This window comes from Miscanthus floridulus, chromosome 6, assembly GCF_019320115.1.
Source record: "Miscanthus floridulus cultivar M001 chromosome 6, ASM1932011v1, whole genome shotgun sequence".
NCBI lineage: Eukaryota > Viridiplantae > Streptophyta > Magnoliopsida > Poales > Poaceae > Miscanthus > Miscanthus floridulus.
In genome coordinates, this window is record NC_089585.1 from 55,765,890 (window position 1) to 55,837,978 (window position 72,089).

The 72,089-nt window shown below is 47.2% G+C and overlaps 1 protein-coding gene and 2 pseudogenes across 2 annotated transcripts; 1 reads left to right on the forward strand and 2 right to left on the reverse strand.

Annotated features, from left to right (window-relative positions):
- The first annotated feature begins 31,182 nt into the window (after positions 1-31,182).
- LOC136458298 (uncharacterized) lies at positions 31,183-46,433 on the forward strand. 2 transcript variants are annotated; one of them, XM_066458266.1, is made up of 4 exons: positions 31,183-31,436; positions 32,373-32,444; positions 43,037-43,089; positions 43,163-46,433. In XM_066458266.1, the coding sequence occupies exon 4, from the start codon at positions 43,199-43,201 to the stop codon at positions 46,151-46,153; it is 2,955 nt and encodes a 984-aa protein (XP_066314363.1). In that variant the 5' UTR covers positions 31,183-31,436; positions 32,373-32,444; positions 43,037-43,089; positions 43,163-43,198; the 3' UTR covers positions 46,154-46,433. The 2 variants fall into 2 exon arrangements, with proteins under 2 accessions (XP_066314363.1, XP_066314362.1); XM_066458265.1 differs by having other exon boundaries at positions 43,037-46,433.
- Positions 41,197-42,290, reverse strand: LOC136460618 (uncharacterized; annotated as a pseudogene).
- Positions 46,434-52,045: 5,612 nt separating the features above from the next.
- On the reverse strand, positions 52,046-57,866 carry LOC136458299 (probable E3 ubiquitin-protein ligase LOG2; annotated as a pseudogene).
- Positions 57,867-72,089: the final 14,223 nt, after the last annotated feature.

Here is a 72,089-nt window from a genome sequence, read left to right on the forward strand (position 1 = left end):
GTCAAAAACCATATGCCACTTGTACTATTATTTCATGTATTTAATTATTTATTTGCTCTGACAAGTCCAATCTGACACGTCTGGTCAAAGAAATAGACGGGTATAGCACGTCATACTGCCTTTTTGTCTTGTCAAGCAAATAGTTGCGTGGCAAATGTCAGTAGGTGCATCAGCATGGGCCCTCCCACACTGGCAACAAAGAGGCGCATATATTGGCGTAGATCTCGAGGCTGTGAAAACGTCTCCCAAGAAACCCAGGCAGACAAAATGGTATAACTCTTGGGTTAAATACAATATAGGATAGGTAAGTTACTTTTTACTGAACCCCATTGCCATTCGCAATCACATCTTTCTTCTTCCTCTCTCCAACCCTAATACATCTAAAATCGCCACCAATCAATCCACCGCCATTTCCCTCGTTCACCAGCAAGGCCATATTCATGGCGAAAAGTGATGCGCAGAAGAAAGCCGGGGTCATGGCGAAGGAATGGTGGAAATTGAGAAGCAACGAGCAGACCATTGAAGACCTCATCACCATGGGGGTACTCCACAACAAGGAGCTCACAGGATGGCATGCACCGAAGGGCGAGGGGTACCCTGATCCACAACCAGGTGAGATCATGGTGTTCAAAGACTTCTTTAAACGGGGATTTGGGGTTTTGGTACATCCATTTCTTCAAGGGCTCTGTCTTTACTACGAGATTGGGATTTGCAATCTGCATCCCAACTCGATCCTTCTTGTCGCCACGTTTATACATCTCTACGAAGCATATGGTAGCTTCCAGGCCCATTTCGATTTTTTCCACCATCTTTTCTATCTGTGGAAGAAAGGAAGCAGTAGTTCGAAGATAGCCGGGGGTGTGTACCTCAACCTCCATGACGGCATGAAAGCTCAGTACCTACACTGCCAATGGAACACATCGCTCAACGACTGGTACAAGAAATGGTTCTACATCCATGAAGAGCTGAACATGATCACACTGTGTGACATGGGATACATTCTAGAGAAGAGGACAAGCTGGTCGGAGAAACCCAAGCACCTAGAATAGATTCTAGAAATATTTGGAATGGTCCCGTAGAAAAAACTAGATGGTCCAAGCATGATCGGGAGCTTCATCAGCCGACGGATCCAACCCTGCTAGAGGAGAGTACATCCTGGCTATGAGGATCAAGGGAGTGCGGACCCGACGAGGACGAGGTAGGGGGTGCTTGACAAAATTGAAGTCAAAGCCAGAATTAGCGAGCTATTTAACTTAGCTGATCCAAATTATGCCCGATTGAGTGACATCGAGCATGCTTTCAAGCATGCCCGACCTCCCCCAAAGGTAACTCATCTTGCCCTATACCCATAGTCTTATATTGTGGTAGGAAAAGTGGAAACTTACTAGTGTTCACTCATTTTTGTTACCCTAGGTTAATGGTCAGGATAGAGCGACAGTGTTTGTGTTGCCACCCCCTAGAGTGGAGTGGCCATAAGGAGCTGGTCCCACCACCCAGACCAGTGTCAATATTGAGGATGAGGACAGTCGACTGGGCGATGCTTGAAGCTGGAGAGGAGGCAGCGGCCCTAGCCGCTGGTAAATGGCCGGCTACCCCCAAACAGTCGAAGAAGAGATCAGCAACCTCCCTGCTCACCAGGGGGCGCTAAATATCAACAAGCCCGAGGGGGCCTGAAGGAGAAAACAGCCAGCAAGCGTTGACAAGCAATTTTTGCTTGGTCGGATGATGATGCAGAGGAGGGAGAGGATGTAGACACCTTTTGACTTGTCCCTCGAAAGAGGAGGAAACAACTAGAGTCGATGGGGCAAGGTGTCTCCTTCGCACCTATGGGACCCACATCATCGACGGTGGTGAAGGATGCAGCCGGGTCGACCTCGGGAGTACCTGGGCAAGGAACAGCGACCGGCGACGGAAGTGACAACCCGACCTGAGCACACCACCGACCACTACAGCGCGAAGGACAAGTAGCGGAGGGGTCGAGCACCAAGGCCCAGCGACAGTGCTAGATGTAGAGGGAGACCAGGAGTCACCCACATAGCACGTGGAGCAAGTACGGCCGAAGAGACGCGCCTTCTCCACATCATTCCAGTGCTTCCAACATGTAAGTATTTGTAACCTTATTATAAGTTAGCAATTTGCATTTAATATGATTGCTTTCTAAACTTGTCGCGGATGTACTAGCTTGGCGTCCACCGAAAGTCTAGACCAGCTAGCTAGAAGTGATGTGGCGCCGCCAATAAGTGTAGAGCAGACTACCCAGCGGCCGACCATCGAGGAACCCATTGTAGAAGACCCATCGGGGCCTCAACAAACAAACAGTCAGACAATAGTCCCTGAGTAGGTGGTCGAGGGAAGAGCCGAGCCGAGCACGAGTGCTCTGAGCGCTAATCCTCCTAAGGGCAACACCTCAGCATCAAGGGTAATGGAGTAGACCGAGGAGCAATGGCCAAAGGTGAGAGCACAGACCACGTTTGTCGACGCTACAGCCCGTGGGAAGGCCATGGTGATCACAGAAGCTGCTGACGCCGGACCAGCACTGAGACCCAAAGAAGGGTAACGAAGCAGACCAAGGAGCAATGGCTAGAGGTGAGAGCACAGACCACATTTGTTGATGCTGCAGCCCATGGGAAGGCTATGGTGATCACAGAAGCTGCTGACATCGGACCAGCACCGAGACCCAAAGAAGAGCCCAACGAGGACGAAGTGGAGGAGGTCCTGGGCCATCCGCAGGACAAGCGACAATATGTGTATGTGTCGCATTGGCGGAATGACCAATGGGTTGTCCATGAGGAAATCCTAGGAGGTCGAAGAAACCAAGAAAGTTGAACAGGCGGCGAAATGGCTTATGACAGGAGGTGCAGGTAAGCTTCGCTTCACCCCCTGATCTTGTTGTCTAGTCATAGCTATCTTACTTAGCTATCTACACACAAGACTTAATGAAGACAGCAAGCTACCACAAGAAATGCTTCGACCAGATCGAGGGGATCGTTGCAAGCAATAGGGAGCTAACAGCAGGAGGTGGAACGCTTGCGCCAGTGACTCAAAGCCGCCAATAATGAAAAGACGGTGCAAGAGTCATAGAACCAGAACCTGGTCATCCAGCTCAGTAATAAAGAGCGGGAAAACAAGTAAGTAGCCATTTTATCATACCAACTATTGACAAGTGCTAGCTGTGTTGTTGGTAGTAACAGCTGTAGTGCAGGCTTAGAAGTTGAAATGATCCATCTCCGAGAGGAGAACAGTCGTGTAGTCGGGGAGTGTGATCGCCTAAACGAGGACAATAGAAAACTGGCGCAAGACTAGTCGCGGCTTCGAGACCACACGACCAAGATGACAGAGGAGCTAAAAGGTAAGTTTCTCCAACCACCTTTGCTCATTTTTGTTGCCTACCATAGTTTGGCATAATATAGCGTCTTAACAGCATGTGTGGTTTGCAGTTATAAAAATCAATGCAAAGAAGCATCTAGAGGCCATGATAAAAGACCGTGATGGCTAGAAGGCGTAATGCCAAGAGATCACCAAGGACCATGACACCTAGAAAAGCCAGTGCTAGGAGGTGGCAAAGGGCATTTTGCCGGTCCTTAACCTCATCGATCCGGCGCTAGTAGAAGATGTGCCAAGGACTGCCGCAGCCGGGACTGATCGAGAGATGCCAAAAGGCATGGGGATGGTTCTAGGAGTTCATGAAGGAGGCAGGAGAGTACGCAGGCGCACATGTGCTGAGCATGGTATGTGCTCACTACCCCCTGATCGATCTCAAGCGCATGGAGGCTGGATACCCGAAGGAGGTAGATCCAGACAAGGCCGAGGAGCTACGGATGACCCAGCTGGACTTGTTGGTGAAAATAATTGGCGACATTAACCTTTGTGGAGGTGCGACACCACCCATACAAGGAACACCATCAACAAGTCAGCTATGAGTGCCTTTATTTTCAAGCTAGCCGGCGAAGCCTACGGTCTCGACCAGCCAGGTGTTGGTGGGGCCATCTTCTTCAGCTCAATCCATGCTAGAGTCCCCGAGACCCAAGCACGATGTCAGGCCCAGTGAGCAGCAGGTGCCATGTTCCCCGACCAGCCATTAGTGTAGGCTACAGTTGTAGAAGAAGATGTAGTTGTGTTATTGTAAACTTGGACCTTTGCAGGCAAGCTTGTAATAACGTAACTGTATATCAACATGAGCTTGTTTGTTTTGTAGAAAACGTGTTTAAGCTCAGATATCGTGCTGATGTAACTAAGTTAGAACATGTTGGCATTATGTTTAGTTGTACCAATTTAGTCGACATGTCATCCTAAAAGGTTTGTATGGCCCTGGTTTGTCTTGTGGTCAGGAGTGTTAGGTGCATCGCTTGTGCACACAGTAGAAACACACAAGTCAAACCTAGAGAGCACCTGCCTGATCACCCATAGCGTAGAGAGTGGATCCCATGCACGCGTTGGGAGGAATCAGGAGACAGGGCCTACTCCTAAAACCTGAGAAGGAATGGTGGTCGGTTTTAACTGGTAGAGTTAGAATAACAATAGACTTCGAAATGACACATTAGAGTGGTCGAAGAAATCATAATAGCTTTATTGAAATAAATCAATAGTACAAGAGGGGTATATATCTTAGTAGCTAAGCATAAAAATGCCTAAGCTTGTCGATGTGCCAGGAATTGGGTACGTCGGTGCCAGTCTAGGTGAGCTAACCTAGTAAGATGTAGGGCGTGTAACCTCCTTGATCATGAAGGGTCCTTCCCATGGGGTTGCGAGTTTGTGGACACCTAGTCTGATTCGTCTTCCACTTTAGGACCAGGTCCCCGACCACGAAGAACCGCTCCTTAACGTTCTTGTTGTAGTACCTGCGCAAAATAGTAAGGTATTTGGCTGGACGTACGCAAGAATCGAGCCGCTTCTCTTCTGCACTATTCACTTCTAGCTCCCATACTTCATTGGCCTTGTCTTCATCGAAGTTCTCTACCCATGCTGATCTAAGGCTATATCTACTAGGAGCACTGTCTCAAAGCCATAAACCAAAAAGTATGGTGATACAGCCGGTATTGCAACTGGGCTAGGTTCTGAGACCCCAGACCACGGCTGGTAACTCTTTGAGCCATCTTCTAGGAGCTTTGTCATTCTCTCTTTGCATCCTCTTCTTGAGTGCATCCTAGGATCATACCATTTGCTCGCTCAACCTGTCCATTAGCTCTAGGGTGCGCCACCGAGACGTATTTTACTACTATGCTCCTTTCATCGCAGAAGTCCCAAAAAGCAGTTCCCGGTGAACTGAGTACCTAGATCAGTGATGATGCTATTGGGTATGCTGAAGCAGTGGATGACCTGGTCGATGAACGCGATAGCCTTTTCTGAAGATGCCTTGACCAGGGGCATGTACTCTATTCACTTGGAAAATTTGTTGATCAGCACAAAGACGCATGTAAATTTCCCAGGGGCTGGTTTGAAAGGCCCGATCATATCCAGTCCCTAGCATGCGAAGGGCCAAGAGGCTGGTATTGTCTAAATCTTGTGTGCTGGTAAGTGGATTCTCTTGGCGAAGAACTGACAACCTTCACAATGGTGGACTAGCTTCCCTGCATCAGCTATGGCTGATGGCCAATAGAACCCTGCTCGGAAAGCCTTGCCAACCAGCGTTCTTGAGGCTCGCGTGGTTGCCAGTAGGAGCCAGAGTGGATTTGGTCCAGGAGATGTTCACCATCCTCCTAGGTTATACACTTCATCAAGATTTCCTCCTTCACATTCTTGCGCCACAATTTGCCATCGACGAGCAGATACTGCTTACTGCAATGCATCAGGCAGTTTGTTTTATATTCGATCGGTGTAACCACTACCATCTATCAGGTACTTGATGAAAGGTACTCTCCAGTCAAGCTCCTTAGTGGTCGGAGGTGGTTCGGTGGTGTTTGACACCTGAAACCATAGCCACCAATAGCTGGTCTGGAGGCTTGTCGACCGCTGGGATCTTCTTCTTTGATGGAGGGCTGCGAGCAAGTCTTGAACAAATATGCCATGTGGTACTTTGGCTCAGGGATGATCCTAACTTTGACAAGCGCATCTACTGCTTGGTTTTTGTCCTAGGACCACAAGTGTGTACTCGATGCTATAGAACTTGCCTTCCTAGCTTTATGATCGCTTTTGTAGTATGCGTCCATCTTTTCACTGGTCGTATCCCTAGTCCTTGTTGAGTTGGTTGATGACCAGAGCTGAGTCTCCATAGACATAGAGGCATTTGACACCGAGCTTGACCATAATGCGTAGACCATGTAGGCATGCTTCGTACTCGGCGGTGTTATTAGACACCGGGAAATAAATCCTAAGGACATATCGGAGCTGCTCCTTGGATGGTGATACGAAAAGGACTCCTGCTCCTACACTGTCGATGTTGAGAGAGCCATCGAAGTACATCTTCCAATACTCAGCGGGCCCCTGAGAGGTAGGTGTGCTTAAGTCTGTCCACTCGACGATGAAATCGACAAGTGCCTGAGACTTGATTGTAGTACGGCTTGCAAATTCCAAGGAGAAAGGGCATTGCTCCATTGCCCATTTGATGATGCGCCCGTTCGCATCCTTGTTGTGAATGATGTCTCCTAGAGGGTACTTGGTCATGACCACCACACGATATCTATCGAAGTAGTGTTTCAACTTTCAGGATGTAATCAGTATGGCATAGATCAATTTCTGAATCTATGGGTACCTAGTCTTGGATTCATTGAGCACCTCACTAATGAAATAAATTGGTCCGTTGTACCTTGTAGACATGGTCAGGCTCATCGCGCTCGACCACCATGGTAGTGGAGACCACTTGATTAGTTGCCGTAATGTAAAGCAGGAGGGTTTCATATTCTCTAGGAGTAGTGAGGACCAGAGGTGATGTAAGGAATTGTTTTAGCTATGTAAAGGCAGCAGTATGCTTCCTCCGACCACTCAAACTTCTTGGATGCTTTGAGCAGCTTGAAAAACAGTAGTCCTTTTTCGCCTAATCTTAATATGAAATGACTAAGGGCAGCCTATGCATCCTGTAAGCTTCTAAACATCCTTCACCTTTTTGGGCGGCTTCATGTCCAAGATAGCTTTTACCTTCTCTGGGTTAGGGCGTATGTCAGTCTTGACTGACGACGTTGCCTGAGCAATATACCAGATGGAACACCAAAGATACACTTCTTTGGGTTTAATTTCCATTGGAATGTGTTAAGAGCTGCAAAGGTATGTTTGAGGTTGTCAACACGGGTGTATGCTTCCTTGGTTTTAACAACTACATCGTCAACATTGAAAGGTCCTAATGGCTAGAGGGGGGGTGAATAGCCTAATAAAATTTCTACAACAACACTTAACAAAGTGGTTAGACAATTATGAGGCGAAGCGAGTGTTGCGCTAGCCTACTTAAAATGCAAGTCACCTACCACAATTCTAGTTTAGATAGTGTCTATTCACACTAATAGCAAAGACACTATCTTATGTTAGTGTGCTCTCAAAGACTAACTAAAGAGCCACACCAACCAAGCAAGCCAAGCTCTCACAACTAGCTACACTAAAGAGCTTGTCAACTAGTTTGCGGTAAAGTAAAGAGAATGGTTAGGATAGTTATACCAGCCGTGTAGATGAAGAACCAATCAATCACAAAGATGAATAACAATGAAGACCAATCACCTCGGAATCAATGATGAACACAATGATTTTTACCGAGGTTCACTTGCTTGCCGGCAAGCTAGTCCTCGTTGTGGTGATTCACTCACTTGGAGGTTCACGCGCTAATTGACTTCACACGCCAAACCCTCAATAGGGTGCCGCATAACCAACACAAGATGAGGATCACACAAGCCATGAGCAATCCACTAGAGTACCTTTTAGCGCTCCAGCCGGGGAAAGGTCAAGAACCCCTCACAATCATCCGTGATCGGAGCCAGAGACAATCACCACCTCCGCTCGATGATCCTCGCTGCTCCAAGCTATCTAGGTGGCAGCAACCACCAAGAGTAACAAGTGAAATCCGTAGCGAAACACGAACACCAAGTGCCTCTAGATGCAATCACTCAAGCAATGCACTTGGATCACTGCCAATCTCACTATGATGATGAATCAACGATGTAGATGAGTGGGAGGGCTTTGGCTTAGCTCACAAGGTTGCTATGTCAATGAAAATGTGCAAGAGAGCTCCCTTGAGCCAGCCATGGGTCTATAAATAGAGCCCCAATCAAATAGAGCCGTTATACCCCTTCATTGGGTACTCTGCGCTCTGACCGGATGCTCCGGTCCACTTGACCGGACCCTGGGCTCAGTGTCCGGTCCACAGATGGACATCATGTGTCATTGCCTTCAAATGCTGTTCGTCAGATTCCAACGGCTATGATGCTGACCGGATGCTCCGGTTAAAATTGACCGGACGCTGGAACCTCAGCGTCCGGTCGAGTATAGTAAGGGTCAAAACCTGGTTTTCCTCGACCGGACACGTCTGGTTAAAACTGACCGGACACTGGAACCTCAGCGTCTGGTCGAGTACAGTAAGGGTCGAAACCTGGTTTTCCTCGACTAGACGCATCTGGTCCACCTCGACCGGACATAGCCAGCGTCCGATGGGAAACCCTAGCCACTATACCGACAGTCAACGCGACCGGATGCAGGCAGTCAGTGTCTGGTGCTTCTAGATTCAGCGTCCGGTCACTGGACCGACGCTGGCATCAGCTCTGTTCTCACTTCTATCTTCTCCACCCTTGCTCCAATGTGCCAACCACCAAGAATTTTGCATCCGGCGCAATAGAAAATAGGCATTTCATTTTCCCAAAAGCGTCGACACCACCAAACCCATCTCAACCCTGCAAACACCACCTCCTTTGTAGATGTGCCAACACCACCAAGTGTATCACATTGTGCACAAGTGTTAGCATGTTTTCACAAACATTTTCAAGGGTGTTAGCACTCTACTAGATCCTAAATGCATATGCAATGAGTTAGAGCATCTAGTGGCACTTTGATAACCGCATTCCGATACAAGTTTCATCCCCTCTTAATAGTACGGCTATCAAACCTAAATGTGATCACACTCTCTAAGTGTCTTGATCACCAAAACAAAATAGCTCCAACAAGTTATACCTTTGCCTTGAGCTTTTTGTTTTTCTCTTTCTTCTCTTCAAGTTTAAGCCCTTGATCATCTCCATGCTATCACCATTGTCATGTTATGATCTTCATTTGCTTCTCTACTTGAAGTGCGCTACCTATCTCATGATCACTTGATGAACTAGGTTAGCACTTAGGGTTTCATCAATTTACCAAAACCAAACTAGAGCTTTCAAACATAAGCCTCGATGAGGTCATCTTTTATCTCGTTTTTGAGGCAGGCCTATATGGCGTGTTGGTAGGTAGCCCCAGTGTTCTTGAGCTCAAACAACATGGTCATGTAGCAGTAGGCGCCGAAGGGCGTGATGAAGGATGTCTTGATCTGGTCGTCCTTTTTGAGAGCGATCTGGTGATAACCAGAGTAGCAATCAAGAAAGGAAAGCAACTCGTAACCGGTAGTTGAATCTACGACCTCATCTATGTGAGGTAAGCCAAAGGGGTCTTTAGGGCAGTGTTTTTTGAGATCAGTGTAATCAACGCACATTCTCCATTCATTATTCTTTTTGCGTACAAGAACCGAGTTGGCTAACCACTCCGAATGATACACTTCTTTGATAAATCTGGCTACCAAAAGCCATGTAACTTCTACCCTAATAGCCTCCTTTTTATCATGAGCAAACTGTCATAGCTTTTGCATGATAGGTTTGGCCTTGCCATTGACATTTAAGGAGTGCTTGATCAAGTTCTGAGATACACCGGGCATGTCAGCGGGTTTCCATGCGAACACACTCACATTGCTCCTCAAGAACCTAATGAGCGCGTCTTCCTATTTAGGATCCAGGTTGGCCCCGATAAGGGCCATTTTGCTAGATCACCGTCGACCAGCTGGATCGCTTTGTGCTCTTTGGACTTGATGTTCTTGTGTGGGGCCTCGAGCTCTAGGATCTCCAGGTGGTCAGCTGGGGTCTTCTTGGCATCGAGCGTGGTCTCGGCCATGCGAATAGAGAGGTCGTGAGCCTTTGCTATTTTGAAGTTGTCATCCTTGTAGGTGTAAGCTGCGTATACATTGCCCATGAGAGTTAGAACCCCCTTCTCAGTAGGGATCTTGAGCACCAAATACCTGTAGTGAGGTATGGCCATGAACTTGGTCAGTGCTGGTCTGCCAAGGATAGCATGGTAGGTGCCTTCGAAGTCAGCGACCATAAAGTTGACGTAGTCGGTGCAGAAGTGGTCTGGGGTACCAAATTGCACAAGTAGCGTGATCTGCCCGAGAGGTGTGGAGCTCTGTCCGAGGAGAACACCCCAAAACTATGCCTCATATGGCTTGAGATCAGCCTAGGTTATCTTCAGGGCTGGCAAACTATTCTTGAATAGTATATCGATGGAACTACCGCCAACAATTAGCACTCTATCGAACTGAACCTTGTTGATACAAGGATCGAGAACTAGAGGAAAATGTCCTGGCTTAGGTATTGCAGCCCATTGGTCCTTTCTGCTGAAGGAGATCTCATGGTGAGACCAAGGAGGGAGCCATAGATCAGCGATGAGGTTGTCGGCGTTGGCCACGTTCAAGCAAGCGCGGGCGAGCAGCTTGCGTTCTCGTTTGGTCTCGATGGACACTTTGCCCCCAATGATGGTGTGGACGCGATCGGTTGGCTTGACGTACTTATGACAGGGATCTGCGTCTTCATCATTATTGTCCTTGTTACACTGCTCCCCTACGTCGTTAGGCTTGTCGGATGTATCCGGAGCCTATTGGCGCGTGTAGATAGATTTGAGAACACGTCAATTCTCCATGGTATGGTTTGACTTGGGATGTTGCTAGCAGGGTCCTTTCAATGCTTTGGTGTAGTCTTCTTCGTAGTTGCGACGTCCACCACCTTTTTTAATGGTGTTGACTTCACCGTCGTCTTCCCGAGCATGCTTGCCCCTGTAATCATCACAGCGATTACGCCGCTGATTACGCTGGTCGCGGTGGTCGTGGGAATCGTTGCGCTAGTTATGGCGATCAAAATTATCGTTCCGACCACGGTTGCCGCGGTAGTCGTCGTGGTGTGGGGGGTGGTCAGAGCGTGGAACCCTTGCTGCTTCTTTGATGATTATCTTTTTAGCATCATCGGCATCTGCATATTTTTTAGCAGTGGCTAGGAGTGTTGTGACTGATTTAGGTCTCTTGTGGAGGAGCTTATCCCTTAGGGCATTGTAGAAGCGGAGACTAGTGATGAAAGCCTTGATTGCCTTGTTGTCAAAGATTGATGGGACCTTGATGCGCATCTCCGAGAAGCGTTGGACGTACTCATGCAGTGGCTCATCTTTGCGATCTCGAATCCACTGCAGATCATATTTGTTGCCGAGTTGTTCACAAGTAGCAATGAAGTTGTTGATGAATGCTTGCTTGAGCTCTTGCCAAGAATCAAAGTAGTTCGCTAGCAAGCTGACCAGCCATTGGTGGCCTGCATGGCCAACGGCGACTAGGAAGTAATTAGACATGACGTGCTTGTCAACCATGGCTGATCTGCATGCGGTTTCGTAGAGCATGACCCATAATTTGGGGTTCTCCTTGCTGTCGTACTTCTGAAGTTTTTCAAGCTTGAAGTTCTTGGGCCATATGACTTAGCGAAGGTGTGGAGTAAACTACTTTAAACCCAGAGGGCCGTGGGTAGTATCATATTCCATACGGTGATAGCTTTCGTGGGATGCACGATCGTTGGCTCTTTGGTTAATGCGATCGCACAGATCATGTTCTCCGAGGGAATGGCAGAGATCGTTATTACCATCACGGTAATCCCGATTGCCACCCAGGTTAACCCTATGACCGCGGTTATCACGGTGATTGTCATAGTTGTCTCAGCGGTTGTCGTCTTGACCACCATCATGACCACCGTTTCCGCCTTGATGGTTGTCTGATGGGTTGTTGTTGCGTGAGCCATGTTGGTTGGGTGGCTATGGGCGACTTGAGTACTGGCGGTTGTGGCTTGATTCAACTGAGACGGATGGAGCCCCGGCTTGATTTACAATCTCTGTAGTCTAGGTCATAGCAGCCATCAGGTAAGCTTGTATATCATCACGAATTGCCTAGATTTCTGGGGTATTGGGTAGTCGTTGCATTATCGCCATAGCAACAACTATGTTGGCGCTTGGAGTCCTGAAGACCTGCTTGTCCCCCACCCTATCAAAGGCATTGTTAAGGTCGCGTGGCTGGACCCTTATGCATCGTGCCTCCTCTTCTGCCTTGGCTTCGGCTTGTCGGCGATTAAATCAGTCAATATTGCGTGCTTCGCCTGCTAGCCTTTCTTGTTCTGTTTCGCCAACTATCGGTGGTTCATCATTACTGATGACATTGATCAAGTCTCCTCGCCTTGGTAGGAAGGATGGGAATCATGGGAAACCTGGGGCATGGTCTGGGATATCCAAATCGTATTCAACGCCTTCATTGTCATGATGCTAGATCTCGGTGTGGATGGAGCCATTAGATGCGATGCCGGACGGGGAGCTTGAGCCACCCTCTTGGACTGTGTGGACCTATCCTTCTTGATACTCCTCAATCCGAACCATGTTGATGAAGTTGCATAGGCCATAGGGCTGAGCCTGGTAGTTCTCCATCGAGGCTTCGCACTTGGAGAGCCGGAGACCCATCACGGGGGCTGGTCAGCGATGAATGGAGCGCCCTTCAGGAGTAGATGTGACCACGAGATCCATATCGAGTTGTGCAGGACGACTAGCCCGAGCTAGTCAGGTAGATCTATTGTGGGTAGTGGTTACCTGCTCATTAGGTTGACTTTGAATCGAACTTACCAGAGCTAGGGTTTCAGCAAGCTTGGTGCCGACCTGATCAATGGAGTCGAGCAGGTCGGTGTTGTCAATCTACCTCCCTTTGTAGCGAGGAAGCAGACGATGGGTTGTCGGTGTGGCTGAAGACGATGCTGGTGTGGCCAGAGCCAGATCCACCATGGTCAGAGCCGTAGCCGATGCAGGTGAAGCAGTGGTCGACGTAGATTGAATCCGCGCCTCCTCCATGGTCATGGCGATGAAGTCGTTGGAGCCAGTGGTCCAGGTGATCTGGCCGATGGTGAACATGAGGCCGTTCGGCGTAGCCATGGAACCAGGGATGATGACCATCTTGTTCATCTGGAGAGCAGTACGCACACCCCCTACCTGGCGTGCCACTGTCGATGAAATATGGTCTGCAGTTTACCTAGGGGTATGCCCAAGGTAGTAGATTATCGGCAGACAGATGCGCAAGCTACAAACAAGATGGTGACGCAAGACAGACACAAGGTTTTATCCAGGTTCGACCATCGTGAAGGCGTAATACCTACGTCCTACGTCTGATTGTATTGCTGTATGTCAATGAGAGATGTCTTTGAGAGGGGTCCCCTGCCCACCTTATATAGTCTAGGGGGGTAGGGTTTCAGATCTGGAAACTAATCCTAACCAGTTACAATTGCCATAGGTCGTTGGATAAGGATTCCTATTCTAATTGACTAGGATCCTGCTTGATCTCCAAGTCTGCCTTGATTCCTTACGTGGGACTCTGAGCAGATTGGCCGGGCCGTGTGTCATCTTCTAGTGCGCTAGACCCCCTGGTCTAGGCTGGCCCAAGCCAAGCCGTAAGGGTATAGGGGTTAATACCCCCACAATAGCGCTCTTCAACACTCGTATGCTTACCGAGGACAAAAGGGGTGATAGCTACGGCACTACCTAGATAACGAGCATCCACACATACATCATGGTCTTAAGCAGCATTTTTGAAATACTCAATCTAATTAGCTTAAGCGACTATTACTAAGCACAAAGCTCATATATAACAAGCAGTCACCTACAGCAACACCACTACCCATATCATGCAAAATATGGTGGCAAGGTACTGTTATCTTTTATTTCCTTTTTACTGAGTAGGTGGATATCTCTCCAAAACAAATTTTACTTATATTTAGCAAATTAGTTTTCGATCATGCACAACATGACCATATGGTTACAACAAGTTATCCATTAATAGAACAAGGGTGAGAGGAGCATGTTTATGCACACGCAACAATCATGATGCATGCTTGTCCTATTCATCCTCATGAAATTGCCAGCCTAAGGTGGTAATCACGTTCTATGTCGGTGGCATAACACGTACTCTCTCGATATATAGCTAGTCGTTAGCTACATTCAATCTATGCATTCATGGTTAGCGTACCTGTAGAAGGATTTCATTTCAGCCCAACCACATAATTATATATGCAGAAATAAAAGTCTGGCTCTAGGTTGCAAGCTAAATACTTCCATATATATACCCATATATATACTTCTGTATCAAAGCTACCCGATCATTAAATTTGCTACCCACATATAAAATGCGCACCATACACACATGCAAGCATGCGTATACAGTCATATCAAAGCTAGCTCTCCCCAACCACACGCTCACACTTGCGGTCATGCCATTCATCAACTTACCTTCTTACCTAGGCGTAGAGGTATAGTGATCCATACATTACCATTCAAGTTAACGGCATCCATACAATAGCACGTCATATGGACGACGAAAGCAAAAATTTCAATAAAGTCCATCCCCCATAGTTAGTGTTAGTTACTTATTGCCACCTAAAGGTCCTTAATTGGGCTTAACTGGAGGTTGTCACTAGCATATTTTGTAAATAAGTTTTTGACAAATTTCTTTGTAGTTAAAGGTTTAGTTAAAATAGGTTTTCAAAACCAAAACTTTGTTTTTAAAACTATGTACATAACAGTATTATGCTTAATCTTGCTCTGATACCAGCTGTGACAGAACCACTCAATTTATACAAGATCAAGTACGGCTTTCTCCGCTAACACGTTGATACGCACATACTTTCACTTATATAAACTTATATAAATCCGGTAGTCCACCGAGTGTCACGAAGAACCTCGGTAAATCAACATCACAACTAAGATCGCGTGATTAAGCAAATACACATCATATACACAGAGTTGCAGTGGAAATAATATTACAAATGGGTTCACAAATAATAGTACAAGTTTGGGTTTCAAAACCGATTAAGGGAAAACAACATAGCTTTTAGTGATTACATTAATATAAGTTTCAAATACATTGCTAGCATAAGTGACATCCTCTAATAAAATCATATATATAAGAAATAAATATAGTCACTGAGCCCACCGGCGGTTAGCCACCATCTTCAGCAGGCCGAGAACTTCACCTGCAACATGGTGGGATAAACCCTGAGTACTCGAATGTATTCAACTAGACTTACCCATCATAAACCAAAAATAAAGTGACACCAAATAGTATACAAGGCTTTATAGGTGGAGCTAGCTTGACAAAATTTTGCATAAAAGCCACTAGTTGAGCTATACATTTTACAATTCGGTAACCAAGTTAATTATAGCTATTCATCTCTAGATTAGCAACTAACCTATGCCAAACATGTGGAATATCATTTAGTAACAGGCAATAGTAACCATAGCCTAGTGTAGTAATGCGAGTATCATCATCATAACCATCAAGTTTCCATTAAGTTACTCTACGTTGCCGCTACTCAGTCAAGTTCTCACTATCCGGTAGAGACCGTAAATCACTCAACTTCTATCGGTCTAAGCATACATTCGATCCTAGGACCTACATAGGGTTCAAGTTATATTTCTGGACAAGGTAGTTCTATGCATCAAGTGGTTCCCATCAACTCTTATAACCTAATGCATCAAACATAAAGGACTCAAGTGATATTTGTAAAAAACATAGGAGGCTTAGAATGCTTAGGGGCTTGCCTGTGATCCAACACTAGGTCACTTGCTTGGCGACAATCTCCCATCTCGGCACTTGCTTAGTCCTTCTATCTTTGGGATAGGTCCATCATACACCGTCTTTGGGTTCACCTCCAACATCACATCCTACACGTGGTTCATCTAGCGTACCTAGATGAGATGCAAGATTCAAGTGCATGAATATGAAGAATGGTAACATGAGATGCATCACATAATAGCATTCAAGGCAAACATGAGATCATGCAAGACATAGGCACCTAGAGTTTTTTAACTAAACATCACATAACCTATTATAGAGGGATAGCAAGCATATTAGGCATGACACCCAAGTGAACTTAAGTTTAGATATTGCACACATGCATTGATCAAGAACTAACCAACATGTTTAGCCAAAACAAGAGCAAGCTAAAGCAATCACCTAGCACATATATAGAAATCTAGACAACAGCACAGCAGTCAATTGTTTTAACCATAACTAGAGATATAAGCATCCAACAAGGGTGACCCTAGACTTTGTGTATAGCTAATGAAATTATCTAAAACTTTGTTATTCATTCCAAAAGCTAATTCACAGGTTAACATGATCAAATATACCAATATCTCAGGTCTATACCGATAAGGATAGAAAACTGACATGAACTTTAGAAATGTATAACTGGAGTTCTAATCATCCAACAAGCATAATACTGAACTTTATAGAAATATTATTAAGTTATCTACAACTTTATTATTATCATCTTTAGGTGATTCAATAGTTATTTAGCCTTAAACACACAAAGCAACAATTTTGTCCAAAATATGGACTAAATCTGACATGCAACTTCAGATAGCAATAAGTTGAGTTCTAGCTTTCACAATATGGTGGTTCTCGACTTTTTAGAAATTTTAGCAAACCATGCACAACTTTGTTATAAACACCACAAGCTAATTCCAAAGTTAACCAGGTCAAACATCACAGAGAAGACATCTCTAGTCCAGATTCGGACAGATTCTATCATTCCACTTCACAAGCTTATAACTAGAGATTTAGACCACCAAAAGGTGTGATCTTTAACAATTTGGAAAGATCATGAAAAGCACTACACTTCTTCTAGTATCACCAAGACATGATTCAAAGCATAGCTAAGTCAAACAACACAATCATTCAGATCTGCACAGAGAGCATGCAAAACCTGAAAATGAACTTTTAAAATCTATAGCTCCTAAACCATCAGGCTTATGGTCATGAAAATTTAACACAGGCTATATTATGAAGTTACCTACAACTTTTGTATTCACCACATTTATAAAAAACATCAATATCATCTCGAAAATGATTACACCACAAAGAGTACACATGCAGCCAAATTTCAGAAGGTAGCATGTTGGTTTTTCACTTGTTTCCCCCAATAGAGATTTCATACATATATCATTCAAAGGCTCAAACAAACATCCATATAGGTCAACTAAATTTCAAAAATTTAGTGTAATTAAAGTAGCATCTCATGGCTTAGGCATATGCCTATTTGTTATTAACTTTCATTAACTTCCATAGAATGGCATATATATATATATATATATATATATATATATATATATTATTTTTAGTGCCATATGAGAACAACTAGTTTGGAGCTGAGATTTTTATGAGAGGAATATGATGACCAAACATGATTACTGTACAAATTTCACAAGCTTTGGTTTTGTAATTTAATTACTATAGAAAGGCAAAATTGCAATTCCAAGAAATCATGTGAGAGCAAGATAAATATGAAATTCACTATTTTCTACAAATGCATGGTCATATTATGTATCAACATGACACAAAAACATCATAACAAGGTAATGGAACAATATTTTGCATTTTTACCTCATCATAAAAATTATAACTTATTTAAAACTATTTAAAGCTATTTATCAAACCCTAAACAAGATAAATCAATAACTCCTTCATGCTGCATCCAATGAGCATGAAATTTTTACCACAACACACACATAGCATCATTAGCCTACCATAAAAATTTTATAGAAATTGGAGGACCACAACTTTAGATATGAATTTCTTCCTAGAAAACCCTAATTATCATATATAAATAAAAATAGTGAAAACTTTCTACTAAAACATATCATATTATGACTCTACTATGTAGATCTATTTACAAGGATTCCAAAAAGTCCTCATTTTCTATTTTTGGATTTTTCTACAATTTATGAGGATTTTTCAAAGCTTCATCGAATTAAAAGGAATAAAGGAAAAACACATTTGCACAGAGGACCCTGCAGGAAACTTTAATTAAACAAAGCAAACAAGTCCTAATAACACTATTTGTAATGAGTCTTGGATTCTACACTTAACCCCCTGGAAGACTTCCTATTTACGCGAGAAGCTCCCTCCTCTTCTTCACTCGGCCAGAAGCAGGGCAGCTCATCGGAGCTTACGATTCCGGTCGCCATGGTGCTCGTTGGTGGCGAAGGAGGGGTCCTAGAGCATCAACTTGCCCATCCACACCTGTAGGAGGTACAATCGTGGATGGAGATAGCTAGTGGAGGGCCGACCACATGAGCCAGCTGATGGTCGCTGGTAGCCTCGCCGGTGGTAGCCTCGCACGATGGTGGAGGTGTTCAGAGGAGCGACGCGGCGCGCATCAGGTGGCTCGAGGGAAACAAAGGCAAGGCTAGTTGGGACGGAGGAGGCTTGTAGCAGTGGTGGCGAGCTAAGCTTGGGAGCCGGCCATGGTGGCGATGGTAATAGGCTCCGACGGCGCTAGCTAAGGTGAGCGCACATGCGAGGTGGAACACGTCGTCGTGAAGGCAGTGGCGGTGGTCGTGAGAGTGGAGGAGGCGCAGAGGGGACGAAAGGTGCGGACGCCATCAAGCTTTGCTCTGACGTCCATGGCAGGCGTGGCCGTGAGCGATAGCAGCAGCAGCGCTAGCGAGAGAGTGGTGTGCAGCGGCATAGCAGGCGACCACAGAGCTGCGTAGAGGAGGGGGTGAGGGAGTAGCGCCCGTGGCAGTAGCTCGAGCTCTACCCAGTGACTCGCCATGGCGTCAGCGGCCATGGCGGAGTGGCAGCGACGGCGAGAGCGAGAGAAAGGGAAGAGAAGGCGAGCGTGGAGTGGAGCTCGGTGCGAGACTGTGTCTAGTAGTGGCGTGGCTTTGGTAGGGTGTCCACAGCGCGTGGAGCAGGGTCAACGAGCATGGCAACCGCGTGTCCCCTATGGGGCCCACCATCAAACACTAGGAGCGCGTCGGTGTGGGCAAGGTGGGGACCCAATTTGGGCTAGCTACGGGCTGATTTGGACCTTAGGCCTAGAAGCGAAGTTGCATCCCACCTAATGATCTACAAAACTCATTAAGGGTGCTTGGCCATTAGAGCTCTCCATTAGCTCCTAATTAAGCCCGAAGTTGACAGTGTCAGCGACTAATCGAGGATTAAGCCTTTCTCTTGCTTGAGCTCGTATTACTTGGTCAAAGCATGGTCAAATTGATTCCAATTTTTTTTGTATGTCCTTCTCCAAAACATATATTCCAACTTTTATATTTGGCTCAACTTGAGTTGCTTAAATCCGAGAACGCGAAACGCCAATGTCAATGACGATGAATTCTGAACTTAGAATTATTTAGAGCCCATAAATAGCAGCAGATTCCATCTTGAGTCCTCTGTTTGAGCCACCTAGAAGTTGAATTAGGTCTTGGTCCAAAAATAAAGTTTGTTGTACTCCACTCAAACTTCAACTTTTATTAATGGTCAAACTTCATATCTAGTACAGAAACCATTTCTTCATCTTGGTCAAAGCAGCACCTCGTTAAACCCTAAAATTAGGGTTTTCGACCAATTGAGGCATTTTATTGACATTTGCTCAACACAAACCCTTCATGACTTTTGTTGTACAGTTCAATTAGAGTCATTTGGGCAAGGTAGCAAGGTTTGGTTGATGACCTATAATTCCATTCACTTAATAGTGCAATTCAAGCAAGAATGTAACTCATCATTTCATGTGACTTTTTAGCTCCAAACATCATGAAACTTTTCCACTGGTCAAGATTGATGCATGTTGATGTAATGTACATGAAATAAGCATGTTTAACATTACTCTTGCATAATCTTAACAAGGGTACACATGTAAGTAAGGGTGTATTGTCCAAGTTTAAGTTGGAGCTCAATCTTGTAGATTTGATCTTGACACCTTCATCACCACTTAACATGTTATGTTTGAGCTCAAACTCATTGCTTAACTAGTGACAAACACCTAGGGTGTTACAATAACCTTCCCTCTCACACCCTTGTGTCTTCTATAGTTTGGGGGCCATGGAACCACCCCACGCCCCATGACCATCGACACATTTGTGTGGGTGGGTAGTTCGACATTCGACCCATCACATCAATGCAACTAGCCACGAGGTGACGTTTTGCGTGGGTGGGCCATGGAACTACCTGCTGACAGTCACCCACACTGTGCACGCCTAGGTGGGAATCCAAGATCCTATAAGATGAAAATGGACGCCGCACATCATGCATCAATACTATCCGGGTAGTCACAATTTCGAACCGCCGAACCTTCTGTGATAAACCTTATCGCTCCACTAGTGTCCGGCTAGTAAAAATTTTAATGGATCATTCTGTCCATAAGGTGCAGAAACATTTCAGCAACTATGCATCCAGTCCTTTGATGGTTGCAATCAGCTCAAATCTAAATTCAACTACTCCCTCCATCCCAAATCGATGAGTCAGAATTGTCAAATTTGACAAAATAAAAAAAAACTCAATGTAATAAGAATGAACCAAAGTATATGAAGTATGAAAGAAATAAAGGAAGATAAATATAGTTGGACCAACATAAAAACTTCATTCCATTATATACAAAAGTACATTATGTAGTATTTCTAATCTCTAATGTCTAAAATAACTCATCTCCCCAAGGGGACTCATATCAAACGGTTAACAAATTGCATTCAATCGATCAACATGAGTGAACATGACAGAGTCTCCTCCCATAAACACAGTAACACTACCAAGTCTTTTCATTTCCTTGAAATTCCTAACATGAACAAAAATCTTGCCACTATCATAGTCTTCGACAACTATAACAAAGCAATCTTTACCAAGCATATAATGGACTATAGCTTCAACAATGATCTGTTGGGGCTATTAACATCCCCAAGAAACAAGCACCCTTTGTATGATACCTAGCGACACTCCTAGCTGCCAAAGCGCAAGCTTGCTGGTGGAGTAAACATGGGTGTTGTGGATGATGACATCTCTTTGTATACATACAGAACAAAAAAACACAAGAAAAAAATCATTAGAAAAAACTACATATGAAACACTACACCTTGAACAAGAAAGAACCAGTACAAAGCAACAGAATATTGCCTAGGCCATATCTTAGCCTCGATTGAGATCCTGACTAGAATAAAATGACAAACAAACTAAAACTCACCTCAACAAGGATGATCACTGTTGTTCTATTGACAATAGCTGCTAACGAAGTTGTAACACTACCTCCTTTCCTTGGCTAGCAACTTGCAAGTGAAGAGTAAAAGTGACCAGGAAGGATATTTATACTCAAAGAAGACGCTAACAAATGTTAGAAGACGTGAGTCCCCATAGCATTAGTAATTAATAATAAAATAGATTCAGAATACGAGTAGTCAAAGTAGTAGTCGAGGGGTTGGTGCGTTTTCCTACTCTGATTATGAGAAAGTTTGGCACATTAAATACAAAGAGTTGTGGACTTTCTCGTTATCAGAGCAGGAAACATGCGTCAACTCCTTGACTACTACACTAGGTGATTGAGTAGTAATGGCGACGAGCAATGGGAACGTACTCGAGCGATGACAGTGTACAGCATCGACTGTGACTCTAGAGAGGAGGAGGACAATCTGAAAGTACTGTGAATCAGTCCAGCGATGAGTCTGAAGAGTCAGGCGAATCGCCAGAGCACTAGCGAGGAGGAGGATGCCTTTTTTCTCTTTCTTTGGAAACTCAAATCCCCTTAGAATCCATGACTTTTTCCAAGTTGAGAAATCAATGGGTATATCAACAACCCATTTAGTTATTTATGGAGGGTTTTCCATCCCTAGGCCTGCCTTCCCCTTACTTCCAAATTATAGGCCTTAGTTCACACAGCCGCTAGATGAGGTCACAAAAAAATGGCAGATGCAAAGCAACAAGCTACAAGCGAGCATGTTTATTTTTTATTTTTTGATAACTTTTTGGTGTCAAATTCATGGATCTTTTAATTATTTATTATCATCCTCTTTTAGTTTTAAGTTTATTTATAGGTGTAGAGATTATGAAAAAACCAAAAAGGCAAGAACTAACTCATGGGATATATAAACAGGTGCACAGGAGAAAAAAATGAAAAGACTGATATTAGGTAAGTAATATTTTGTCATAATTATTTCCTATTAAAACATAGAATAAATTCTGGTCTGCGTTGAGCGGACTGGGGCGATCTGCCTGCCAGAAAATTTGATTTCACACCATGCCAGTCTAATCTAGTAAGTTAGTTTGAAATGCAGTCTAATCTAGTAAGCTAGGAGGAAAAAAAACAAATCCCTAATCAGTGTCTTAACTTCAGTGGATCATTGGCTTGAGCATTTTGGAAAGACCTTAATGTAGTTGCTAGAAGGGGAAAAATCCTCAATCTAGTAAGTTTGGTGTAATTACATGGTAATCTAATACCAATGTGTGCTACTTTTGTAATCTAGTAGCTTGGAGCTTTTGGAAAGAATGAAATGAAGACATATCTGAGAACAGTGTGTTGAATTCATGGATTTGTTCATGTTAATGGCTTGAATTTTCTAGAATGAATGAAATCAAGTCATCTTTGACAGTAAAGTTCTCTTTTATGAACTCATGGCTAGAGCAAAGATTGTAATTGAACTGATCTTTTTTGTTTGCTTCTTTGTCTCTTAACCTCCTTGATTTTCCCAATTTTGTAATTATTAGGCATGTTTGGTTCCTATCCTAGTCTACCACAACTAACCTTAGCCAAGTTTGGCAAGCCACAAAAAGTGTGGCTAGCAAATTGGTTGCCACACTTTGCCATGCTTAAGGGAATCTTGCCACACTTATTTACTGTATGACATGTGGAGCCCAAAAGAATCATGCCTAATCTTAGATCAAAACCAATAATTGCCAACTTGGTCAAACTTGGCTAAGGTGAAGTGTGGCAAAGTGTGGCCAGTAACCAAACAGGAAAGTTCAGTAGGGGCGCAAGCCCCTCCTGTTTACTAAAAAACAAACAAACAAACTTCTCTTGGAAGCTATCAGTCCATAGGATCCATATATCCTTCAACACACTATTTGGCCATGAGATCTCTTACATCAATCCTTCAATGCAACACATTGAACATCAACAAATAGCATGCCCTGAGATTACATCAATCCTTAAGCACAACACAATGAACATCAACAAACAACATGCCTTGAGATTACATCAATCCTTGAGCACAACAAATTGAACATCAACAAACAAGGTTGAGTTAATTAGCCTAGACCCAGAAACAATACATTAATCATGAATAAACATGGTTCAGCTAATAAGTTCTACTCCTCTGTAACCAGAGATGAAGATCATAGCAAGTACAAATACAACACTATTTGAAAAGATACATTACTACAATTGCAATAGCAGCACCAACCACTAGTGTGAAAAGCCTAACAATTATAAGCAAGGATTGCACTACGTTTGCCTCAGCAGGCACCAATCTCTGTGTTGTTGAATCTGCTTCTTCATTTTCCCTAACTCGTGCATGAGAATCTGGAGAATTTGCTTGTCTAGGTTCTAGGTGAATCACAACCCTACCCATTTTCACCAGTTTTTTAGATAGTCTTGTTGCCATTCAAAAAAACTTGCATCTCGATCAAACTTGTACAAAATCAAGGGAAACAAAACAACAGATGCACTCAAAAGACCAGATCTAATCCGTGACTGCATCCAACCAAAACAAGAGATGAGCAGATGCTTATCTAGGGATTGTTCCTTGGGCATTTGAAGAACATACAACTAGGATTAGTGTCAGCCTTCGGCTGAAGCTCAATCACCCTCTCCATGCCACACTCATCACAAATAATTAGAGAGAGGCCCATCTCTTCCCCAACATCGTCTTCTTCTGCATATGGCAGCCTTTGAGGATGTCTGCTCTGTGACGACTAGCAATCCATCCGATGAGACATGGTGTTGCCAGAAGTAGGAGAACAAAGAGGAGAGGAGCAGGGGGATGAGTGTAGTGGTTGGCGTCAGGGGCAACAAACCCTAGCACAAAGGGGGAAGAAAGCCATGACTGTTATAGAATCATGGCCAACTACTGATTTTACCGTTGTATTGTACCATTGCAAACTAGAAGGACATTTTTGTCTTTGCTCATGCCCCAAAGTCAAAATAGACCTAGCACCGCATCTATGCCACGGTGTACGCTCTTCCATGTCTACCATATTTGTCATATCATATGGTTCTTGATGCAATTATATGTCCGCGTTCGACAACCATGGAAATGAAGCAACACTACCGAGCAGCCATGAAACGGTGGTGATGATAAAGTATCTATGCTGGCTCCTCTAACACACCGACGGTGATATTCAGCAGCTATAAAATAACGCTGGGCAAGAGGGGGAAATGCCTCCCCCAAAATTTCCTTTCCCCGCCCTCCCCTCAGGCAAAATGCTCTCCTCAGGTCTAAGATGCTCCCATCCCTGCTCACCATTGAACTGCCCCTGAGGCCATGGGGCGTCAACCTCGATTCTCGTTGTGGGTCCTCCCATCCACCGATGCAAGGGCCTCCAGCAAATGGTGTTGTGAGCATGAGGGATGGCAGAGAACGGGCGGGGTGGACGGGCAGCTCAATGGTGAGCGGTGGACAGGAGCATTTGGAACCTGATGGCGTGGGGCATCGACCTCTTCTCTATCTAGGGGTCCTCCCATCCGTCGAGGGAAGGGCCTCTAGCGAATGGTGCTGCGAGCACAAGGGATGGTGTAGAGTGGGCGGGGTGGAGGGGCACCTTGATGGCAAGGGGTGGACAGGAGCATCTAGAACCTAAGGCCATGGGGCGTCGATGTCGCCTCTCGCTAGGGGTCCCTCCATACATCGGCGTGACCTCATTGCCCGCCGTTCCACATAGTACCTCTAAGGTAATCAAAATTAATTAGCTTCGGAATTGTAGATTTTATTTTAATTTCCCTTTTGAATGTTGCAGATGTTCTTGAATTGTTGTTAATTTTGGGTTAAAAACTTTAGTACATGTAGGTGGTGTATTCTAAAACTGTATATTTGTCATGCTAAAGATTTGGCAAGCCAAAATTAGGTAAAAAAAGTTGCCATGGATTTGGCAAGCCAAATGTGAGAGGTTGGTAAGTTTTGGTAGCCAACCAAATAATAGCTAAAATCATGGCTTACCAAATCTTTGGTTTGGCAAATTTTGGAAGCCAACCAATCAGGCTCTTAGCTTGTTCATCGACAGAGAGAGTTCATACATGGAATATGTTGACCCCATGCACGTTGTTTTTTGTTGGGACTTTTCCTGCCAAATTAGGGGATGATGTACACTGTGAATGAAGTAGCAGCAGCTGATGGTTTTGCTAGAATCATCACACTCAACCTAGAGTCAAACGACAAGGATGGTAATTCATGTGCATATCCGTAGCAGCTATTTCTAGGAACAATCTTATAGCCTGAGTATTATGCAGGCGCCCAAGGTTAGTGAACACAATGTTGGACAACCCGTGGAGGCAATTGGTGTCATGGATCAAGTAGAAGTTGTGTGAATTTTACAAAAAAGTTTGCCCTTGGCCGGCATATCAGGTGGTGGATCGACCATTTCAGTTTCGTTAGTATATATAAATGCATTTATGTGAACACCGAGATGAATGTGTCTAACTACACATTTAATTGTTTTGTAGGTTCAATGTACTGAAATATAGGTTGAGATGGGGTTCTTAAACCCAGCTAGTGATTGTTGTTTTTGATGAATTGACAAAGGGCTTGTTGTTTAACAAGTCAGATATCCTCCATACTTGTAGCCATGCCATGTAAGTTTGTTGCAAATGCCTCATTTTGTAGTACACATTACATGTTGAGTGGTTCAGCCCAGCTACTTTCACTAGGGACATTATGAATGCAGGAACCATTATACATGTCCATTTTGATATCATCTTACAGGAATGCACTCTCACTGTTTTCGGCTGGCCAATTTGGAGATATCTCGGTTGCAATCTCTTGGTGGTTTCATTATGGAGGGACAATTTGGAGATATCTAGGTTGCAATCTCTTGGCTCCTAAAGCCCTTTAGTCAATTGACAACCTAGTGACCTACTTAGACTATGCAGCAAAGCTTGTGTTAACTGTGTTTCACCTTTTTTCTTGTGTTGCAGACAGTAGTGTCATCTTTAGTGGAGCAGTCCATTTTGGAGATATCTGGGCTACAAGAAGATCTTGGCGGTTTCATTATGGAGTGATTTCATGAGTGAGATGAATCTGATGTGCATGCAGCCTCATCAATGATCTCTCCTCTGGCTCAGAGGTTGGCCCCTGAGGCCCTTCAGTCAATTGACAACCTAGCGACCTATTTAGACTGTGCAACAAAGCTTGTCTTAACTATGTTTCACCTTTTTTCTTGTGTTGCAGATAGTAGTGTCATCTTTAGTGGAGCTGACCATTTTGGAGATATATATCTAGGCTGCAAGAAGATCTTGGCAGTTTCATTATGGAGACCATCACCTTATCTAATCAAGGTGCTACAGTCTGACCTTGTTATGCCAGTTTCATTTTGGACATCTATTTGTGCTCTAAAAACTATATATTTGCTGTAGTTGGATTTGGACGTTATGTCGCTGTGGTTGAAAACTATGTATGTTGCTGTCATTTTGTATGGATATTTGTGTCGGTGGTGTTGTGAAAAATATATATGTTGCTACTGATGAGCCATGAAATTTCTGTATTGTTGGTGCTATAATGTATTGTGAACAATAATGATGCATAGTGGTAATGCCGATGGTAATGGACAAAACATTACTGCTGGAACAAACACAACGGCGGCAGTGATGCTGCCCCTCATTACCACCAGAGGGAACACCAACCGCATGTGATGGCACCTACATCACTACTGAACGGTACGCTAGACTAGCGTTGATGTTCTAGTCATCACAGCCGGATGGTACGCCGGTCTAGCATCGATAGGTCCATCATCACCGTCGGTTGGTAAGCTGACTCGGCGATGATAGGCAAATCATCACCATCAGATTATGCACTGACCTAGCTCGATGCTTGCATCATCACCACCGGATGGTACACCAGGCCGGCATTGATGGTTGCATCATCACCGCTGGATCGTATGTTGGCCCTGGCATCGATGCTTACATCATTGTCGCTGGATGGTACGCTGGACCTATGTCGATGGGCTGCATCATCACCATCGGTTTGTACAGTCAGACTAGCATTGATGGTTACATCATCACTACCGAATCATATGTCGGACCGGCGTCAATGGACGCTTCATCACCACCGGATGGTACTGCCGGACCGGACATAGATGGTTACATCATCACTACCATATCATACGCGGGGCCAATAGTAGTAAGACACCATCACCGCCGCATGGTACGCCGGACCGATGGTGGTAAAATACCATCATCGCCGGTGTGCAACCGGTGGAGATAAAGGTCGCCGATCACTTCCGACATACACCAACGGGGGCCAAAACCAGTCGGTAATGGGGGTTCTTGAGCCGGCAGGTGATTAGCTTTCTATAGTAGTGTGGTACTGGTGGCCTCGATCTTGAGCCACGCGGTTAAGGTCCCTGGTGGATTAGGCTAGTCTTGGAAGTCAAGGGCGAGGTCATGCGCCCTATCCCATAGTGGGTAGGGCCGTATGCCAGTGTCATCAGGCCACATTTGGATGGTGGATTACTGTACCTATCGTCACCACCTGGTAGTGTTGTCTTATCCATGCAGCGTGGTGTAGGGATGCGGCCTGTCCTGACTAAGGGGATAGCGGTCACCTCAGTCCTAGCAGAGTGAGTGGGGCATGCCTGCCCTATCAGGGCTAGCATATCTGATGGAGCTCGACCCCTCCCCGTCCCTTCCTAGGGGTTAGGATGAAGGAGAGGTCATGCGGTGCAACGTAGCATGTAGTGGAAGGAGGAGGAAGAGGTCGTGACAGTCCTTGCGACTTGGTGCTTGGCCTAGGGCCTTTATAGTTTAGGCGAGCTACGATTGCTGGGCTTCTGCTAGTTGGGCAAGCGTGGGCTGCCCAAGCAGCTAACTAATCGGTGACTTGAGATACCCGGGGTATCATAACCCCGACAGAGATATAGGGAAAACTACGAGACAAAATCTGTTCCTTAATTCTTCCCAATCTCCGTTTATCTTCCCTACGTTGTGGGCGTACCATTGTTTCACCCTCTCATCAAGAGAGAAGGGAAACAATTTCCACTGAAGTGTTTCTTGTGTCATGCCTGACATCATTAGACATGCACAAAGCTACTTAAACTCCCATAAGTGGTGGATGGGTTCATAATCTAATCTTGAGAAGGTTTGTTCCCGAACCATGGCTATAAAGACAGGATGGAGTTCATAGCCAGAAGCTGTGATTGGCTTTGAAGATTGTGGTGGCTCTAAGAACTCGCCCTTAGGAGCAGAGAGTTGTTGAATGGTAGGTTGCTCTATTAGAGAAGAATAAAAGAAAAAGAAAGGTAAAATAAAAGGATACACGGGTGAACTAGGTTAGGAGATAGTATGACAACCGTTCCCCGGCAACGGCGCCAGAAATGCTTGTTGGTATTTCTTAGCGTATGTAGAAAGAATCCGCACGCGTATGGATATACCGTTGTAGCATTTAACCTGGAAGTATTCAGGCTATCATAATTTCCATGAGGAACGAAGGTGTAAAAGTCTCTTAGCTAGTTCACCTAAGATAACAAGAGAAAGAGTAGCTCGGGTAGTGAGGTTTTCTAAGGATAGGGATCCTAAGATAAGATAGTTTCGTCACCATAAACTTGCTTCGGGAACTGGAGCGCACCTAGTCTGCCAGGCGATGCCGGCCTACAGCTCTACGCCAAACCTGAATGTGGAGGAAACTAAGGGTAAACAGGTTTGTCACCACCTGCTACCTACTTCTCACCCATGGTGAATGAGGCAAACGAAGGTAACTTCTAGCTTAGACACCACGTCTACGCTATCAGTTACTACTCTAGCGTTGGCCAAGAACTTCCGTCTCTATCAGGAGTCCTTCTACTAGAGTATTCATTACTAGAACGAACGACGAACCTGCAAGAGTATAGTAAACAAGACTAACTTAATTAAGAACTCACCACCAAAGAAGAACACAAAACTTTGCACTTCAAGTAGTACTAGGTTCGTCGTGGTACAAGTGTAGAGGAAGCCGACAACTCCGAGATTCCTCTGACTCTTACTCACTCACTCCCTATACTAATTCTAGCTAAGTAGCTAAAGTAGGAGTGTAGCTCTTCTCTCTTTTTCTTATCTTGTGTAGTGAGGGGCACCCTCCTCCTTTTTTATAGCACTAGTAGGACGGTTGTTGGGAATATTCTAAGAAGATCCTGCCCAAACCACCATCTTGAGCCTTGATGGAACCACCACGAGATACAGTGGTAGGGGTGCGGCCAACCCCTAGTGGTGCTGCCCCGCAACCGTTCTTCTAGGGTTGGTTTGTGGTTGGGCCTAGGCTGTGTCCCCATTTGAGTGAGGCCCAATGCTTGTCAGGTGATGGTCTTTTCCCTTGTTGTTTGGGACCAAGTGAGAGAGTGATTGATTTCTTTTAATCCTTCATTTTTTGGGCCCAATTTGCTATATTTCCATACTTGTCCTCTGCAAACGAACAATTCACCAAAACCTATGGAAATTGTTAGTTGTAAACCCTATTTCTAGGTGGAGTGTTCATTTGAGGTGATTTTTCATGAATATTGGCAGTAAAAAATATGAGTTAAGGACCGCTAACATGCATGCAAGGACTTAGTTGTTTTCCTAAGTGCTTCCATGGATGGTCAGACGATTTGGCTGAGGGTCCGTGAGTGCAAGAATTTAGAGGGGTGCTCTCGGGTTTTGTAAAAAAGAAATATTGAATTTTTACTGGTCGGTCTGATGTTCGCATGGACAATCCACGGGGACATTGACCACGAAGACTAAGTGTTGGCTATCTATGCCTTTGTAGGTGTTCTCACGGATGGTCCGGTGTTCTGCTAGTCGGTCCACGGGAACGGCATCAGAAACTATGTTCTTCGTTTGTTCTTGGGTGAAGTAACCTATCTTGTGGATGATGTTTACCATGCATGTGCAGGGGTACCTAGGGGTGTTTAGGTGGTGTGTTGGGCTTGTGAAAGTTATGGTGTGAGCTCTGTGCGCCAAGTGATGCTAGTGATTTGAGATCAACTTAATCATGAGAAAATGAGATGAATTTCATGAACTTGGGCATGCCAACTTAACTTTGATATTGGGTGACCCTTGGGCCACCAAGATCTTGCTTGGACCTTGATCTTTCTTGCTTCCAAGTGATAGGGATGGATTTGGGCCTTTTCATGGTTTTCTTGCAAAATCATAGAAATTCCATTATAGAGAAATTGGGGAGATGCATGAGAGAATTGAGCAAGAGATGGTATTGAGCTTACACTTGAGATGATGGAGTAGCTAGAAATCTTCATCTTGCATACATGCATGGACGAAATCAAGAGTTAGGGTTTGAGGGATGATCTTAAGATAATGAGAAGAGAGTTGCTTGAGGTCACAAAAATGGACATGGGGATGGGGGTCGACCCACCTCCCCTCGCCAACGACAAGGTCACCAGAGGAAGATAGGGATGGGGTTGGAGACAGAGGGAGAGCCCGTGGGCGCTCACAAAGCCGACAAGTTGGTACCCTTATCAAATACTCGCTCTAGCCATCAGTACAAGGTTTATTTTGACCAAGAAAATATTTCAATTTATAAATTGTGACCAACAATTAGTCAAATCATCCGCATTTAAGTGTATGAAAATTGCACTAATAAATTTATATTCAAAGTGCCTTTCAGATGATAATGATATTCATACATATCAGTAGGTGGCACAATACAATTCTAATTTAAATATTTTTCTAATTTAAATAGTAATATATTCTTTAAAAAACAACAAAACAATAGTGTTTACCCTATCTTTGGTGGACTAAATATGTCATTTTATCTCTCCTATAAGCACACAAAACCCTGGATCTAATGGCACTCATGTAAATAGATGGTTCAAGCAAGGGCAAACTTGATGGCAATCCAGCAAATATTAGCAAAACCAGGGGCAAAAGTTATGGCAAAGTTGAAAATTTCAAATGGGGCGGTGGCAATGTTTTGCCGCGATCTTCTTCATGTAAAGGCAGGAAAACCACTCCTCTCACCTCCCTTCTTCGTTGGCTCCTCGCACTCTTTCTGTTCCAGACCTCCGCCACCGGAGGGCGGAGGCCCCTGCGGGTGCGCTCCCCCTGACCGAACAACTACCCCGGACTGGGCTACCGCCGTCCGCAGCATCTGTTCACCTTCACCCCGTGTGCGCGCTCTCTCTCTCTCCCTCTCTGCGACGACTGGGTGGGCTGGCTACCGCCGCCGCTGCCGCCGACGCCCAACGCCAGGTGCCGAGGCCTTCTTCGGTCTCTTCGTTGGTGACGAGCACTCACCAGGTATTCCCGACCTTTCTCTTCCCTTGCGGCTGTGCGAAACCGAGCACCCAAACCCTAACTTAAGGCTATTTGGCTATTTGATGCCTACTAATTTCGAACAATCGAACTTCTTGCAAAGATTATCGGGTCGTACATGTGTTTTTTCTTCATTTTCCTTTACTACTAGCTACTGAAAATCCTGATTTGTTCTATGAACTCCAGCGAGGGAATTGGTTCTCTGACACCTAAAGAACCCAGGTTTTTTAGAAATATATACAACTGACTGGTCTCGATTCACTTTAGTGCTACCCAAAGAACCCTCTGTTCAGAAATTTAGCACACTGTCATATTTTCCAGGAATTCCACATACTTTTCTCCATTGCAGCCTCTCTTCTTGGACTTCGAGTCCTCGGAACATGGCTTAATTCTCAGGGTAACCTCACCATTGGAGAGAGGAGGTAATTAAACTCAGTGCAAGTCAGGCAACCAAACGTGTGCTTCGCAGAACCGGCCAGCCTAAGCCATGCAACCAAACACCTTGCCCTTGCCTACAGCTACCCTGTCTATCTCAGGCTAGGCCAAAATCTTAAGTCAGGCTGGACTTAAGCTGGGCATCCAAACACGCCCATAGAATTCCCCTTTCTTCCTTTTTCTATTTTTCTTTTTTGGTTGGCGTGGCACTCTTGTATTATATTGATTATTGGAGAGTACGGAGTACTTCTATTAGGGTTTAATTTAAATTGGTTTTGACGTTAGTATTCTAGTCAGTCATATGTCAGCAGTTCTGGGTATAGTCTGTTTCTGGCACTGCTGATTGTTACCATTTTCATATAATCATATTCCCTTCGGTGGGTAAAGAAGTTAAGAAAAAAACCATCAAGTCTGTTTATATCATTGAATTGCAATATGTTAAAGTCCGACCATTGTACCCTGATTCTTGATTGACTTGTCTCTCAGGCTGCTTCATCAAGACAAATCGCTGCACGCGCATGGTTTGCACTAACCACCTACACAGTGATCTCTGCTTCTGTAAGTTCTCTCACACTGGCATTCAGTCCTTTTTCTTTGTGATGCTATACATGTTCCTGTGCAGTAGTAACGTTTATGTCCATGTCTGCATTATGCGCATCCCTTGCTGTGGGGGCATTTTTATCAATGCTTGGTATTTTTCAAATTGCATGGAGAACAGCATGTCACTATAACTTTGTATGCTACACACTGTATAATGTAGTTGACTAATATAGGAATCTTGTGTTGGGCTTCATTTCTTGCCAACTTGTACATAGTTGGGTACAATCAAATGAATTTGACTGCTAAAGATCATGTGGATATGGCAGCAGACTTCCTGATCATATTGCCATTGTGTTAGACTCCATCCAGTCACAGATACTTGATGTCTTGGACAATGATGCAGTCCCTAATGTGTAGCTTTGACCACTCTTTTTTATTAGGATATTTAGAAAATCCAATATTCTGGTGATATTGTAAAAGTATTTTTTTTTCCATTGAGAATTGAGAATCCACATGTATGGTGTCGGAATGTCTTAATTAAAAGTCATTGATATTCAAAGATTCAAAAATATACTACGGCCCTGTACAAATGGTGAAGTATTTTTAACTGGAAAGAGTAGTTCTGTAGGTTGTTTTTGTTTCCTTGGGCAGTACTACTTGGGCAATTCATGGCAAAATGATCCATATCATGCTAAGCCCCTTGGTGTTGCTTAGCAAGTCAAGCTTGCCTAAGGGTATGTTTGGTTGAGGTGTGGCTTTTGAAAAAGTTGTTGTGAGTTGTGGGCTGTGGAAAATCTGTTGTGGGTTGTGAGCTATGAGAGAGCTAAAAGTCGTTTGGTTGAACTTGCTTTTGGAAAAGCTGCTGTCAGTGGGCCTGAACATGTCATTAGTGACCCCACATGTCAACCACCAAATACATATTTCTCCGTTTTTTCCTATGCGTTTCTTCCTCGGTCATCGTGGATCCGCACGTGAGGAAGAAGAGGAGGCCGACAAGGGTGCTCGGGGTCGCCGGCAAATGGGCGCCAAGCGGAGTATTGGGGTGGCGGAGCTTGGGGCCGCCGTGCTGCCCATCTCCGTCGCAACCTCCGTCGGTATGCCGTTAACCTGGGCCTGTGCTCGAGGGAAGCTGGTGTATGCGATTGCCGCAGGGAAGCCGGAGAAGGGTCGTCGTCCCAAAGCCGAAGAAGGGGGCAACCGCGGGGTACCTGAATAGGGTGGCTGGCTAGGATCCAAGCAAGCAACCTGATGGAGAGGGGCCGGTGTGGGGTTGCCAGATAGGGGCCGTCATGGGGAAGACGGAGAGGGGTGTCCGTGTGTTCACTGGAGAGGTGCGGGAGGAGCGCCGCCACCGCTGCTGGGACGAGCGTTGCGCTGCCGCTGCTGCCCTAGAACCCGAGAGGAGCGCGGACTCGGTTCTTCGCACGGATGGGTAGAGGTGCGGGAGGAGTGCCTCCACTGCCGGGAGGAGCGTCTCTGCTGCCGCCCTGGAACCCGGGAGGAGCTTGGGTGCGGCTCTTCGCGCGGATAGGGATAGGAATCGCGAGAAAGAACCAACCGGTACATAACATAATGAGTGGCAGGTGGGTAATTTTTGCGAAAACTTTGATCTCAAAGCCGGTAGAAGCAAGTCCCTAGCTGTTGTGAAAATTGTACTAGGAAGAAGATGCTTTTTGTGTAGAACTTGAGAGGAAGCTAGGCCCTTTGGTTTGCTTTTGGCTTTTCCAGTAGCCAAAGCATGTTTGGAAGCCAAACCAAAGAGACCATAAGTCTTGTGGCGAAGTGATGAACCAAACACCTCTCATGCCATCATTTTGAATGTCATTGCCATGTTCCAATATTTTCTATAGTATTCATGTTTGTGCATATCTAGGTGTGATCTCCTCAGCATGATAGAATGCATACACTTTGTTGGAAGTGCTAGGCTTATAATAGCATGGTACCAGTTTGACATTTTGTTAGTTGCCAAAAGCAATTCAAGAAATTTGGGTTGACTGGGTTGCAGGTTGGGGTCAAGGGTATCTAAAAACTTGGGTCGAACAGGGTAGTTTGGAATGAGGGATGGGAACCCCAGTCAATCTAGGTCAAATCAGGTCGATCGATGAGCCATGATATACCACACATAAGTAGTTGTAGAAGATCAATACAAAGTAATACCAAAAAAAAAAACGAAGAAGACAATAAATTGGGCAATGTATGCTGGCCCATGGAGCTGCTGGTCCACCTAATGTAACCCTACGGGACTCGGGAGTCATGTTCATGCACACAGCTGCCTTTTTCCTCGTGCCTTGCTCCTTGTTTCTCTTCTCAAGCAACCCAGTGCTGCTAGCCACAAATCAACTGCTGGTAGCCAACATCTCTAACCAGGCTGTAATGAAATTGATTGCCCATGGTGTTCCCTTTTTTGTGTTTCCAATTTCATTGTCATATGCTTAATTTTGCGTCAGCTATTGCTGCTCCCAAAGTTGCTTGTGATGGATAAGTCTCATGTGTGGCTGGTTTTTGTGGGGCTGTGCTGCTCACATGGTCCTTGTGGCTGTTTTTCTGTTTTTAGGATAGCATCTTAGACTAGAGGACAGCATCTTAGAGGACAGCATCTTAGACTAGAGGACAGCATCTTAGCTAGGACAGCATATTAGCATCTTAGACTAGCATCTTAGACTAGCATCTTGGTATATGCTTGGCTGGCTAGCAGCCTATAAATATGTAACCTCAACCCCTCAGGTTGGTATGGCATTTGTGTGAGCTTGTGTGAGAAATAGACAAGAAAATTGTCTCAACTTCTAGTGTCATCCTCTCTCGATGAGAGTAAGAATTCTCCTACTATCAAGAGTGAGAATTCAGCGACTAACAACTGGTATCAGAGCCGTATTATCCTGTAGCCTGAGCATCTCTTGCTCATCTTCTCTCCCAGCCACACAACAGCCCTAGCTGCGAGCAGTAGCTCCGGCCGCTCCTGCTCACTCCTCCCCCGCGCAGACGAGCTCGTCTGAAGCAGTCCTCTCCCCACGCAGCAGCCCCCCGGTAGCACGTCATGTCCGCAGAGCAGTCTCAGCGCTCGGTTGCCTCAAGCACTCGGCGTCGGCAGGAGGCTGAACTTGCCGCGGCAGAGGAACGCGAGCGAGCGGCGGCAGAGACCGCTGCGGCGGCGGCAAGGGCGTCGAGGCTGGCAGCAGCGGAGCTGGCAGCAGCCAGAGCGGAGGCGGAGGCAGCGGCGGCAGCGAATGCAGCGCGTGCGGCGGCGGCGGAGGTCGAGGCTCTACGCGGCAGCATCGGCAGCTCCATCTCCGCTGACGACACCACCGACGCGGACCTCGAGCTGCTAGAGAGGGAGGCAGCGCGAGGGCGGGCGGCGCAATGGGCAGCCGCGCACGTCCACGAGCGTGGCGGCAGCCCAGACAGGCGCGGACGCGCTGGCGGCGCTCCTGGAGGAGGCGCGCACGGCGGTGGCGCTCCTGGGGCAGCCGCGCACGCCCATGAGCGCGGCGGCAGCCCAGACAGGCGCAGACGCGCCGGTGGCGCTCTTGGAGGAGGCGCGCACGGCGGCGGCGCTCCTGGAGGAGGCGCGCACGGCAACGGTGGCGGACGGGTCGATGGAGAGCGCGGCCTTCACAGGCAGCGTGGCTCTTTCTCCCCGGATCGGTACCGACGGGTCGATGGAGAGCGCGGCCTTCACAGGCAGCGTGGCTCTCTCCCCGGATCGGTACCGTGGTTACCACGGGCTCCAGGCTGTTGTCAGGGACGTCGGTCCTGGCGGTGGGTGGCCTACCCTCACCAAGACCAACTACGTCGAGTGGGCTGCGGTGATGAGGGTAAAGCTCCAGGTGCGGCACATGTGGGAGGCAGTCCGATACGGCGACGTCGACTACGACCTAGATTGACGGGCGTTGGATGCCCTCATCGCTGCAGTCCCGCCCGAGATGCAGTTCTCGCTTACCAACAAGCGGACTGCCAAGGAGGCTTGGGACGTCATCGTTGCGGCATGCATCGGCAGCGACCGCGCCTGCAAGTCCACACTGCAGGCACTTCGTAAGGAGTGGGAGAACCTGGCCTTCAAGCCAGGTGAGGACGTTGATGACTTTGCTCTCCGTCTCAACACTCTATTGCAGAAGATGGTGCAGTTTGGCGATGACGCCTACGGCGAGGAGAGAGCTGTTGAAAAGCTCTTTCGCTGCGTCCCTGAGAAGTACAAGCAGATGGCTCGCTCGATCGAGTCCCTGCTGGATCTCTCCACGATGTCGATCGAGGAGGCGATAGGTCGCCTCAAGGTCGTCGACAGCGATGAGCCACAGTCTCTCTCGAGGCCCATCACCACTGGCGGGAAGCTCCTTCTCACTCGGGAGCAGTGGCTTGCCAGCCAATGTGACCAGAAGAAGGGGGAGCCTTCTTCCGTGACAGGCGGCCGCAAGCGTGGCAAGCCACGCAAGGCGTGCAGAGACGTCCAGGCCGGGGCGCGAGGACGTGTCGAGGGTGATGTCCGCGGAGGCGCCCAGGGCGGCGCCGTCGGCAGGCACAAGCCGGCACTGAGACGACACCTGCCGCAACTGTGGCCAGCTTGGCCATTGGGCCAAGGACTGTCGACAGCCACGACGCGGCTAGGCCCACATCGCACAGGCGGAGGAGGAGCCGGCTCTGTTCATGGCACATGCCAGCATCGAGCTACCTCCAGCGGCACCGGCCACAGCGGCTCTCCTCCACCTTGACGAGCCAAAAGCACACGCCCTCCTCGGCGACAGCTCCGGCAACGACAAGACTGACGGGTGGTGCCTCGACACCAGGCGCCACCCATCACATGACCGGTCGACGGGAGTTCTTCACCGAGCTTGACTCTAGCGTCCGAGGCTCCGTCAAGTTTGGGGATGCCTCCGGCGTGGAGATCAAGGGCGTCGGCTCCGTCATCTTCACCACCAGTGTCTGGTGAGCACAGGCTGCTCACCGGAGTCTACTACATCCCCAGCGTTGAGGAACTCCATCATCAGCTTGGGACAGCTGGATGAGAACGGTTCGCGCGTGGTGGTTGAGGACGGAGTCATGAGGATTTGGGATCGTCGTCGTCGCCTTCTTGCCAAGGTATCCAGAAGCGCAAATCGACTCTACGTCCTTAACGTGCAGGTGGCACAACCCCTCTGTCTCGCTGCTCGTCGGGACGACGAGGCGTGGCAGTGGCACGAGCGTTTCGGGCACCTTCACTTTGAGGCCCTGAAGCGGCTCAGTGCCACGGAGATGGTGCGAGGCCTGCCGTGCCTCGACCATGTGGAGCAGCTCTGCGACGTCTGCGTGTTGACGAAGCAGAGGCGACTCCCCTTTCCACAGCGGGCTAGCTTTCGAGCAAGGAGAAGCTCGAGCTTGTGCACGGGGACTTGTGTGGCCCGGTGACACCGGCCACACCGGGAGGACGACGCTACTTCCTGCTGCTCGTCGACGACCTCTCCCGCTATATGTGGGTGATGGTCCTCGGCAGCAAGGGAGAGGCTGCGGACGCCATCAGGCGCGTGCAGGCTGCTGCGGAGGCGGAGTGCGGCCGCAAGCTGCGCGTGCTGCGCACCGACAACGGCGGCGAATTCACGGCGGCTGAATTCGCGTCGTACTGCGCTGACGAGGGCATTCAGCGCCACTACTCCGCGCCGTACAGCCCGCAGCAGAACGGTGTCGTCGAGCGGCGCAACCAGACGGTTGTGGGGATGGCTCGGGCCCTCCTCAAGTAGAGGGGGATGCCGGCTGTCTTCTGGGGAGAGGCGGTGGTGACGGCCGTCTACATCCTCAACCGCTCGCCTACCAAGGCGCTCGACGGCAGGACGCCGTACGAGGCTTGGCATGGGCGCAAGCCGGCGGTCTCCCACTTGCGGGTCTTCGGCTGCCTCGCGTTCGCCAAGGAGCTTGGCCACATCAGCAAGCTCGACGACAGGAGCACTCCGGGAGTGTTCATCGGCTACGCGGAGGGCTCGAAGGCCTACCGCATCCTCGACCCGAAGACACAGCGTGTGCGCACGGCGCGCGACATTGTGTTCGACGAAGGGCGAGGATGGGCGTGGGACAAGGCGGTAGACGACGGCTCGGCTCCGACGTACGACGACTTCTCTGTCGAGTACGTCCACTTCGAGGGAGCTGGGGGAGTAGGCGGCTCTTCTTCGGCGAGCGCGTCTACCCCAGTCCCTGAGCCTCCACCGACCCCGGCGCCTGCTACTCCGACAGCACCACGCTCTCCAGCCAGGACCTCGGCTGCGATGAGTTCTTCGCCGGCTCCACCACAGCCGGCAACGCCACGCACTCCAGCACCGACATGCACCACTCCGGTCACGTCCACTCCACCACCAGCTCGTGTCGAGCACGGCCCGGTTGAGCTCGCTACTCCGCTCTCTCACGACGAGGAGCGCGTCGACGTGTACCACGACGGCGAGCCGTTGCGGTGCCGTACGATGGAGAACCTTCTCGGCGACCAGCCGGTGCCGAGACCGGTGCCTCACGACCTGGAGGCGCAGTTGCACCTTGCGTGTGACGACGGCGAGCCTCGGTCGTTTGCAGAGGCCGAGAGACATGCGGCATGGCGCGCCGCGATGCAGTTGGAGATGGATGCGGTTGAGAAGAACCGCACCTGGGAGCTTGCTGACCTTCCTCGTGGTCATCGTGCGATCACCCTTAAGTGGGTGTACAAGCTGAAGAGGGATGAAGCCGGTGCCATCGTCAAGCACAAGGCTCGCTTGGTGGCACGAGGTTTCGTGCAGCAGGAGGGGGTCGACTTCGACGACGCCTTTGCTTCCGTGGCACGGATGGAGTCCGTGCGACTCCTTGCGCTAGCTGCCCAGGAGGGCTGACGTGTTCATCACATGGACGTCAAGTCGGCGTTCCTTAACGGCGACTTGAAGGAGGAGGTCTACGTGCACCAGCCGCCGGGATTTGCGATCCCCGGCAAGGAGGGCAAGGTGCTCCGCCTGCGCAAGGCCCTCTATGGCTTGCGGCAGGCACCGAGGGCGTGGAATGCCAAGCTGGATTCCACGCTAAAGGGGATGGGCTTCGAGCAAAGCCCGCACGAGGCGGCCATCTACCGACGGGGCAATGGAGGTAATGCCCTGCTGGTGGGTGTCTACGTCGACGACTTGGTGATCACCGGCACCAAGGATGCGGAGGTGGCGGCATTCAAGGAAGAGATGAAGGCCACCTTCCAGATGAGTGACCTGGGGCCTCTCTCCTTCTACCTGGGAATCGAGGTGCACCAGGATGACTCTGGGATCACGCTTCGACAGACCGCCTACGCCAAGCGCGTCGTTGAGCTAGCTGGGCTCACCGACTGCAACCCAGCTCTCACTCTGATGGAGGAGAGGCTGAAGCTGAGCCGCGACAGCACGACGGAGGAGGTGGACGCTACGCAGTACCGGCGTCTTGTGGGGAGCCTTCGCTACCTCGCCCACACACGGCCGGACTTGGCATTCTCTGTCGGCTACGCTAGTCGGTTCATGCAGCGACCGATGACGGAGCACCAGCAGGCTGTGAAGAGGATCATCCGCTACGTTGCGAGGACTCTCGACCACGGCCTCTACTACCCGAGGTGCCCTGGGGCGGCACACTTCGTCGGGTACAGCGACAGCGACCACGCCGGCGACATCGACACCAGCAAGAGCACGAGCAGGATCCTCTTCTTCCTCGGCAAGTGCCTCGTTAGCTGGCAGTCGGTCAAGCAGCAGGTGGTGGCCCTGTCCAGTTGCGAGGCCGAGTACATAGCGGCCTCCACCGCTTCGACTCAGGCGCTCTGGCTCGCTTGACTGCTTGGTGATCTCCTCGGCAGAGACACTAGAGCGGTGGAGCTCAGGGTGGACAGCAAGTCCGCTCTGGCCCTGGCAAAGAACCCCGTGTTCCACGAACGCAGCAAGCACATCCGGGTGAGGTACCACTTCATCCGAGGCTGTTTGGAGGAAGAGAGCATCAAGGCGAGCTACATCAACACCAAGGACCAGCTTGCGGACCTGCTCATCAAGCCCCTTGGGAGGATCAAGTTCCTTGAGCTCTGCTCCAGGACCGGGATGGTTCAACTCTCCTACAAGACAACGCACAAGACTTAGGGGGAGAATGATGGATAAGTCTCATGTGTGGCTGGTCTTTGTGGGGCTGTGCTGCTCACATGGTCCTTGTGGCTGTTTTTCTGTTTTTAGGACAGCATCTTATACTAGAGGACAACATCTTAGACTAGAGGACAGCATCTTAGCTAGGACAGCATATTAGCATCTTAGACTAGCATCTTAGACTAGCATCTTGGTATATGCTTGGCTGGCTAGCAGCCTATAAATATGTAACCCCAACCCCTCAGGTTGGTATGGCATTTGTGTGAGCTTGTGTGAGAAATAGACAAGAAAATTGCCCCAACTCCTAGTGTCATTCTCTCTCGATGAGAGTAAGAATTCTCCTACTACCAAGAGTGAGAATTCAGCGACTAACAGCTTGGTCCTGTCCGCCGTTGCTGGTAGTCCTCTTCAAAGCTGGCTCTCTCCCATTTCCCCCTTCACACCTCTCCCCTGTTCCTCAACTCAGGACTTTTGATCCATGGTGTGCTGCTACAGCGAACTGTGACCCAGGCAGAATCAGGATGTCCACCCTGCTTGACTCCAACCCTTGATTTGGGACAATGTCCCTGGGTTGCGGAACGTTCCATTGACCCCAATCTATGTGACTGTGACCCAGACCCCACATTTTGTGGGAGTTTTCAGCACTCAGTCAGTGTGTCTGCCCTTTTGTTGCCAAAATCAACTCATATTATGTCAATATATCCATGTTAAATGAACTAACTACAAATATGAGTAGAACTGGTGCCATCACCACGTGCTGCACGACGTGCATGATAATCAGCCAACTTATTTGGATAGTGAACAAAGCAATTTTCTGAACGATGAGAAGCCTTCTTGCAATGCTCACAAGGCTGAGGTGGTGCCCTTCACTGTGGTCTTTTGAGAGGCCACGAGAACACTGAGGTACTGATACAGAAGGTGACAAAGAACTAAGATGTGTCTCTTCAGCAATGAAGGCAGACAATACATCAGCACTGGATGGAGTGGTGGGAGCATTTAGCAACTGCTTACGAATAGGCTCAAAATCAGACCACAAGCCATGGCAAAACTGATATATGAGAAATTTCTCAATGAACTTGTTCTTTTTAGCACAGCAGCCGGAACACCCTTGTTCACACTTAGGAACCATGGAGAGAAAAGGTCTACCACACGATCAAAAGCAGTGTAATACTCCTCTATGGACATCTCATTCTGCTGAAGTTCATGAAGTCCCTGCATTAGTGTAAGCAGAAGAGCACCACTATTCTGAAAATCTGAATATATTGTCCCTGCAAATAGTCCCACATATCCTTAGCAGACTCATGGTGCTCAAGGCTTATAATTAATGAGGGCTCCATGCTGGTGACAATGTCACTCATGACACGTTCGTCATCATTAGTCCAAGCCATGACTGCAAGACCATCCTTTGACTTGTCAACTGGAGAGTCTGTCAAATGAGAGGCAAGACCGTGGCCCGTCAATATAGTTTTGACAGAAAATGGCCACTCACGATAGTTAGACGTACCATCAAGTTTCATAGGGAAAACAATAAGATTGGCCTGATTGTGATATCTGCAAGTACCAACAGCAGAAGGCTACAGACAATCACCACTTAACAGCGCCAGAGCAGTCCCAGCAGAACAGAGCACCAGAAGCAAGCAAGCAGCATTGTCAACACAACCAAGACTGTTGGCTTGAAGCAGAGGAAGTGAGCCCTGCACACACATAGGTCACAAACAACAGATGAAGAGACTTGGAGAGTGGCACACGCAGGCACATGTACGAGTGCATGGAGGAGGGCTCGCACGGATGAAGTGTCGTGCATGGACATGCCCGCAGACAGGCGGACTGGCAAACCTCTCTGCGAATGAAGACAGCGGGCAAACAGAGGGCAGTGTCGGCGACGAGTCACATGGGCGGAAGGCGCGGCGATGGCCGCACGAACAGAGGATGGATCCAAGGAAGAAAAGATTGTGGATGAATTAGATATCCTAACCCTAATCCAAGGTTTTGATACCATGTTACTAACCTTGGGGACTTGAGAAGGTAATAACTTCATTAGTGGGGATGACTATATATAGAGCCTCATGGGCCTATATGAGATGGGCCTTCATATACTTAACATTTCTCTGCAGCATGCTGTTTCTCCCTGGTTTTGATTTTTTAGGAACCAATTTTGGCAACTGTTGGAGATAGGCAAAAAATTGCTCCCTACTTATTTTGGCCAACCATTTGGCAAGTATTTTGTTAAGAAGCTCTTGGACATGCTCTAAAGCATAGTTTGGGACCTCTGTCTATCAGACAGCATTATCAGTTATAGATAGTGCATGTTGTGATAAATGGGACAAAATGTTTGAGTTTGCAATATACTCCCTTTACTTACAACATTTCCATTTTGTTGGGAAATGATATTTCACAATGATTGCCATTGATTGAATGTCATCCTTGCACAGTTGTCTATCTAATCTCTATGAAACTATTGTTACTTTGTGAAATGGCATTCGAATCATTCGAGTTCATGATGTGCAATTTATTTGCTAATAACATTTGCTTTTCTTATTCTTCCATAACTTGCAGGACCCCACATGCCTTAGGCTCTATCTGCACCGAAAGAAGTGAATTGATTCAAGGTGTTCATATACTTTTTGGATGGTTTAAGAAAGGACCAGGAAGCATTGTGTGGCTAACATTTTTGTCTGACAGCGATTGATTTTGGGAAATAATTCGGTGATCAGTACAATGGAGTGCGACAGAGAAGAGGCCTTGAAGGCCAGGGAAATTGCTGTTAAGAAGTTGGAAAACAAAGATTTTGTTGGTGCTAAAAGGATTGCCCTTAAAGCACAGAGGATTTTTCCAGAGATAGAGAACATACCCCAGCTGTTAACTGTCTGTGAAGTACATTGTGCAGCAGAAGCAAAAGTAAATGGAATGTTGGACTTTTATGGAATTCTCCAAGTAGAAGGGACAGCGGATGAGGTGACCATAAAGAAGCAATATCGTAAGCTTGTCCTCTCACTTCACCCTGATAAAAACAGTTATGCTGGTGCAGAATCTGCTTTCAAGTTTGTCGCAGAAGCATACTCAACATTGGCTGATCGAACAAAACGATATGCATATGACATCAAATGGAGGGCTGCTCCCAAAATTGCACCAAAGCAGGCTAGACAACCGAAACAGGCTGCAGAACCAACTCGGGCTACACAACCGAATCAGGCTACACAACCGAAACAGGCTGCAAAACCAAAGCATGCTGCTAAACCAAAGCAGGCTGCACAGCCAAAGCAGGCTACACAACCAATGAGGACTACAGAGCCAATTAACAAAAATGACGCAAATAGAAGTAATACAGCAGGATATGGGCCATCAGGTTCAACACCCACCGATGGGTGGACATTTTGGACCATATGCATCCACTGTAAAACAAAATATAAGTACCATGGCGACATACTCAATTGTCAGATCCGCTGTCAGAACTGCAGGCAAAATTTCTTTGCACACCAGATAAGTACAGAGGATGTGCCTTCTGCATTCTCATCAAAAACAGCAAATAGTGCTGGGCAACAAGGCTGTGTTCCCACTCAACAAGGCTGTTCTACAAATATCTTTTCTAGAGAGAACAAAGAGGGGCCTGTGACAAAAGGAGTTGAATTTTCTGCAAACAATTCTTCTAAAGCATCTGCACCAAATGGAAATGATGGGGCAGATGGTAAGATGCAAACTGACTCTACTGTACCAGATTTTGGTGACAGGAAAAACCTAGGTGGTGGGGTGGATACATCAGCAGAGCTAGGTGCTGCAGGAATCCCTAGTCCACGGAGATCTTCTACGAGAAAGGCTTGTGTTGACGCCAACAACATCCTGAATTCTCCAAAGAAAAAGAGTCGGACACTCAAAGATTGGTTCTCAAATGCTGCCTCCAGTTCTAATAAAGTGGTTGATGATAATGTTGCCCATGCTGATGGACAAGTTAGTGAACCTCATGTGTCTAGCAAAACAGATAATCAAGATAGAAGTGGTACTGTCAAAGAAGACAATAAAAGAAATAATAAAAAAACTTGTGATCCACCTGCTGAGAAGCCTTGCAATACTGGGAGCATCACGTACCCTGACCCAGAATTTTTTGACTTCGATAAGTGCAGAGATGTCAAACTGTTTGCAGTTGATCAGATATGGGCACTTTATGATGACTTCGATGCCATGCCAAGATTTTATGCTAGAATAAGACATCTTAATACCACCAACTTCAGAGTTAAGTACACTTGGCTGGAGCATTCTGCAGTGAATGATGATGAGGAAACATGGACTGATAATAATCTTCCTGTGGCTTGTGGGAACTTTACATTAGGAAACACAGAGGAGTCACAAGATCTCCTCATGTTTTCTCACATTGTTTCATGGGCTAAAGGAAGAAAAAGGGGTTCTTATGTAATATATCCAAATAAAGGTGAGGTTTGGGCTCTTTATAAGGGCTGGAGTATGCAGTGGGTCTCAGATGCAGACAATCATAGATCCTATGAGTATGAAGTGGTGGAGGTCCTTTCAAACTTCACAATGGAAGCTGGTGTCACTGTTATCCCCTTGGTCAAGGTTAAAGGTTTTGTGAGTCTGTTTGCACCAGCAAAGGACAAATCATCATTTGTTATATCATCAAGTGAACTACTTCGGTTTTCCCACAGTGTCCCATTTTTCAGAACAGTGGGAAATGAGAAGGTTGGTGTCCCTTGTGGGTTTCTTGAACTAGATACCGTATCCCTTCCTAGTAACCTGGACGTAGCATTTCCACCAGTTACTCTTGATTCATGTGTGCCTATCAACAAAACAATGAGCAGTGGGTTTGTTGGTTTGACTGGCAACACTACACCTGGCCGTGGAAATGAACGAAGCGCTCAAAAGGGAATTCATAGAAATGTAGGGAAGTGGAGAAAACATTCCCTTCAAACTCCTCAGCAGCATAATGCCTGCCTTGCTAGCATGTCTGGTTATTCTGCTCTGCAAGGCTGTCCCTCCCCCACTGTTTTCACATATCCAGAAACAGTGTTCTACAACTTTGAAGAAGGTCGGTCATATAATAAGTTTGAACGAGGACAGATATGGGCTCTTTACAATGATTTTGATGGCCTCCCCAAGTACTATGGTTGGGTTACAAAAGTTGATTTAGATCCATTTGGAGTGCACCTGACTTGGCTGGAAGCTTGCCCTCGATCAGAGCAGGAGAATACGTGGTTAGAGCATGAGTTACCTGTGAGCTGTGGGACATTTAAAATCAAGAACTGGAGGATCAAGTATGACACAAATGACTCGTTCTCTCATGTAGTAGAAACGCAAGTTGGTTCGAAGCGGCACTTTGAAATCCACCCAGAAGTAGGGGAGATTTGGGCGATCTACCACAATTGGTCACCTGGCTGGGTTCCTTCCAGCAAGGATGCTTGCGAATATGCCATTGGCGAGATAACTGAGCGCACTGAAGCTAGCACGAAAGTTTTATTTCTGACTCAGGTAGATAGCTACAGAACTGTATTCAAGCCAGACAATGACAGGAGTATTCTGGAGGTGCCAGCAAAAGATGACTTGCGGTTTTCTCACCGGATACTCTCTTTCCATCTGACAAGAGAGAAGGGTGGCGAGCTCTGTGGCTTCTACGAGCTGGATCCTGCTGCTATTCCGGGTCCCATCCTCTCTGGGGGTACCCACTGACTCGCATTGGTTGCTCTGAAGAAACTACGGCTAAATTACTTCCCGTCATTGAACTGGTGATGTTGCATGCTCTTCCGACACACGTTAGCGTGTCGGGGCAACTGTGGTTCGGGCCAAGCCTACCTATACATTCCACTTCGTAGGCCTCGGTGCCTTTTGTCTTGTACTGAGCATACAATTTATTTCTAATGCTGATGCCTGTGAAACTATAATCACCATTTGGTAGTGCTCTCTGCAGCCGAGAGCAGATGCAAAACAGCTACAAATTTATTATGTGTTCCAGGAACATGTTGAGTCTCAAATCCACCACTGCAAATTCAGCACTACCTATTTTTATTTGCCGTTGGTTTGTTGGCGTAATGATGCTGTAGGGGCCTAGTTGCAATGAATATGGTAATCTTGTGCAAGGAGCTAATCGGGAGGCATTCTCTGCTAAGACCATTCCCAGTGGCTAGATCCTTTTCACGGTTTCGGAGAGTGCCATTGTTACTCAGCATGACGGGGAGAGTGCCATTATTTAGTCAAAAGAGGTGTAGGATGGTGGAATCAAAGGAATTTTCACTACAATGAAAGCTAGGAGGATCTTTAGCCTGTTCGTTTCGTCGTAAATGATCGTGGATTATTTACTGCTGACTGGTTTGGTGTGAGAGAAAAATATTATTCCAGTTTATAATCCATGATTGTATACGAGCAAGCGAACAAGCTGCTTAGCTTTGGCACATACGTTTTACACGCACTCTCAACTTCCCTCACGGACGATTGCCCAATTATGCTATCCAACCAAAACGGACGGCCTAGACCAAGACACTTCGAAACTTTTTTTTATTACAATGTTGGATTTTATCGAGATGGCACAAGGAGCGTGTAGGGAATCAAATCCCCATAGCCACCGTACATACGATTAAATTTCAGACTTGCTACCACTGCCAAACAGCTCCGTGAGTTTGGGATAAAAACGGTCGGAAAACTCCTCAACCGTTTTCTACTTTTACATTTGAATACGAAAACCAAAGTGAAAACGGTAAATCCAAACACTAAAACGAACATGAACTTACGGAATATCGAGATTTCGAAAACAAACTAATTCGAGCATAATTATGTTGAACACGGTCGATATACAAAAAATCAATACAAAATATGGAATACCGACCCGTAAGACCAAGTCCATAACAATTAACAAATGCATGCCCAGGGACAACAATTACCAAGTGCATTATCAAGTTCAAGTGCATATAATAATTAATGACCCTTAATCTTAAATATTAACGCAATAGCCGACACCAAATACAAGTCTAGAACAAGCAATTAACACTATTACACTAACAACTAGCAGAACATCTGATATGCACCCGCTAGGGTTGAATCCCGATCTTTCGATGAGAGAAGGTGGATAACTCGATTTGGGGATGAAGATGACGTTCACGGCTCGACTACAACCATCCAAGGATGCTGCGCCTTAGCAACCGATACACCACCTCCAACGGCCGTCGCGATCTTGTGGAGCACGATCAACCAAACCACTAGGGTAATTCCTGCAAGCAATCAAGGAACAAGCAAGAACAAGTAGAACAAGCAACTCAATTGCAAGTATGGAGGTGAAAAAAAACCAATCTGAAATCACAAAGTTGGGGTTCTGAATCGAGTAGAACAGATGGTCTAGTCGACACACGCGTCTACAAGGAAGTAGCAATGGCTAAACTTGATCTAAACAAAACCCAATCTGTTTGTGGCGGCTCTAATCCTTATTAATACCTAGGGGAACGACTAGGGGGATGTTGGGGTCGTTCTCCAACCCTAGGACGCGTCCCTAATGGACCCAACTTGATACATGGACCATCGGCCCAAAATAGGGTGATGCAGCACCAAAGGCAGAAAAGGTCCCAGCATTGAAACGATGACTGCAGAAGCATCGGATAAGATATAGCCATGAGTCCAGATCCGTTGGAAAATAGACTTGATAAGCTTTCCAAAAAGTGCTAGAACGTCCCAATCGGAGTCCATATGAAGTTGTGGTGACCGTCGCAATTTGGGACTATTTTGCAGTCCGAATTCAACTTTCAAAACGTGTTGGACTTGGACTCTTTCTGTCCTTGGAACCAAAGTGACGTGGTGGCCTAGCGGAGGACGTTAGGAATACTTGGATTTGGTCCCCAATCAACTTCATTAACCTTCCATGCTTTCCATATGCAATCAAACCTTCCCTTGATCCATGTAAGTAATTCTAAAAATGAGAATGAACACACATCATGGTGCAGCATCAATTCATCAAATGCATCAATGATAAGCCTCATATAGAATGGTTGCACCTTTGGTATAGAAGTGGTTGGCATGGTCATATTTGAGCCAATGATGTCCTCATCAACATCTACAGTTCATCAACATCATCTATGATGTTAGGATCACTTTTCATGTCTTTTGCTTCGTCATTGTCCTCCTCGAAGTCCTCTTGGTCTTGGTTTTGCCCTTGCCCTTCGTTCTAGGAGCAGAACCACCTTCTCCAGTGGGCGCCATCTAAGGGCAGGGTGGCGATGCAGCGGTGTGGCCGGTGGACGCGGCACTGGCTTGTGGCTGGAACAATGGGTGACGGCCGCGTGGCTCTGGCGGAGTGGGGAGTGGGGACGCGGGCGGCCGGCGGGGTCGGACTGGAGACGCGGCCGTCGCAGGGTCAGAGGCGTGGTTGCGTGGATACGAGAGGGATTAGGGAGCAGAGCGCCGCTAGAGACAGAACCAAGGAGGCAAGGAGGAGACGGGAGTGGAAAGTAGGGTTTTTCATTGGGCTGGGCTACAGATTGGGTTGTGTAAGTCGAGAAGAAGGGAAGCGGAGAAGATTGCTGCTGGCTTGCTGCCATTTAGACGTTGAGTACCACCTCGCGAGGTGAAGCATGATGAGGCTGGGCGCCGCCTATATGAAGGGTATCGGGCCACCGGTAGAAAAGCACGCAGCCTGTGTGTAGTGGGCCAATTTGGTTTGAACTGAATTTAAAAACAGGATATTCCAAATTAAATGTAGAAAAGTAGAAAGCGGTCGAAAAATGTCTAAACTGTTTTTGTTTCGATTTTGAATTTGGTGTTCCAAATTTTGAACAGAATTCGAATTTGTTTGAAAATACGAATTTGATCGGGTCAAATATAGAAAACGATGCGGTTTGATTCGGGATATTTTCGTTCCGTTTTCATCCCTATCCGTGAGTGCAGTGCGAGCCTATTCCCCCACGTGTCATCCTACTTCTAGACATTGCAACGGAAAACAGCTGCTGAAGAATTGGATTTGTGGTCCAAGATGAAGAAGAGTTTCTGGACTCTGATTTTAGGCTAGTCTTATTGGAGGAGGTTTCGGACACGTTTGGTTATTAGGCAAGTTTTGCCTGCCAAGGCCAGCGAGCCAAATCCGTCCTTTCAGCATGGCAAGGAAATCTGATAGGAGATATTGTTGCTTGCACGAAAACCGAAATACTAGCTAGCAAGCCAATCAAACTCATTCACTAACCTACCATCCTCACTCGACAAGGCTGGATGAGCCTGGGCAAAAGAACCAAACGCGTCCAAATTTGTGTCCCAACTTACAAGACTTATATGTATTGAAAACAGTGTAATAAACTGTTTCGTTCCCATGGAACACATTTTACTTTTATGAAACTTTCTCTTCATTAATTTATGTCATGTTAATATATTTGCTAAGTTCATAGCTTGCTTAATGTTCATGAAACTCTCATAAAACCCTAATAAGATTGGTCTTAGAGTGGGCTAGGAACCGTAACCTCAAAGTTGGGAGATGCAAACCCAAAGTCCTTCCACTTGAAGGTCAATTTCAGACATGAAAAAAATTCATCAAAAAGCTACATAAAATGCAAGGCTGACAGTCTCTCAGGAGGAAAAAATGGTGGTGGTGCAGACCCAGTTTTCTCAAATGCTTGTCACTCCAGAACAAAGAGACCTCAATTTTGATTGGGCTACCCTACACGTCTCATCTATCGACGTCTCCGTTTTAGATGTCGAGATTAAAAGTGGAGAATGTCTTGCATGCTTTGAAGCAAATGCCAAAAGATAAAGCCTCTCACTCGGATAGTTTCACTATAAACTTTTACCAAAGTGGTGGCCTATTATTAAAACAGGGGTTACGAGAGTCTTACATACTTTTCACCCTTAGGGACACGACAACATAGAGTTTCTTAACACATCTAGCATCGTCTTGGTACAAAAAAAGGATGGTTGTGAGGGCATCTCTGACTTTAGTCCTATCAGCCTCACCTATGGAGTGGCAAAACTTATAACAGGTTTTGGCCCTTCATTTGCAACCTTTCATGAATGTTCTAATTTCAAACAGCCAAAACGTCTTCATCAAAACTAAACCCTCTATGACACTATGCTAGAAACCTCGCGAGGCGTTCCTACATGTCTAGAACACCTGCTTTGTTCCTCAAGCTAGATAAAGCCAAAACTTTCGATTTAGGTGCAGTACAATTACATAATTGATATGTTACAACAACAGCATTTTCTTTTGAGCAGTGCTTCCTTTCTAGATGGTGTGGTTGGATCACGGTCCTACTATACATTGTTTCATCCAAGACTCTTCTTAAATTTGTGTCCGGAAAGGACATACAACACGATCGAGGTCTTTGACGGGGCGACCCCCCTTCCCCACACCTTTTCATCTTTATTGTTGACCCAACGCAAAATTTAATTGATCATCAAGCGACTCACAAGGGCCTTATCTCCAAGTTGCGTGGTAAAATGGTGTGCTTGCACTTGTCCCTTTAGCGGATGACGCGGGTATTTGTCTGACGTCTAGTGCACGAGATGTTAAAGCCATATCAGATATCTAAAATTTTCAAACGTATCACAGTATTATATACGGACACTGCAAAGAGCTTGGTGACAGCCATCCAATGCCAACGGATATACCTCTAGACTATCCTACATAGCTTCGACGCTACACATGTCGCCTTTAGGACACCCAATCACTACAGCCAGTAGAAAAACATTGATCAGATCCTCACTTATACATGGAGAACTGCAGAACAGTCTAAGAAAGGTGGACACACGTCGGATCCACGCTAAAATATGCCACTTAAAAGTCTGAGACGGTCCTTAATCATCCTCATTTCTTGGGAATTGTGGGAAGAACAGAAACAAGAATTTTCATAAAGAGAAGTGGTTCGGCAATTGAGCTAGTTGCGAAGATCAAGGATGAAGTGAGATGTTGGATTCAAGCAAAAACAAGAGTGTTGGAGCACTACCTTATTTGGCCTAGAAACCCACTGAATAGGCACTATTGTATAGCTCTTCTGTTTTTCTTTCAGCTCTGTTTTGTTGGCCTAGGCCTTTATCTCTTCTATATTAATTAATACATATCTAGCATGTCTCATGCTAGTTTTACGTTAGGAAAACTCATCTCCCTCTCATTTCTATGCCTTGTCACCATTTCTATTGACGTGTCACAAACGTATGCATTTTTAATGGATGGCTACATTGCCTGACTGATAAGGGAGGCCTCTTTTTTTTTGATAAATATTGATAGCTTGTATAAACATATGTTTCCAGTCCATCTCCGATCTTGTTTGATTCATCTCATTTTGTATGGTTCAGTTTGTTTGATTCATCTCACTTTGTATGGTTCAGTTGTTGATCATTCCAAGGTTGATCGATGTGTGCAACGCACATTTTGTGAACCTAGCAAAATTCACCAACTTCCTACAAAAATTCACATGAATTACGTGAAACTCAATGAATTTTGCTGGCTAGCTCGCTTACAATGACCTAAGTCAGCTGTTAACAAAAATTATGCTTGACAGAGTTGCTTCTGAGTTCGAGTTACATTTTCCCCACCGAGACCACAAAACATCCATCATCAGAACCGAGGACATGTTGAAACAGGCTCATTATACACAGCACTTGGAACAATCTGAGTAACGAATTAAAGCATACATCTTTGCTATGTCAATCCTGGAAGACACCTGTAGTGGCGATCCAGACCAAATGTCTTTCAATCAAAAGTGACGCTGAAAGCACAACATTATAGAGATAACTCTTAAATCCTTCATGCTCATCGTATTCCACAAGGTAGTTTAATTCCCGAGTAGTATATATATACAGGTGAATTGCTAGCTATTAAACAGAGACTCTCTTCATGGTATCTTCACTACTGAGCTCATTTTGATTAACAGATTGTGTATCAACCTCGATCTCAAGAAGGCCCCAACAGGTTGCCTGCATATGGGACATTTGTTGCTCTGCAGTCTTAGAAGTTGAGCACACTCCCGGCAGAGACACTGGAAAAAGCACAAAACATCATTATTCACTTATTCTCTTGAATATTAGAGTTGAGGCCCAGCAGTTAGGCTAGTTTCACGTTTGAAAGCCTTTTATCAATTTCACTGACTACAAAATGAGTTACTTTTGCACAACATCCTACAGCAGAAAAGTAAAACTAGTATTGTATCTAGAGAAGAATGAAATACAACAACAACAAAGCCTTTAAGTCCCAAACAAGTTAGGGTAGGCTAGAGTTGAAACCCAGCAGAAGCAATCAAAGTTCAGGCACGTGAATAGCTGTTTTCCAAGCACTCCAATCTAAGGCTAAGTCTTTGGGTATATTCCATCCTTTTAAGTATTCTTTTATTACCTCTACCCAAGTCAACTTCGGTCTTCCTCTGCCTCTCTTCACGTTACTATCCTGGCTTAGGATTCCACTACGCACCGGTGTCTCTGGAGGTCTCCGTTGGACATGTCCAAACCATCTTAACCGATGTTGGACAAGTTTTTTTTTTCAATTGGTGCTACCCCTAATCTATCACGTATATCATCGTTCCGAACTCGATCCCTTCTTGTATGACCACAAATCCAACGCAGCATACGTATTTCCGCGACACTTATCTGTTGAATATGTCGTCTTTTCATAGGCCAACATTCTACACCATACAACATACCATGTTTAATCGCCGTCCTATAAAACTTGCCTTTCAGCTTCTGTGGCACCCTTTTATCACGTAGGACACCAGATGCTTGGCGCCACTTTATCCACCCTACTTTGATTCTATGGCTAACATCTTCATCAGTATCTCCGTCTCTTTGTAGCATTGATCCTAAATATTGAAATGTATCATTTCTAGGCATTACTTGACTTTCCAAACTAATATCTTCCTCCTCCCGAGTAGTGCTGAAGTCACATCTTATATACTCAGTTTTAGTTCTACTGAGTCTAAAACCTTTGGACTCCAAAGTCTCCCGCCATAACTCCAGTTTCTGATTCACTCCTGTACGGCTTTCATCAACTAGCACTACATCGTTCGCAAAAAGCATACACTAAGGGATGTCCCATTGTATGTCCCTTGTGACCTCATCCATCACTAAGGCAAACAGATAAGGCTCAAAGCTGACCCTTGATGTAGTCCTATCCTAATCGGAAAGTCATCCGTGTCTCCATCACTTGTTCGAACACTAGTCACAACATTGTTGTACATGTCCTTAATGAGCCCGACGTACTTCGTTGGGACTTTAAGTTTGTCCAAAACCCACCACATAACATTTCTTGGTATTTTATCATAAGTCTTCTCCAAGTCAATAAAAACTATGTGTAGGTCCTTCTTCTTCTTCCTATACCGCTCCGTAACTTGTCTTATTAAGAAAATGGCTTCCATGGTTAGTCTTTTGGGCATGAAACCAAATTGGTTCATAGAGACCCGTATTATTGCTCTCAAGTGATGCTCGATAACTCTCTTCCATAGCTTCATAGTATGGCTCATCAACTTAATTCCCCGATAATTAGTACAACTTTGAATATCATCTTTATTCTTATAGATCGGTACCAATATACTTCTCCTCCATTCGTCAGACATCTTGTTCTATCGAAAAATATGGTTGAACAGCTTGGTTTGCCATACTATAGCTACATCCTCGAGGCATCTCCACACCTCGATTGAGATACCATCCGGTTCCATCGCCATAACCTTCTTTCATCCTTTTCAATGTATCTCTGACCTCAGATTCTTGGATTCTCTGCACAAAGCGCCTATTGGTGTCATCAAAAGAGTCATCCAACTGAAAGGTTGTATCCGTATTCTCACTATTGAACAATTTATCAAAATACTCTTACCATCGATGACGGATCTCATCCTCCTTCACCAGAAATACTTCCTTTCATCCTTAATGCACTTAACTTGGTTGAAGTCCCTTGTCTTTCTCTCATGAATCCTAGTCATCCTATAAATGTCCTGCTCTCATTCCTTCGTACTCAAATATTGGTAAAGATCATACGCTCTACCCTTTGCCACACTTACAGCTCACTTTGCAGTCTTCTTTGCCACCTTGTACTTCTCTATGTTGTCCACACTCCTGTCATGGTACAAGCGTCTATAGCATTTTTTCTTCTCTTTAATAGCCCTTTGGACTTCCTCGTTTCACCACCAAGTATCTTTAGCCTCGCCTCCACTTCCTTTGGTTACTCCACACACCTCTGAGGCCACCTTCCGAATGTTGGTTGCCATCTTCTCCCACATGTTGTTTATGTTCTCTTCTTCCTTCCAAGAGCCCTCTTTGATAACCCTTTCCCTGAATACCTCTGACGTCTCCCCTTTCAATTTTCACCACTTTGTTCTTTCAATCTTAGCCTATTTAAAGGCTTTGTTGTTGTTGTTCTTTCAATCTTAGCCTATTTATCCTACGGGCACGCACCTGAAAACAAAAGTCTACCACCAAAAGCTTATGTTGAGAAACAACACACTCCCCTAATATCACCTTGCAACCCAAGCATGCTCGTTTGTCCTTTCTTCTTGCGAGGACAAAGTCAATCTGGCAAGAGTGGTGTCCACTACTGAAGGTCACTAGATGAGATTCCCTCTTTCTAAAGAAAGTGTTGGCTATCATCAGGTCAAAAGCTACCGCGAAGTCCAGAACTTCCTCCCCTCATGATTCCTACTAGAGAAGAATGAAATAATTGTAAAAAATGTAGCCCATATCATATTACAAGTCACATTTGACCTCACTTTTTGCTTCAATGAGAGAACATAAATAATCTTTCCTCATAACCAAAAAAAGTCATGAAATTTGGAAGATGGCATAACAGGTTTACAGGGTTTAGCTGTGATTTTACAACACACATGGGAACAGTAAAATGAGGTGCGCTAGTCCTTCCTCCCAATAATTACATTCTTTTACTCGTATAGTCCAGGTTTCAGTGGGGCAAGAGGGAGTGGTAACCTTTTCATTTAAAATCAGTTTTGTAGGCCTAACTCCCAAGTATTATGAATTGATCTTGATTCATATAGAGGATACTCAGTATGATAGAATAGCTTACCATATGCCTGCAAGGAAGAACAGTTGTATCTTCTTGGTTCTGAGAGGCAAATCACACATTCTTTCCCAGATTCATCCTCATGATTGTTCCCATCAGCTGTGTTGCCAATACCATATATCTCCTGCAAAACATATCTAGTACCATTGACCCACAAGATCTGCTGCATAATACGAACACCATATTCAGCATTGTCTTTCCTCACAAGCACAGCAAATTTAACCAGGCAATTTGATGCCTCATGCTCAAGTGCCCCTTCCGCTTCTAATTCTTGGTTGTTTGGCACAGCCACGTCCACTTTGAATGCAACAGGGAACACACCACCTTCACCAATCTTTGTCAGCTCAGATTCCTCAAACTGAGAGACATCGATTCCGGTTCCATATGGTTGCTTGAACTCCTGATTATGACCTTTGTTGAAATCTGCTGTCACAGGTTTGAGTAAGTTTTCCTTTGCAGCCTTCAAGATAAGCTCTTCATCTTCTTGTGCAAAGTAGTAAACAGTTATGCTGTTTGCAAGATGAATATCATGTCAGTCTTGTAGTTACAACAGCATGCCAATATGACAGAAAATTATAAAGCCACGAGTGAAAGTTGAGAACATAATAATACAGAAACTAGGGGTAAACACGACTAAGCACTCTGAAAGGATATGAAGAAATGTAGTAGTAACAAAGTGTAACCTAAAAAAGAAAACAAGAAAACCAGGCAGGAATCCAACACAGGAAGAATAGAACTGTATGATTTGGGAAGGTAACAAAAACTACAGACGCAAGTTCCACCTACAAGTGCATGGCCAACATACTATGCTCAGTTGAGCCTAAGACTGTCCACAACGTGAGTTATTTACGATGCTTGAAACCCAATTTTGCCTTTTAGCCTCAATGCAACTCACTGTGGTATGCGATGCTGAAAAAATGATTCCAGACATCGATGCATCTACTTTACTCGATGCTTGAAGATTGAAATGGCTCATAGGCCCACATGACAGCAGATGTGGAAGGACTTGCCAGACACAAGGCTCGTACATTTTCTGCTTGTTTGTTTGTAACAAATGGGGTCCACATTGATGCTTACACGTTGTAGGTAGAGCTGAAATGGAGCATCGGTGATTCAATGTTGTTTCGAGCATCGAACATGCCGTGGACAGTCTAACACATCGTGAGTTCCGCCTCAATACCCAGTGCAGATAACTAAGTTCGAAATATATAATAATAAAACTCTCGTGACCACGTTGTTAAAGAGACAGTCTTTCTTTGGTTTGGCCCACCGATTTACAATTGTTCTCTTGTTACTTTGTTCAACTTCCATTTTTTTTCTCACTCAACACCAAGCTGCTATGGACCCAACATGCTGCAAATTAATTAAATTTATGCAAGAAAGAACAAGTGAAAATTGAATCATTTAGAGAAGTAAGAGCATCTCCAAGAGTATCCTATTCCAAGAGTTTCTAATAATCCACTCCTAAAAATAGAAGACAATTTTACATCAAGATTCCTATACTATTTCTAAATTATCGTAACCACTTTTATATATTTTTTTTCTCTTTCGTACATTTGCATCAGAACCCTTTTCTACTCTTTATTCTTTCCCACACCCTTACAACCGAAAGTAGTATCCGCGCGACCTCTACTACGCGCAAAGTTACGCGCAACGGGGGAGGATTTCCCAAGTGCGTAAATTTTAGGAGTAATGGATTAGAAGTTGTTGGAGAGGGGTTTTTTTCTCGTCTTGCTAAAAAATATGGATTGAGAAGGGAAATATGGTACTCTTGGAGATGCTCTAACCGCATTCTTTTAATCAATCGAGATGGACGATTCGTTCAATCAAACAGGAGCACATGACCGAATGAGCCATGTCTCTAATAACATTTTATTGCGGCCATCTACTCTGCAGAAATTCAGCACGGTAATAGTATAGTAATATCTACTCTGCAGAAATTCAGCACGGTAATAGTATAGTAATCTCGAGATAAGGATCCCAATACACGGCCATGTCAAATACATTTCCACAATTTGAAGTAAGAAATCAAGATTCCAAGAAGTAGTCTAGTAGAGACGGAGGGAGGAAGGGGAAAAAGCAGCGAACCATCCAGGGGCGTCCGCGTCGAGGAGAAGGCGAGGAGGAGGCCACGGTCGTCATCATCGTGTTCTAGCGCAGGGAGTCCCCCTTGATGTTGACGCCGGCGTGCACCGCTACGGCCCTGTGCCGCTCCACCTGCGCTGGCACCCCTAGAGGCGGCGGCATAGCGGCGCCCGGGGCCATCCGTGTAGCGGTGGTAGTACGTGGGGCGCACCCCTTGTAGATGGGCCTGGAGACCAGGCGGCATTGGCGTTGGCGGTGGCGGTGGACGAGAAGCGCCGCTTCTGCTCCCGAGGTTGCCCATCGTCAGTGCGTCCTCCTGCTGTGGTTTTCTTGTTTAGGTTTCCCTGCTAGTGCCTCGGGTCTCTCCTGTTGGAGTTCGACTTGGACTCAATTTCAAACCTTTTTTAATACTCTTTCGTTTCAAATTATAGATCGTTTTGACTTTTTGATCGATTCGTTTTGCTTTGTACCTAGATATATTAGTATGTTTAGATATATAGAAAAAATAAATGTATCAAAAAATATCAAAACGATTTATAATTTAGAACAGACGGAGTAACACAGATCTTAATTTGATTCTATTAGAAAAAATCTAAATAACCTAACTATGAGCATCTTAAGAGTCTTTTTTTATATCTATATCTATATCTATATGTATATCTGTATCTATATCTTCTATATCTATATATACTTAAATATAAAGGAGCAAAATTTTTGATCATTTTTTATCCATCCATTTTTTTCATCTACCTCCCCCTAACTAGCGCAGTCGATAGTTTTCTTCCGTCTATACTTATATGACCGTGCGCATACAAGTTACAATAGCTTTTATGTAGCGCGACGGTGAGTCTAATTCCAAAACGTATTCTTAAGGTAGCCTAGATACCTATGAATCCTAATAATCCAAATATATCTTAATATATCAATAGGAATTTTAAACCAAATAGAAATGATAAGAGTAGGAACCTATTTCTAATATTAAACCACAACGAGTAGATTTTTTTTTCTTGAAATCTGGAGACCCTGTGCGTCAGGAAGAAGGGCTCCTGGTCGGTCATACATTTTTTTAATTTCTGAGCCTGAGTCCTTATCGGTCACCTATGTTTTCCGATTTCCTTTTCCTGTTCGGTCGGATTTTTTTCGATTGCTTTCTCTCTTTTCTCCGGTTCTAGTTACGTTTAATTATATTTTATTTTTCCATTCCGTTTTCTTTATTTTTCACATCACTTCAACTAAGGGTCACGTGTTTCCATTCTATTATTTTTACTTTTCATGTTCAACTAAATGTTAGTGTGAAAATATAAATAAATATATAAATAATAAAATAAAAATAAAGAATAAAAAGTGTTGGGGAGGCCTCCCAGCACCGCTCCTCCCCCGGCGCTCGCCCTATTTCTGGCTAGGCTAAGCTACCTCGCTACGGATTCTAACCCTCACGGCGAGGGTCTCCTGTATGCCATATTTATCCGTGTGTTCAGGTGTCGCGCACGAAGGCCCGCCTCACCGGAGGAGTGCGGAGAAAGGATAGCAGGTCGATGACTCGGCTGACCCTCGGCTGGAACGCACGAAGGTTTGGTGCCTACCGCGGGGGAAACCGTCTTGGCGGCGGCGGCGGTTCCGTCAAGGTGGTTGCAGGATGTGGGGGTATTAACCCCTATACCCTTACGGCAAGCTTGGGCTGGCCCGATGAGTTCGGTCACCGAAAGGCGACGTGCGGCCCAGTTAACCTGATCGGAGTCCCGCACAAGGAATTAAGACGGATTTGGACCAAGCAGGATCCTGGTCGGTTAGAATAGGAACCTTATCCTGGCATCCCAGAAATGGCCCCCCCCCCCCCCCCCACATATGGCAATTGTAACTGACTAGGATTAGTTTCCAGATCTGTAACCCTGCCCCCGGACTATATAAGGCGGGCAGGGGACCCCTCTAAAAAACATCTCTCATTGACATACAGCAATACAAATCAGACGCAGGACGTAGGTATTACGCCTTCTTGGCGGCCGAACCTGGATAAAACCTCGTGTCTGTCTTGCGTCACCGTCTTGTTTGGGGCTTGCGCATCTGTCTGCCGATAATCTACTACCTTGGGCATACCCCTAGGTAGACTGCCGACCATATTTCGTCGACAGTGGCGCGCCAGGGGGGGTGTGCGTACTCTGCTCTCCAAGCAAACAAGATGGTCATCATCTCCGGCTCCATGGCTACGCCCAACGGCCTCACGTTCACCGTCGGCCAGATCACCTGGACCACCGCTCCGACGACTCCATCGCCATGACCACGGAGGAGGCGTGGATTCAACCTGCGCCGACGACTACTTCACCTGCATCGGCTACGGCTCCGACCACGGTGAACACGGCTCCGACCACGGTGAACGACCACGTGCTCTCGACCACGACTCGACCACGTCGACCACGATGGATCTGGCTCCGACCACGGTACATCTGGCTCCGACCACGCCTACAGCCACGCCGACAACCCGTCATCCGCTTCCCCGCTACAGAGGAAGCAGATCGACAACACCGACCTGCTCGACTCCATCGATCGGGTCGGCATCAAACTCGCTGAAACCCTAGCTCTGGTAAGTACGATTCAAAGCCAACCTAATGAGCAGGTAACAGCTCCCCACAACAGATCTATCCGACCAGCTCGGACCAGTCGTCCTGCGACTTGGAACAGATCTCGTGGTCGTATCTACTCCTGAGGGGCGCTTCGCTCGTCGCCAGCCAGCCTTCGCGACGGTCTCCGACTCTGCGAGTACGAAGTCCCGACGGAGAACCACCAGGTCCAGCCCTACGGCCTGCAAAACGCTGCCTCCAGCTACGCGTACAATACGACGCCGCTCGGATCTGTGTCCTATACACCGATCTCGCCGAAGCCATGCAACATCGTCAACATGGTCCGGATTGAAGATTATCAAGAAGGATCCGTCCACAGTCCGAGAGGGCGACTCCAGCTCCTCATCCGGCATCGCATCCAACGCATCTGTCCACACCGAGCTTCAGCGTCACGAAGATGAAGGCGTCAAATACGATCTGGATCTACCAGACCACGCCCCGGGTTTCCCCCAATTTCCGTCTTTCCCGCCAAGACGAGGGGATTTGATCCATGTTGTCAGCAATGACGAGCCGCCAGCAGTTGGCGAAACAGAACAAGAAAAGACTGCACGCGAAGCACGCAATATTGACCGGTTTAATCGCCGGCAAATCGAAGCTGAAGCAGACCAGGAGGCACGACGCATAAGGGTCCAACCACGTGACCTCAACAATGCTTTCGACAGGGTGGGGGACAAACAAGTCTTCAAGACCCCAAGCGCCAACGTAGCCGTCGCCATGGCGACAATGCAGCGGCTGCCCAACACTCCCGAGACCCAAGCGTCCGTGATGACATACAAGCTTATCTGACGGCTGCTATGGCTCAGACCGCAGAGATGAATCAAGCCCGGGCTCCATCCGTTTCAGTTGAATCAAGCCACAGCCGCCAATACTCAAGTCGCTCACAGCCGCTCAACCACGTGGCTCGCACAACAACGACCCGTCGGACAACCGTCAAGGCGGAAACGGTGGTCATGATGGTGGTCGGGACAACCGCCGCCGGGAGGATAACCGCCACGACGTTCGAGGCGACAACCGCCGAGATAACCGCGACAATCGCCGTGATAACCACGGTCGCAGGGCTAATCCAGATGGCAATCGAGATCGCCGCGATGGCAATAACGATCTCCGCCATTACCTCGGTGGACGTGATCTGCGTGCTCGCATCAACCAGAGAGCCAACGATCGTGCATCCCATGAAAGCTATCGCCGTATGGAGTATGACACCGCCCACCCGCCGGGTCTGAAGCAGTTCACTCCACACCTTCGCCAAGTCATATGGCCCAAGAATTTCAAGCTCGAGAAACTTCAGAAGTACGACGGCAAGGAAAACCCCGAATTATGGGTCATGCTCTACGAAACTGCGTGCCGATCAGCCATGGCTGACGAGCACGTCATGTCTAACTACTTCCCAGTCGCTGTTGGTCATGCAGGTCACCAATGGCTGGTTAGCTTGCCGCGAACTATTTTGACTCTTGGCAGGAGCTCAAGCAGGCCTTCATCGACAATTTCATCGCTACTTGTGAACAACCCGGCAACAAGTACGATCTGCAACGGATCCGAGATCGGAAAGACGAACCACTGCGCGAGTACGTTCGGCGTTTCTCGGAGATGCGCATCAAGGTCCCATCAATCTCCGACAACGAAGCAATCGAGGCTTTCGTCACCGGCCTCCGCTTCCACGACGCCCTAAGAGACAAGCTCCTCCGGAAGAGACCTGAATCAGTCACAGCGCTTTGGCCACCGCTAAGAAATACGCGGACGCTGACGACGCTAAAAAGATAATCGTTGAAGAAGCAGCAAGGGTTCCACGCTCCGACCACCCTCCACACCGCGACGATTACCCGGCAATCGTGGTCGGAACGACAATTTTGACCGCCGCAACCAGCGCAACGACTCCCGCGACCACCGTGACCAACGTAATCAGCGGCGCAACCGCCATGATGATTACAGGAGCAAGCATGCTCGGGAAGACGACGGCGAAGTCAATACCGTGAAAAAGGGCGGTGGACGTCGTAACTACGAGGACGACTATGCCAAAGCATTGAAGGGGGCCCTGCCAGCTCACATCCGAAGTCGAACACACATGGAGTATTACCACGTCCTCAAGACTATCTACACGCGTCAACAGGCTCTGGATACGTCCGACAAGCCTAACGACGGGCGGGGGAACAGCGCAACGAGGACAACGACGATGACGATGCAGACCCTCATCATAAATACTCAAGCTGACTGATCGCGTGCACACCATCATCGGCGGCAAGGTGTCCATTGAGACCAAACGAGAACGCAAGCTGCTCGCCCGCGCTTGCTTGAACGTGGCAAACACCGACAACCTTCTCACCGATCCGCGGCTTCCTCCGTGGTCTCACCGTGAAATCTACTTCAGCAGGAAGGACCAATGGGCCGCCATACCTGAGCCAGGGCGTTTTCCCCTGGTCCTCGATCCTTGTATCAACAAGGTTCAGTTCGACAGGGTACTGATCGACGGCGGCAGCTCCATTGATATACTGTTCAAGAACAGCCTGCCCGCCCTGAAAATATCCAAGGCGAACCTGAAAGCCGTACGAGCACAGTTCTGGGGCGTTCTCCCCGGATATAGCTCTACACCTCTCGGGCAGATCACGATACCTATGCAATTCGGGACCCCGGACCACTTCCGCACCGACTACGTCACTTCGTGGTCGCTGACTTCGACGGCACCTACCATGCTATTCTTGGTCGACCGTCGCTCACCAAGTTCATGGCCATACCTCATTACAGGTATCTAGTGCTCAAGATGCCCACCGAGAAAGGAGTTTTTAACCCTCAGGGGCAATGTATATGCAGCTTATACCTGCGAGGATGATAGCTTCAAAATAGAAGAGGCCCACGACCTCTCTATTCGTATGGCCGAGACCATGCTCGACGCTAAGAAGACCTCGGCCGATCACCTGGAGATCCCATAGCTCAAGGCTCCACCAAGAACATCAGGTCCAAGGAGCACAAGACAATCTAGCTGGTCGATGGCGATCCCAGCAAAATGGCCCTTATCGGGGCCAACCTGGATCCCAAATAGGAAGACGCGCTCGTCAGGTTCTTGAGGGCAACGTGGATGTGTTTGCATGGAAACCTTCCGACATGCCCGGTGTACCTCGGAACTTGATTGAGCACTCCTTAAATGTCAACAGCAAGGCCAAACCAATCAAGCAGAAGCTACGACGGTTCGCTCGCGACAAGAAGGAGGCGATTAGGGTAGAAGTTACACAGCTTTTGGCAGCCGGATTTATCAAAGAAGTGTATCATCCAGAATGTTAGCCAACCCGGTTCTTGTACGCAAAAAGAATAATGAATGGAGAAATGTGCGTTGATTACACTGATCTCAACAAACACTGCCCTAAGGACCCCTTCGCTTACCTCTCGCATAGACGAGGTCGTAGATTCAACCGCCGGTTGCGAGCTGCTTCCTTTCTCGATTGCTACTCTGGTTATCACCAGATCGCTCTCAAAAAGGATGACCAGATCAAGACATCTTTCATCACGCCTTTCGGCCCTACTGCTACACGACTATGTCGTTCGGGCTCAAAAACGCCGGCTACCTACCAACGCGCTATACAGGCCTGCCTCAACGACGAGATAAAAGACGGCCTCGTCGAGGCTTATGTGACGATGTAGTTGTCAAAACCAAGGAAGCACGTACCCTTGTTGACAATCTGGAACGCACCTTTGCAGCCCTCAATACGTTCCAATGGAAATTAAACCCAAAGAAGTGTATCTTTGGCGTTCCTTCTGGCATACTGCTCGGCAACGTCGTCAGTTACGACGGCATACGCCCTAACCCGGAGAAAGTCAAAGCTGTCTTAGACATGAAGCCCCCAAAAAAGGTGAAAGATGTCCAGAAGCTTACCGGATGCATGGCCGCTCTAAGCCGTTTCATATCAAGATTAGGAGAAAAAGGGCTACCGTTCTTCAAACTGCTCAAAGCATCCGAGAAGTTTGAGTGGTCGGAGGAAGCAGACGCTGCTTTCACGCAGCTAAAAGAATACCTCACATCACCCCCGGTACTTACTGCTCCCAGAGAAGACGAAACTCTCCTACTTTACATTGCGGCAACCGATCGGGTGGTTTCCACTACAATGGTGGTCGAGCGCGACGAGCCGGGCCACGCCTACAAGGTACAGCGGCCAATTTATTTCATTAGTGAGGTACTCAACGAATCCAAGACCAGGTACCCACAGATTCAGAAACTGCTCTACGCCATACTGATAACATCCCGAAAGTTGAGACATTACTTCGACGGATATCGTGTGGTGGTCATGACCGAGTATCCTTTGGGGGACATCATTCGCAATAAGGATGCGAACGGACGCATCGTCAAATGGGCAATGGAGCTATGCCCCTTTTCCTTGGAATTTGCAAGCCGTACTACAATCAAGTCTCAGGCACTCGTCGATTTCATCGTCGAGTGGACAGACTTAAGCACGCCTGCCTCTCCGGGATCCGACGAATATTGGACGATGTACTTCGACGGTTCTCTCAACATTGACGGTGCGGGAGCAGGAGTTCTTTTCGTGTCACCATCCAAGGAGCAGCTCCGGTACGTCCTCAGGATTTATTTCCCAGCATCTAATAACGCCGCCGAGTATGAAGCATGCCTGCATGGTTACGCATTGCGGTTGAGCTTGGTGTTAAACGTCTCTATGTCTACGGAGACTCGGCTCTGGTCATCAACCAACTCAACAAGGACTGGGACACGACCAGTGAAAAGATGGACGCATATGCAAATCGATAAGAAAGCTGGAAGGCAGGTTCTATGGCATCGAGTACATACATGTGGTCCGGGACAAGAACCAGGCAGCGGATGCGTTGTCAAAGTTAGGATCATCCCGAGCCAAAATCCCACATGGCGTATTCGTCCAAGACCTGCTCACGCCTTCCATTGAAGACGATTCAACGGTCGACAAAGCTCAGACCAGCAATTAGTGGCTACGGTTCCGGCCGAGCACAACCGAGCCGCTTCCGACCACTCATGAGCCGGACTGGAGAACACCTTTCATCAAGTACTTAACAGATGGTAGCGGTTATATCGATCGAACAGAAAATGACGCCTGATGCGTCGCAGTAAGCAGTATCTGCTCGTCGATGGCAAGTTATGGCGCAAAAACGCTAAGGAGGAAATCTTGATGAAGTGTATAACCCAGGAGGAAGGCGAGCATCTCCTGACCAAATCCACTCTGGCTCCTGCGGCAACCACGCGGCCTCAAGAACACTGGTCGGTAAGGCTTTCCGAGCAGGGTTCTATTGGCCGTCAGCAGTAGCCGACGCAGAGAAGCTAGTCCGCCGCTGAGGGTTGTCAGTTCTTCTCCAAGAGAATCCATGTACCAGCACATGAGATCCAGACGATTCCAGCCTCTTGGCCCTTCGCATGCTGGGGACTGGACATGATCGGGCCTTTCAAACCGCTCCTGGGAAATTTACATGCGTCTTCGTGCTAATTGATAAATTTTCTAAGTGGATAGAATACATGCCTCTGGTACAGGCATCCTCAGAGAAAGTCACGTTCCTCGACCAGGTCATCCACCGTTTCGGCGTGCCCAACAGCATCATTACTGATCTGGGTACTCAGTTCACCGGGAACGCTTTTTGGGACTTCTGCGATGAAAGGAGCATAGTTGTAAAATACGTCTCGGTGGCGCACCCTAGAGCTAATGGACAAGTCGAGCGGGCAAATGGCATGATCTTGGACGCATTGAAGAAGAGGATGTACAGAGAAAACGATAAAGCTCCTGGAAGATGGCTCAAGGAGTTACCAGCCGTGGTCTGGGGCCTCCGAACTCAGCCCAGTCGTAACACCGGTCTCACCATACTTTATGGTTTACGGCGCTGAGGCAGTCCTCCCACCAGATATAGCTTTCAGATCAGCACGGGTAGAGAACTTCGACGAGGCAAGGTCAATGAAGTACGGGAGCTAGAAGTCAACAGCGCAGAGGAGAAAAGGCTCGATTCTTGTGTACGCACGGCCAAATACCTTGCTGTTTTGCGCAGGTACTACAACAAGAACGTTAAAGAGCGTTTCTTCGTGGTCGGGGACTTAGTCCTGAAGTGGAAGACGAACCAGGCTGGTGTCCACAAACTCGCAACCCCATGGGAGGGACCCTTCATGATCAAGGAAGTCACACGTCCAACGTCTTACAGGTTAGCTCACCTGGACGGCACGGACGTACCAAACTCATGGCACATCGACAAGCTTAGACGTTTCTATGCTTAACTACTGAGATATGTACTCTACTTGTATTTTCGATTTACTTTAATAAAGCAATTATGATTTCTCCGACCACTCTAATGTGTCACTCCAATTTTATGGTTATTCTAACTTAGCCAGTACAAGCCGACCACCACTCCTTCTACGGTTTTCGGAGCAGGCCCTGTCTCCGGTTCCTCCCAACACGTGCACGGGATCCGCTCTCTACGTTGCGGGTGATCGGCAGGTCCCCCCTGGTTTGACTTGTCCGTCCACGTGTGCACAGGTCATAGTACCTCACACTCCGACCACATGCCAACTAGGGCCGCACAAACTTCGGGATGATGTCGAGCAAAACGGTACAACTAAACAGAACGTTAACACGTTCCCACTTAGTTACACCAACAAAAAATTTCAAGCTTAAACGTTTTGTATAAAGCAAACAAGCTTATAATGATATACAGTTACGTTATTACAAGCTTGCCTGAAGAGGCTCAAGTTTACAATAACACAACTATGTCCTCCTTCTACAGCTCTAAGCCTATTACATTGGCTGGTCGGGGCGCATGGCATTTACTGCTCGCCGCCTCTGATACCCTACTCGAGTCTCGGGGACTCTTGCTAGTCAGCTGAAGGGGATGGCCCCGCCGGTGCCTGGCTGGTCGAGACCGCAGGCTTCGTTGGTTGGCTTGCAGCTGATGGCATTTCCAGCTGGCTTGTCGATGGCATACCCTGTACAGGTGCTGTCCCACCTCCACACAGGTTAATATCGCCAATTATCTTTGACGACAAGTCCAGCTGGGCCGTCCGAAGCTCTTCTGCCTTGTCTGGGTCTATCTCCTTCGGGTACCCAGCCTCCAGCGTTTGAGATCGATCAGGGGGTAGTGAGCACGCACCATGCTTAGCACATGGGCACCCGTGTACTCACCCGCCTCCTTCACGAATCTTGGAACCATCCCCATGCTTGTTGCATCTCTCGACCAGTCCGAGCTGGGCGTCCTTAGCTCTTCCTCTGTGAGCGCCGGGTCGATAAGGTCGAGGACGGGCACAATGCCAGTTGCCATTTCTTGGCACCGCTTGTTCCACGTGTCCCGCTCCTCGGTGGCCTTGAGGCATCGTGCTTTCCAGTCGTCACGCTCCTTGATCACGGCCTCTAGGTGCCTCTTGGCATTGACTTTCAAAACTGAACGCAGTACAAGACATCAAACGTGATGACACGACAAGGCAAGGTGGGCAATAGAATGAGGGTGATCTGGAATGCTTACTTTTCAGGTCATCCTTCATTCTGGTAGTGTGGTCTTGGAGTTCAGACTGGCTGCGTGCCAGTTTCTCTTGTCCTCCTTCAGGCGACCACATTCTGCGGTCACACGGCTATTTTCCCCCTGGAGGCGGGTCACTTCAGCTTCTAAACCTGCATTACAGCTGTTACTTACCAGACACAAACAAATAACACAAGTCCTGCACTTGCTATGATACGGTGAAAACTTACTTGTTCTTCCCGCTCTTTGTTTTGAGCTGGCCGACCAGGTTTTGGTTCTGTGCTTCTCGGTCTGTCCTCTCCTGGTCGGCGGCTTCAAGTTGGCGCCGTAAGCGTTCCACTTCAGCCGTCAGCTCCTTATTGGTCGCGTGATTCCTTCATCTGGTCGAAGCACCTTTTTCGGTATCTTGCAGTTTTCATCAAGTCCTGCATACAGACAAGCTACGTCAGACAGTTCGACTACACAACAGGGTCAAGGACTCAAGCCAAATATACCTGGACTTCTGTCACCAGACGCTTGGCCGCCCGTTCGACTCTTAAGGTCTCTTCGACCTCTGGGATTTCCTCGTGCATGACCCATTCGTCGTTCCGATAGCGCGACACATATACATGTTGTCGCCTATCTTGGGGACGGCCCAGGACCTCTTCCACTTCTTCCTCTTCAGCCTCCTGTTCGGGAGGCGGCGCTGGTCTGGAGTTTGCAGACTCCACGACCACCAGGGCTTTTCCACGAGCCGTCGCGTCGGCAAAACGTTCTGGGCCACTTCTGGCTGCTGCTCCTCGGCTAGATCCAGCTCCCTTGGCGCCATGGTATCCGCCTCAGCAGGGTTCGTGCCGGAGCACTTGTATCTGCTCGGTTGTCTTCTTGACCAGCTGCTCGGGGACTGGCGTCTGGTCGTCCGCCTGCTGAGGCCCAGGCGGAGTCCCTACTATGGGCTCCTCCACGGCTGGCTGCTGGCAGTTTGTCCCGCCGTTGTTGGCGAACGTGCCGCACCCAGCTAGCTGGTCGGGGCTCTCGGTGGATGCCGATCTAATGCATCAGAGACAAATTCAGAAGATAATAGTATCCAATGCAAAATGCAAGCTTACATCAAAAATATAGATACTTACATTTGCTTGACTTGCGGAATGATGTGGCGAAGGAACGTCTCCTCGACCGCCCCTGCTCCGCTTGCTCGGCAGTTTCCACGGGACTCTTTCCACCTCCGGTACAGGCGTCGGGTATGATGCTGATGTTTCCTTCGTCTGTCCTCTGTGTTGCAGTGGTCGGTGCTGTGACCACTGCTGGCCCAGAGGAGCCACCCTGCTCCGTCGGTCCCACCTGCCTTCTCCTCTTTCGAGGGACGAGCCGGAAGATGTCCGCATCCTCTGCTTCGTCGTCCGACAGGGGGAAGATGGCTTGGCGTCGTTTGCTGGCAGCCGGACGCTTGCCAGCGGCTCTGGTCGATGCGTCCTCTACAGTCTCGAGTACGCCCAGTGAACGTCGTCGGTCCTGGCGCTGGTCTGGGCGGCTGGGCCGGTAGCTTGCGGCCATTCTACACCGGGGGGAGGCGACACGAACACTGCTGCCCTCACGACCATTACACTGAGACACAAAATGGGACAAAAGTTATTTTCTTGCTACAACATGACTCTACAGTTAAAAGGAGGCATCATTTACCTTTGGGGGAGGTCGAGCCAGCTTGAAGGCGTGCTCGATGGCGTTCAGCGACATAATTGGGATCGGCCAGGTTGAACAGCTCTCCAATCCTGGCCTTGATTTCCATCTTGTCGAGCGGCTCTTCCTGGTCCTCGTTGGATCAGCGCCTCCTTGGTACTCGAAGCCAGGATGAATCCTTTTCTGGCAGGGCTGAATTCTTCGGCTGATGAAGTTGCCGACCACGCTTGGGCCATCAAGCCTTCCCCACGGGATCATCCCGAGCAGTTCGGCGATCTGCTCCAAGTTCTCGGGCTTCTCCGACCAGCTATTCTTCTTCTCTGGAATCAGCCCCACGTCGCACAGAGTGATGGTGTTCGGCTCTTCACGGATGTAGAACCACTTCTTGTACCACTCGTCCAATGAGGTGTTCCAGGGGCAGTGCAGTATTGAGCCTTCATGCCGTCACAGGTTCAGGTAGACGCCTCCGGCGATCTTCGAGCCACCGCTCCCTTTCTTCCGAAGACAGAACAGGTGGCGAAAGAGGTCGAAATGGGGCTGGAAGCCACCATAAGCCTCGCAGAGATGGATGAAGGTGGAGACAAGAAGAATCGAGTTGGGATGCAGATTGCAAATCCCAATCTCGTAGTACAAGCAGAGACCCTGAAGGAAAGGGTGCACTGGAATCCCAAAACCCCGTTTGAAGAAATCTTCGAAAACCACAATCTCACCTGGTTGTGGATCGGGGAAGCTTTCTCCTTCCGCGCGCCATCCAGCGAGTGCCTTGTTGTGGAGCACCCCCATGGCGACGAGGTCTTCGATGGTCTGCTCGTTGCTCCGCGACTTCCACCACTCCTTCGCCATGATTCCGCCTTTCTTCTGGGCGTCTCTCTCGCCATTAGTCTGTCCTTTCTAGGGGGTGGATGCGGTGGCGAGGGGATTTGGCGATGTTTATCGGAGGAATAGGGTTTGGCAAGAGGAAGACGAAGGTGGCGGCGGCGAATGACAATGGGGAACGGTGACAGTAACTTGCCAGATCTACATTATAAATAACAAAGAGTTCCGTCGTTTCGTCCGCCCGAGTTTCTTGGGAGACGTGCGCACGCGCAGCGGACGGTTGTTCACACCACCTCGAGATCTATGCCAATAAACACGCCCCTTCGTTTACAGTGTACCGCCTCTTCGATGATAAAGTCAGAGGGCCCACACTGACGCACCTCTATACAGGTGCCAAGCGACAATTTGCCAGAAAGAGTAAGAGGGCAGAATGCCGTGCTATACCTGTTTGCTTTTTTGACCAGACGTGTCAGTTTGGACTTGACAGAGTACGGCGACAAATAAATACACCAAATAATAGTACAAGCGCACACGCGATAATGGATTGCCAGACCACTACTGTGCTCGGGGACTGACCAGACCACTCCCGTGCTCGGGGACTACTCCGACCACGGTGACTTTTCCGACCATTACCGTACTCAGTAAATGCTATGACCACTGCTGTGCTCGGGGACTCTCCGACCACTATTCGGAGTTCACTCTCCTTGGCTACATGTGATTTGTACTCACATACAGTTAAGAGACATTTCTTTAGACCTTGCTACAAGGCTCATACTTCGCCTTCCAGCAAGCTCGGGGACTACGTCGGTACGATGCACCTGCCGGTGCATCTTGTTTTGCCTGTACGGCAATTGGATTTTTAACGTCAGCGGAATTTCTTTTTAGACCCTGGCACCACGTGCCTGCGTCACCTACTACCAGGCTCGGGGACTAAGTGGGCACACTTCACCTTGCGGTGAATGTGTTTGTCTACTCGACCCTGTGCTTTGAATGATTGTAAGGATTATTAATGTGCTCGGGGACTCCCCGACCACTGCTTGAATAATGGTTTCCTTGGCTACATGTGATTTATACTCACATACAGTTAAGAGACATTTCTTTAGACCTTGCTACAAGGCTCATACTTCGCCTTCCAGCAAGCTCGGGGACTACGTCGGTACGATGCACCTGCGGTGCATCTTGTTTTGCCTGTACGCAATTTGTTTTCAACTAAACTAGGAATTCTTTTTAGACCCTGGCACCACGTGCCTACGTCACCTACTACCAGGCTCGGGGACTAAGTGGGCACACTTCACCTTGCGGTGAATGTGTTTGTTTCGACCCCTACGCTTCTGATGTTCAAGGACGCTATGCTTCAAGACCACTTACATTTCTTTTCAGAAATACAAGTGGGCACACTTCTCAGGACAAGAAATCTTTTTCTTTTTTCGGAAGAGCACCATACATTCTTTGGACAACCTACTTCTCCGGTGATGACGGTGGTCGGAGGCATCAAGGGCTCAAGCCTCACTTGTCGGAGAAGGTTAAAATGGCGTGTCACAGCATAATAATGATGCTCGGGGACTAGCTGTGGGGTATTAACCCCTATACCCTTACGGCTAAGCTTGGGCTGGCCGGATCGATGAGTTCGGTCCACCCGAAAGGCGACGTGCGGCCCAGTTAACCTGATCGGAGTCCCGCACAAGGAATCAAGATGGATTTGGTGACCAAGCAGGATCCTGGTCGGTTAGAATAGGAATCCTTATCGGCCACATATGGCAATTGTAACTGACTAGGATTAGTTTCAGATCTGTAACCCTGCCCCTAGACTATATAAGGCGGGCAGGGGACCCCTCTAAAAACATCTCTCATTGACATACAGCAATACAAAATCAGACACAGGACGTAGGTATTACGTCTTCTCGCGGCCGAAACCTGGATAAAGCCTTGTGTCTGTCTTGCGTCACCGTCTTGTTTGGGGCTTGCGCATCTGTCCGATAATCTACTACCTTGGGCATACCCCTAGGTAATACTACCGACC

Excerpts from the sequence above, each read along its gene's own strand:
- LOC136458298 (XM_066458265.1), top strand. The coding sequence starts at position 43,199 with ATGGAGTGCGACAGAGAAGAGGCCTTGAAGGCCAGGGAAATTGCTGTT.